Source organism: Hypomesus transpacificus, chromosome 19 (genome assembly GCF_021917145.1).
Source record: "Hypomesus transpacificus isolate Combined female chromosome 19, fHypTra1, whole genome shotgun sequence".
In the NCBI taxonomy this organism is placed as follows: domain Eukaryota; kingdom Metazoa; phylum Chordata; class Actinopteri; order Osmeriformes; family Osmeridae; genus Hypomesus; species Hypomesus transpacificus.
Genome location: NC_061078.1, coordinates 5456679 through 5526311, shown reverse-complemented (window position 1 = coordinate 5526311; position 69633 = coordinate 5456679). Strand labels below are relative to the sequence as shown.

Below are 69633 nucleotides of genomic sequence, written 5' to 3'. Positions count from 1 at the left end.
TGCTTTGAATTGTATACTTAAGGAGTTGTTGTGGGGAAACAAGACACAAATTCATCCAGTAGCGATTCTAATTAAACATGTTTTCCCCTCAAAACATCATGGACACGATGATAAATTTGTATTATATTTTTGTGAGTGAGACTTGATATAGTTGTTTCTGCAACCCCTAAAATGAAATGTGCAAAAGACATGCAAATTAACCACAACATCATTATCACATTGTTTTGGGTGAGTTTGGGGGATATTACAAAAGCAACTATATTGAAATTTTTACCCGTTAACCAATTATATTCCCACACCACATGTATGGTAAGCTCTGTTGGAAAACAGATTTTAAATAAAGTGCTCCTTTAATTACACCGTCTCTGTGACGACTGTGGATATTCAACCCCTTGAGATTGACTTCATATCCACTTGTTTCCTCTGCAATCTCCAGTGAGTCTGGGCTTCACACAAACCGATACTGAATTCAGATCATGTTTTTGAAGAGTGCATCATCTCCAGGTGTCGGGCAAAGGAGAGTCGACCCGTGAGGAGGGTGCTGCCTCCCAGCAAAGAAATCCAATTAAGTCTGGAATATAAATCTCACCGGTGAACTGGTATGCTAAGAAGCCCAACCGTTCCACTTTACCAGACATTTCCTGAGCGAGGATGGTTCGTGCTAGCCTTTCCCAACACTGAGCACACGCACACACACACACACACACACACAACACAGACCACAGCCATGGACCAACACAGCCAACTTTCTAACAAGCACTCTCTGGACAGACGACCTTTACATACTGGCCACAGCTCATCCAGAACATAGATAGGGGCTTTAGGGATAGCTCGATAGTGATAGTTATTATCTCAGTGGAGGCACATTTGAGAGCAAGAGGTCGCAAGTCCAAATTCCTCCTTGTGTCGCTTTGGATAAAAGCATCAGTTCAATGTAATATATGAGTATTATTTGGGTTTTTAGAGGTGGCCACGGTATGGCCGTGTCATCCAGAGTGACAGAGGCACGTGGATGCTGCCGGTTGCACCTCGGCGCTCAGGAGATGAGGCAACTCGCGGCGACAGACTCACAAACTAGAACTGATGACGCTCTATTTCAGACTCTACTTTAACCAGACAGAGATCGATAGGGGTGGAGTACATAGAACAGAAATAGAGTTCATAAATAGGCCTACACAAACACACACACACGTGGGTTTACCATGGAACTACACACACACTCTACACAGGGGGCGGTTGCTATACATCTTTACACCAGACTAGTATGTTGGGGTACTTGACTCAGCAAACACACAACCCCACACCGTACTGCATGTCTATCCGGGTGCGTTGCATTAAGTACAGTACATCAACGATTTCCATTCATAATTCAACGTTATAGAATCGCAAGAAGAGTGTGACTGTGAGAAGGAAAGCATAGGAGACTGCCTACTCAGCCGTGGAGATGCCAGGGTATTGGGGCTGGAGCACAGAGCAGGCGCCAGCCAGCAGAGTAAATAACTGTTAGGCCAATAGGAAAGAGTAATGTAGGAGCAATGCTACAGGCAGGTAAGTAACAGTCACTTAGGCCGGCGTAAGAGAATTAGGGTTGAGGAGAAGACACGGGCCTCTAATGGGAATGAATGGGAGCCATCAGAACAAGGTGGGCTTAAGGGAGGGGAGGGGGGTGGGGGTTAGGGAGGAATCTGCCAGGAAAAACCATAGAAGAAGAGAAGCTCTGAGTGGATCTGCCAGGAAATACCACAGAAGTAGGGTGGCAGAGAATCCTCTTTGAAACCATTTTCCTCAATTGCACATCCCTCAGATACAGTACAGTGTGTGTGTGTGTGTGAGTGTGTGTGTGTGTGTGTGGACGCGCTCATGACTGACGTGCGCTTCCTACGTTCACAGGGACTTGCCTTGATTAAAAAGAGGGAACATTAGCATGTGCGAGGCATACACAGTTTCACAACAGTCGGCTTCAATGTCAGAAGAGCACTGCACTCATAGCAATTACTATTGACACCTTGCTAATTGTGGATGAATAATTAATTGTTGGTGTTGTGGGGTGCCCGGGCCTGTCAGGGGGAGTTGGATGTGGCAGGGCTGAACTCTGGAGCATTGGAACCAAAGCCCTAATTGCTAATTGGAATTAGGAGGATTCTATGTACACACACATACACACACGTGCAAATATGCACACACACGCATACAAACTGTAGAACACACACACACACCCAAGACTAAAACATGTTTCAGCTTAGGTCAAGATGACGGTTCAGGGGGCGAGAGACACCCAGACACAGTGAGAGGGGCGAGAGACACCTAGACACTGTGAGAGGAGCGAGAAACACCTAGACACACTGAGGGGGGCGAGAGACACTCAGACACAGTGAGGGGGGCGAGAGACACCTAGACACTGTGAGAGGGGCGAGAGACACCCAGACACAGTGAGGGGGGCGAGAGACACCCAGACACAGTGAGGGGGGCGAGAGACACCTAGACACAGTGAGAAACACGAGGCCACTGCATACTGATGGACCTGGAACTGCTAGTTATCTTAAGTGGCTAAAATATCCACACGCCAAGATACCCAACTTAAGAAATGGGAACAATGTAAACAGACCCAGTTAACATGCAAGGCTGGCTGTGTGTGTGTGTGTACGTGTGTGTAAATGTGAGTGTAGTGTGCGTAGGCATGTGTATGTGTGTGCGTGTGTGTATGTGTGTATGTGTGTTGCTTCCTAGTTATAACCCAGGGGATTGTATTAATATTTAGTCACACAGGGATGACTGTATAGAACTTGCCTGCCTCCAGCAGGAGTGAATGTGATACTGCCACAACTTCCAACAGCCTCTGAAAATGTAGGAAGTGGGTAAATGATTGTGTTTTATGACAGGAAGCCAGATATTTATCAATCTGGACACTTTCCATAGGACATTCTCAAATTGTGATATAGTTGTATCCACTGTTGCATTCAATGTTTTAGATTTCCCTGAAATTCTGTCACCAAGCAATCCTCGCTCATGATGAACATGACTTATGACTGCAAACAAGATCTAATGTGATTTCATATTAGCGCACAACACCTCTAATTATCGTCAGAGAGCCGATACAGTAGAGCAGACCTCCCGGGGTTCTGGAACATGGAGTGGAAGGAGCTATCTGTCCTGGTTAGGCCTGACAACTGATTCAGTCGCTTAATGAAGCACCATTAATTCCTCGTTGTGTCATTAAGCTGTGATGAAGAAGCAGCACTGTTCATCATGCGGAGGTTGACCTGTCAGTGAGGGCCAACTAGCAAGCCTGCCTTGCTGTTCGAAGGACAGACAGAGACAGAGACAGAGACAGAGACAGAGACAGAGACAGAGACAGAGACAGAGACAGAGACAGAGACAGAGACAGAGACAGAGACAGAGACAGAGACAGAGACAGAGACAGAGACAGAGACTGACTGACTGACTGACTGACTGACTGACTGACTGACTGACTGACTGACACACACACACACACACAAAGAAAGAAGGCACATTCTTGGGAAGGGGTATAAGGGGGTAAGTGGATATTGCAACAAGGGCAGTTGAAGGTAGATTTTATTTTGGTCAACACAATGTTGACATCAACTTACCCCTGGAATAGCCCAACCACCTTATAGCAAGTAAAACTTGATCACTTTACTAACTTGACCACACAAATTGTAGCTTGAAACCAGCCCCTAACAGGTATTAGCTATGTGGTTGCATGGTCATTTAACTGATTCATTCATTACTTTTGTATTATAATTGGAAAACAAAATGATGATATCAGAAGAATTGGTTAATTTGCGTGAATTGAATGTCTGTGTGCTTCAGGTACTACATCCTGTAGTTACTATGGTGCAGTTACTATGGTGCAGTTACTATGGTGCAGTTACTATGGTGCAGTTACTATGGTGCAGTTACTATGGTGCAGTTACATTGAGTCCTTCAGTAGTCTGGTTGTTGCTTACGGCAGTAAAGAGACCGAGTTTTGTGTGATACAATAGCTCCACCTAGTGAGGAATCAAGTTAACTACAGGTTATTGTGTCTTTCTGTGCTTAAGCACACAGATATGCGTACACGTCACACACACACACACAAACTCAAGTACACAGACACACACATATAAAGACAAACACACACACACACCTCTGGGCCAATGATGATCTGCCCAGCATTCTGTGGAGTCTCTTGATCTATTGAGTGTGTGTGCTAAACTTTGTGCTAAGATTTTCTCCCTAAACAGTTCTGGCCCGACAGGAGGGCTGACAGATGAAAGACGCAGGAACCTTGTCTTGGATATGTCTCTTCAGGATGTTGTTGGGTCTTGAAGTGAAGCACAAACCGCTTGGTCAACAATCTCCGTCTAAAGTTTCTTTCAAAAACGTAGATGTGTACACCAGCTCCTCTCTCTCGTGTGTTCATTAGGTTTTGATGTAATGTCATGGGGGGATTTGTCAGTAGGCCTACTCGAACTCTATTATTGAGCTCGCGGCCACTACTCGGTGTGGAACGTGCGGTGTCGAGGTTGGTCCAGGCCGTGTCATCTGAGCTTCTCTCTTCCGAGACAGGCCTTTTGGCCTAATGAGATGATGGGGTGCATTCTGTCCACCTCAGCAACGGAGATGAATGAGATATGGACCCGGTTGACAGAACCGCCAGACCTCAGAATATATTAAAAACATGATTCCCCTTCAATTAATTACATGCTCATGCAGCCAGCCTCACAACAGTTCGCTGACCGGCAGCTTTTTTGCTCAGACATCTATAGACATTATACGAAAATGCATTTTGGCGGAAACGTGCGTGAATCGGAAGTTGATTAAAGTTTTATTGGAAATGTATGGTTGTGATCGAAACGGCCTCGCGATCCATTTATTTCTCCTTCGATTGTTCGCGAGGTGGGTGATTTAAGGGTAGGCTACTGAAAGGCTTGAGGGCTTCCCGTAGTCGGAGCTGAGAATTCCCGCTCTGCTGTCAGTTATTTGTTTCGGTTGTAGTAACTGGCTTCGGAGAGAATGTTGAGATGTTCAACTCACATGTATGCAGCGATCAAACAAAAAGTGGCTTGTAAAAAATACTTATAGGCCTACCTATTCTCCAAGTCTTTAAAACGTGTGTGTATAGAGCAATCTTGCACACTTAGTTAGACAAGATTACACACTTATTGTAAAAGCATTCAACCTCTGATTTTATGTAGGCTACATTGTTTTTTTTATTAATGTTATTTCCCTCCCCCCTCACACACACAGTGAGAGAGGAGAGAGAACATGAGAAGTGAAGAAGAGCAGAATGCAGTAGAGGCCTCATCAAAGGTAACCTTTCATAACTTTTTTTGAACATTAAATGTTAACCTTTTGAAACTAATATTTTTCCAATCTTTTGAAACAACTTTTTTTAGTAAACTTTTTTGGTAAACTTTTTTTCAAATCGTTCCCCCACACACACACAATACGAAAAGTAAAGTTTGTTTGAAAATATTTGTCCTCAATAGTTTTTGAACACACACCACACAACACCAAAATAAGTTTGACCAAAAAACAAACAAATATTTGTTGCAAACTTTTTTCGAAAACATTTGTTGCAAACTTTTTTCAAAAATATTTGTTGCAAACTTTTTTCAAAAAACATTTGTTCAACCTTTTTTTCAAAAAGATTTTTCAAAACTTTATCCAAAATATTTTTCAACCTTTCAAAACTTAAACACACACACCAGCTGCAATGGATGGAAGCACACTTCACAAATTCCCTATAGCGATATATCTATATCTATAAACATGCACTCAAAATCGAAACAGTGCATTTATTTTATTTGTCCAAAACACATCTTCACCTCAACGTCAGTTAAATCTCGAACAGCGTCACTAAACAAGGGTTCAAACAGAGAATTCATGCATTATGCACTTAGGATGAACTGCCCTTGAGATGAACAGGAGATGGAGACAAATGTCCGTGCAGCTAAATGTTTCATGAGCTCTAAGGTTTCCTGTCCTCTTAACTCCTCTTGTGTTGCATCTTTGATCTTTACTTCTCTCCTCTGCATGCAACATCTCAGCCACACAAATGTGTCCTATTCTAGGATTTATTTTCTTTCTTTCTCCTTCTCTCACCCAATCCTCCTCCCCCCATCCTCTCACTTCCTGTCTCACATCTCATCTTTTCTGATCTCTTCTGATCTCTTCTCCCTCTTATCCTCTGTTTACCTTTTCTGTTCTCTCCGTCTCCTTCCCTCTCCCCCTTCCTTTCCCCTCTGTCTTCCTCGCTCTCTCTTCCTCTCCTTTTCACTCCTCTCATTTCTATGCACCCGCATATCAAAGTGTATCATTCACATGCTTATCCAGTGGACCACAAGTGGCCATTTCCTGTTTACACACTGGTCTATGGTAGCAGCCATGACGACAGCCAAATTGACCTCTCACACAGGAAGTAGTTTGTTGGCCAGTAGGTCAGCCCTTTTGTCCTTTCAAGATAAGACCAGCCACCCTGTCAGCCCATCTGAGGGAACTGTGGATAGACTGGACACTGCAAGTTACAACTGTACAGTTTAGATAAGAAAGCAACTACCTAACAGCTTATGCTTCTCAGAATTTCCAGTTGCTTGTGCCTTTCTTACCAGATGTGTCGACCTTTGTGGAGTATTATGAGTTCTATAAACTGTCTTCTTTAATCAACTGCCTGACTAGTATCAAACAGTGGTTATGTGACAACTTTTTGTTTTTAACCTCAGATAAAACATAAACACTAATTATTGCCCCTGAAGGTTCAATCCCCCAGACAAAGCAGCATATATGGGACTTCGGCTCGTCTGTCCAGCCGAGCCTCAGAAGCTTAGTGGTTAGTTGTTTTTGATTCAGCTATGCCCTTGAGGCATTACTCTCAAGTAGTTAGAAACTGTTTCTTCCAACTAAAGGAATATTTCCAAATTAAGAACATGATTGTCAAAGGGTGAATAGGAGATGATTATTCATGCTTTTATTTCCTCTCGTTTACTGTAATAGTTTATTTACCTGTTTGAGTACGAAGGAGCTCGACCGTCTCCAGGCTGGTCAGAACTCTGCTGCAAGGCTTTTAACGCACATGAACAAAAGAGCACACATCAAACCTGTTTTAGCATCACTTCACTGGTACCAGACCAGGATATCATTCAATTTAAAATCCTGGTCCTCACCTTCAGAGTCCTGCTTGGAGAAGTTCCTCTCTCCATCTCTGACTTGATACAGCTTCGTACTCCTACTCGTGGTCTGGGGTCATTAGGGCAGAAGCTATTAGTGGTTCCCTGCTCTCATTTTCAAACTGGAGGGGATCGATCATTCCGAGCAGTGGCTCAGAGGCTGTGGAATGTCTCCCCTCCCTCTCTAGGCTGGGTGACTTCTGTCAAAGCTTTTAAAAAGTACTTGAAGACTATTCAAGCAGGCTTTTAGTTAGTCAAGGGTTTATTTATGTTTGGTTGTTTGTTATGTTTTCTATTTAACATTTTCCTGTATCTTAATTTGTGGTGTTGTATTGCATTTTGTTGTGAAGCACTTTGTGATTTTTATCTGTGAAAGGTGCTATACAAATAAACTTTACTTACTTACTTAACTATTACAACATTTTGCATATTTGTTTGAAGGGTTAAAGATGACCCACAGGTTGATAAAATTTGAACCCCCAGGTCTGTTCTGCATGAGGGTTTCCCCTCTTCACAGCACAGAAAGATTACATTTACACCAGTGAACACCACTCGTTCATATTAAAACACTGAACAGTGCAAACATAGCCTCAGCAAAAAGAGGTCAATGGCACACATCATTCAATGTTTTGTGTGAAAGTGTGTAAGTTTCATATATAAACATGTGTATGTGTTCTATACCTTCATATACTGTACTTGTGTTCTCCCTCCTACTTTTGATATCTGTTGTGTCCCTCCCTCCCCCTCTGCCCCTCCCTCCCCCTCTCCCCCTCCCTCCCCCTCTGCCCCTCCCTCCCTACCCCTCTCCCTCTCTCTCCCTCCCTCCCCCTCCCTCGTTAACTCTCTTGGTGCTGTAACCTGAGAATCCCCAAAGTCTTCCGAGGGAACATTGCGGACCTGTCCCCCTCCTCCCTCCCCCCTCGCTCCGGTTTACAACTCGGTGGCAGGCCCTAGGGCTGCCGGTAATACTGTCCGTTCACGGTGTGGGTGTGTGTGTGTGGGTGTGTGTGTGGTCGATATTTGGAGCCTAAGACTCCGGGCCCCCATGGGCTGATGGGATTGGTTTCTCTTTTTGCCATTAACTCCCCCAGGGACCGAGTGCTCCTCTCCTCCTCCTCTCCTCCTCCTCTCCTCCTCCTCTCCTCCTCCTCTCCTCCTCCTCTCCTCCTCCTCTCCTCCTCCTCTCCTCCTCCTCTCCTCCTCCTCTCCTCCTCCTCTCCTTATCCGAGCCCCGCTCTACAGATGTTGCCGCCAAAATATTTCAATTTCCCTGCAGCAACACTGCTGTCATGGCTTGTATTAATCCTTCACGGTGACACAATCTCAGCGTTCATCGCAGTGTTTTATGAGAGCGACTATAGAGACAATCAAACGCCTCGCTGCGGATGAGAAACTCAAATCAAACCATTTATTTCCCTCACATTTGTTTGGAGCAACGATAGTTCGGCAAAGACAATCTGGTGTTACTGAACAGTGAGTTGTCATTTCTCACAAGATGGTGTCTTTGAAAACTGACGCCTCTCTTACCAGCCGAATACTTTGATTTCACCCCTGTACCACGGTGAAATGAGAAAGGGAACGCGTTTTTTGCAATGAGTAATTGCACATCAAAACAAACGCTTGCTCTGTGTCAGAGAAATGAGAAGATGTCAAACATGTAAAACGCTTCTAATATGCTTCAAATTGTTGAGTGAAACATCAGCAAAATCCACCATCGTTAAGCAAACAAGTTCTGTTTACTCTGCTGTGTGACATTTAGAAAATGAACGACCCCTCCCCCTCCCTCCCTCCTACCCAATCTGTGGTGTGTATGTGGTGTGTCTGGCTGTGTAGTTTAAGAGGATGTGACATGCAGTTTCACATTCACGCAGGCTGAATCTTTGGCCTGTCCTACAAAGCTCTGTGACATCGATTACACGGAGGGAAGGTGTCAGGTGAGAGGGCGCACACGGAAAGCTAGCGATGTAATCGCGCGGTCGAAAGGCCAGTCTTTCTGCCATGCTTCATAATTGTGTTGTCATCCTGACATCAGAAGGGCAATAACTCATTGAGGTGGTCAACCTCAAATAGCTATGAGCTGTTTGCTATCGCTCCACAGAGCCATGACTACAAGTGTTGACACTCTTCTGGGATTACAAGGCAATTACCGAATCTCTGTTGTAACGGTGTATTGCCGTTTTGACACTGTTGATTACCTCAGAAAATACACTCATTTATATCAAGCATGACTGTGTCTGGATAAACCGCTAATTAACTAGTGGATTGTTTGTTTTGTTTCATATTCAACAAGTCAGAGATGATTGATGGTGGTTCTAATATCACCTGCCACAGCAGAACACAAGAGGCAAATAAAACCATACTTTATCAATGATATGGATCAAATACGCTACAACATGTTTGGGGTCACTATCGAAATGTCATAGTTTTCCATTGAAACGTACATGGAATTAGTTTGAATAGGACAGGTAGCTAAATTAAATGGAAATAGTCATAGACAATATTAGAAATAGGTGACTGTGCTGGACAGGGTTCTGTTGACTGTGGTGGACAGGGTTCTTTTGACTGTGGTGGACAGGGTTAAGGTGACTGTGCTGGACAGGGTTCTGTTGACTGTGGTGGACAGGGTTCTTTTGACTGTGGTGGACAGGGTTAAGGTGACTGTGGTGGACAGGGTTAAGGTGACTGTGCTGGACAGGGTTCTTTTGACTGTGGTGGACAGGGTTAAGGTGACTGTGGTGGACAGGGTAAAGGTGACTGTGCTGGACAGGGTTCTGGTGACTGTGGTGGACAGGGTTCTTTTGACTGTGGTGGACAGGGTTAAGGTGACTGTGCTGGACAGGGTTAAGGTGACTGTGCTGGACAGGGTTCTTTTGACTGTGGTGGACAGGGTTAAGGTGACTGTGCTGGACAGGGTTCTTTTGACTGTGGTGGACAGGGTTAAGGTGACTGTGCTGGACAGGGTTCTTTTGACTGTGGTGGACAGGGTTAAGGTGACTGTGGTGGACAGGGTTAAGGTGACTGTGGTGGACAGGGTTAAGGTGACTGTGCTGGACAGGGTTCTTTTGACTGTGCTGGACAGGGTTAAGGTGACTGTGCTGGACAGGGTTAAGGTGACTGTGGTGGACAGGGTTAAGGTGACTGTGCTGGACACTCCATCATAGACAGATAACCAGCTGACTGCTTCACCCCTAAACAGTTCTTGCATTTCAGCTCTGCAAATGGGTTTTCTGATATTCAATTAGCCTTTTGAAACACAACATGCCACTGGAACACAAGAGTGATGGTAGATAAAAATGAGCCTCTGTATAGACAATCGTAAAAAAAAAACTAAAAATCATGAATATTGTCTACACTGATGCATTTTGTCACTTTAATTAAAAACATGCTTTTCTTCCGAAAACAAGGATATTTTGAGTGACCCCCAGACTTAACAGTATTTTGATTTATATATGAAACTGTTTAATCAAAAAACACAACTGGCGCCTGGGCCCATTCCACTACACCTCTCCTGTCATTTGATGGGTAAAGCTCAGTGGAGCATTTACTCTGGATCAAGAGGTTGCAGGTTCCCTGCTTATCACGTTGGATACAAATCATTACATTTTTATTATTTGATTGTCAATCACTGAAGCATGAGCCACCATCCTTATATAAGGATCTGTTTTAGTCCATCACAAGACATCGAACAGGGATAATTTAGAACCGTACTAAATTTCAAAGAGGAAATTCACCCCATGCCGTTTACTTTGGTTTATTCGTACGAGTCAAACGTTGTAAAGTATAACCCTCCGCCCCGGTCTATGAGAAATACGATGAAGTGAAGGGCTTGCTGCAGAAAACTCTGCACTCACCCCCACAGCCCTAACCCTCCTGGTCACCCCCACAGCCCTAACCCCCCTGGTCACCCCCACAGCCCTAACCCTCCTGGTCACCCCCACAGCCCTCCCCCTCCTGGTCACTCTCCTGGTCACACCCCCCCCCACAACCACCCCTCCCCTAGTCACCCCACCAGCCCCTCCTACCCACCCACCTCCTCAGCCCCCATCTCGGTCACCCCTCGACCCCCCCCCCCTCCAGTCACTCCCCCCACCACACACCCTCTGCCATACAGCCACCCCACCCACCCCTGGGTACCCCACCCTCCCACCCACGGCCATAAAGCAGCCCTCCGAACAGTGTGGTTCTAATGGAATGGCAGCTTCATTCCCAAGAGTGCCCAGCGCTCAGCTGGCTGAGATCTATTCAGACAACACTTCCTTCCTCAGTCATTTCCTCCTCTTTCAGTCAGACTGCATGCAGCGTGTTGTCCCTCTTGTTTTGGAAGGCAAAACCTTTCACACGCTGAACTCTCAAGCGAGGGAGCGAATGCTTGAAATGATAAACAAATATTCTTTGCGGATTCTCAAATTGCTTTTTTTTCCACGGCTCAAACAAGGGCCCTTACTGCTGCATGAACATGAGTCCGTTCCGTCAGTCATTCAGACATTTCTCACCAGTCTGCTCTGGGGAAACACGTCCTTCCCCAGAATAAGGGGGTCGTGACAGAGAGCTGGAGCTCAGGACGAGACAGCGGCTAGCTAACGAGGTCATAGGAAGCGCCAACAAGCCCTAATTTCCCATCAACTGTCGGGTTAGCGACAGTTGGGGGTTGGGTGGTAGGGTGCGGATTGTGGTAAGCCACACACACACAGTATGTTACTGAATCTACAGCATGTAGAACACTCTCTGAAAGATATGAAATATTAAACCCTGTCATCAGTGTGTTTTCCTTTGCTGTTCACTGATGTGAATGAAGGCTCGTGTTAAAACTGCACTTAATCACTCATGTGGCTGTTGATGTTGTCATATTCGCAGGGTGCAAAATACACCACCTTGCTGGCAACCTGCTGCAAATTCCTGCATGCAAATACTCAGAGATGTTCAGAGACAGAGGGAGGTGAGTAGGCTACACAACAGTGAGACACTTGCATTTTTTTTCTTTCTTGGTGAGCGATTTGTTCCATTTTTCCATCTATCAATCCAGAGCCAAAAGGTGTGTGTGAGGAATGACACAGGTTCAACCGGTTTTGATACCTTTTTCAAATCCACATGGCAGTTTGCAAGGTGCATGTGGTCAAATATGAAAGTATGAAACTGTAGACCTTCTAGACTACAGTGCATAAAACTACAAATCACTCCCTGCATTTTAGACATGGACAGATTACTGATAGAAACAGGCCATTGAGACCATTAAGTGTGTGATTATAAGACAAAACAGTGAACTAAAGAAGATTAAGTCTGTCTGGTGGGTAAAGTAAATTGTATTTACAAGACATTTTCATTTTCTTTAAGACTCCTTTCTTTGTGTAATTTGACAACTAGGTCAGAACTGCTCTAAGAACACGTTTGATCATGTTTTTATGGTTGGCATAAGGCATAATTAGGCTATTGATTAGTCTCATTGACTGATGTGGTATCCAAATGTCACCGATAAACAATTGTTTTCTTGTCACATTTACAACATTATAGCCACAACACTAGGCTGTAATAATTCATCTGGGCACGATACATCAACTAGGTCGTCGATAACATGGAGTGAACTGTAAATGATAGGAAGCTTAATTGGTATCATCAGTTGGTGTCTCCCTATGGAACACACCCGTCATCTCCCATTGGTTCTTGAATATACGGCCACTTCACCAGCGCGCGGGGAATGGAGGCGCATTTCACACATGATCACGTTCACAGGTTGACTAATTTCAGTCATCCACTCGGGTTAAGAGTAAACAGCACCGCCCCAACCCCTCGCTTGTTTGTTTTAAGTGAAGAGCGATCCATCGCGGAGCGCCGGGCTCGATTGACACTGTCTGCTGATCTGCAACTGCGGCTGGCTACGAAGGCTGTTCGCTAATACCCGTCTATCAGGGCTTCCACTGAAACACCGAGCGAGTAGGATCCAAAAAAAGACAAGAAGGCTGGCAAGAACGCCGCGCCGCCGAAGTCCGCACCCCACAATGGCTTCGGGAGACCTTTATGAGGTAGTGTACAACCCTTTCCAAAGGAAATACTCTGCGATATTGTAGAATAATGGAATTAGGAAGTAAGGGGAGGTCCTCGCGCATAGAGAAAAGCAATGTCTTAAGCCCTTTAAATAGGCGAAACTAACCAACCCTTCCAAGCTTTAGGAAGATGAGGTTGATTATTTGATCGATGTGTTGACTATACCTACTTTGTGTCGCTAAGAATGTTTATGAGTTTCGACATATAGCCTGTAGTTTACAGCTAGATTATTAGATGTGAACTCCCTATCCGTCGCGCGAGTTCAAAGTCGGGGTAAAGTGACAGTAGGACATGGTGAAGAGCGAGACTGGGTGATGGTTCCGAAGGTGCGCATGCCAAAGGAATATTTTTTTTTAATATATATAGGCCTATACATATATTTATATAGCCTATTATAAGATAGCCCAGAACTGTGGAGGTGTGACTTTTTCAATGGCTGTTTGATGAACCATGGTGTAGAATTTAGTTTAGGCTATATTATTTGTCGTTATACATTTGGTAAAGGGACGAATTTGATACTTAATCTTAATTTCCAGCGTAAAGTTGGACAAATGTTGGTTGGCAGCAGGATTGTTTGGGTCTCGCGCACCCAACACAGCATTTACTCCCTGAAATAGCGGTTGGGGTTTTGGTGCTTGAAGTTGTGTAGGCTCTGAGAATTACGTGGTTGTTTTATTCATTGTTGACTTATACCGTTGACTTCAGCCCGTCTTTTTTTGAAGATTTATGTCATGGCGACCCTGTTTCGGTTTCTCTTCATAGTCTAACAGGTTGTTCCGTCCTGTTCAGCACATAGTCCTACTGACCCAGCCTGGAAGACTGATGGAGGGAAGTAGGATATAGGCATGTCGCAGAAACACCTCACTTTCTTCAGCGGAAACGCAGTGAAAGTGTGTTACCCATATGGTAGTTGGCGAAGCAGGTGGTTTCAATAGCTGTATCAACAATGTTATCGTCGTATCCACGACTGTATACAAATTGGCTCCTTACTGTACACTACATTCGTTTTGTGGCCTAAGACATAGCCTACTATTATTCGGTCACCAAGTAGTCTCTCAGCTGTGTGTCTGTATTCTGAGAATAATGTCACCTTTAGGCCTACGTGTAAAATCGTTATGCAACTAAATAATATAAGAATGTAGTCTTGTTACAGGTTGTCATTGGCAATAAACTATGTGCTGATTTAGATTTTTAAATAATTTTATCACGACATCAAACAACCTGACCTAGCCTACCTTGTATACACATCCTTCACTTCTCCTGTAATTTACATCACAGGCCTATTCCTAAATTACCTTTTTAGCCTGGGGTAACGTTTGAAATGTTGTTTGACTCAAACCTCACGTGCGCTTTGAGTGACCTCATGTGTTCCAAACGGCCTTGCAAATAATTTGTTATGATTTAATGATTATTAACGGTGGTACAACACGTAGACCGTTTCCATACCCGTTTGATCTGAGGAGCATGGTCCAGAATGTTCTGTTATACACGTGATATCAAGGCCTTATGGTGACGTGTCGCAATCACAGCATGCCATAGCGAAGTACAGGGTTCTGTTTTATCAAGGCAATTCATTAATGAGTTTGGGAAGTTGTGAATGCTTTTTACATGGATTAATTCAAACCGAATTTCTAAGCCTGGTGTAACTCAGAACATAGCCACGACAATTATCATAAATGGATCAATCATCCAAATTAATTATCGGCACCATTTAATTATAACCACATCGGGTTGTGAAATTGATACCAGCTTATAACGCAGCCTACTCATAGAAACATGTTTTTTAAAAGTAATGCAAAACGTTTCCTCGAGTTAATTTCACTAGTTCACGCAATTTAGTTATCTTCTCTAACGCGCTCTTGCTTAGAGCACTATGAGAGAACCAACATCATTTAGAATATAAGTAAATTCAGACAGTTCCTTGACTCTGACCACCGAAATACCGTTGGAACCACGTGCTACCTGAGATCCCCGGTAGCTCACCTGTTGAATGTGTACTCTGCTTGAGACAAGGCCATATTGCAGGGGTTCAAATCCACCCAGGGACATTTCCTGCACTTCAGATCCTTACTCTTATACTGTCCTTTCAGCGACATTCAACCCTGGGCCCGGTGACCCCCTGGTCCCGGGTACCCCCCTGGTCGTGGGTACCCTACTGGTCCTGGGTACCTCCTGGTCCTGGGTACCTCCTGGTCCTGGGTACCTCCTGGTCGTGGGTACCCCCTGGTCGTGGGTACCCCCTGGTCCTGGGTACCTCCTGGTCCTGGGTACCCCCTGGTCCTGGGTACCTCCTGGTCCTGGGTACCCCCTGGTCCTGGGTACCTCCTGGTCGTGGGTACCCTACTGGTCCTGGGTACCTCCTGCCCTGAACCGTTTCCCCTCTTCCAACACACCTGATGAATGTGTCGTTATCAAGCTTCTGCAAGAGCTTGATGACCATTCATTAGAATCAGGTGTTTTGGAGCGGGGACACGTCTAAAACAGGCAGGGCAGGGGGTCCCTGAGGACCAGGGTTGAATGTCATTTCAGATAAACACTGAATGAATAAATTGTCAGCATCATTGTGGATGCAGAGTTGCTGTAGCTGGTGTTAGTTGGTGGAGCCCTGGAGCCCAGCTCTCTGGAGCTCTGGAGCCCAGCTCTGTGGAGCCCTGGAGCCCAGCTCTGTGGAGCCCGGGAGCCCAGCTCTGAGGAGCCCTGGAGCCCAGCTCTGTGGAGCCCTGGAGCCCAGCTCTGTGGAGCCCTGGAGCTCAGCTCTGTGGAGCCCTGGAGCCCAGCTGTGAGGAGCCCTGGAGCCCAGTTCTGTGGAGCTCTGGAGCCCAGCTCTCTGGAGCCCTGGAGCCCAGCTCTCTGGAGCCCTGGAGCCCAGCTCTGTGGAGCCCTGGAGCTCAGCTCTGAGGAGCCCTGGAGCCCAGCTCTCTGGAGCCCTGGAGCCCAGCTCTCTGGAGCCCTGGAGCCCAGCTCTGAGGAGCCCTGGAGCCCAGCTCTGAGGAGCCCTGGAGCCCAGTTCTGTGGAGCCCTGGAGCCCAGCTCTGAGGAGCCCTGGAGCCCAGCTCTCTGGAGCCCTGGAGCCCAGCTCTGTGGAGCCCTGGAGCCCAGTTCCGGCATGCGTAGCGTCGTGTATCTGATGACAGGTTGTAATGTGGATGGATGCTGCTGGCTGGGGAACTCATCCATTGTCGGCTTCTGCTCTGGCTCTGGGCTGAGGGCTGTCTGCTATTTGTTTTAATCACACCGGTTCAGAGGTCTGTCTCTCTTTCTTTCTCTCTCTCTTTCCCTCTCTTTCCCTCTCTTTTTCTCTCTCTTTTTCTCTCCTTTTTTCTCTTTTTCTCTCTTTTTCTCTCTCTTTTTCTCTCTCTCTCTCTCTTTCTCTCTCTCTCTAGTGCTCAGTGATGTGGGAAGCATGACAGTTTGTGAGGCGGGAAGCATCGTAATGTTGTCTTCATCTAAGAGGACACCCCTGCTGCTCACCCATCTAAGACTACCTGCTGCAGAAGCTGCAGTCATCTGTGCAGGGCTAGGAATAGGGCTGGGGCTAGGGCTGGGGCTAGGAATAGGGCTGGGGCTAGGGCTGGGGCTAGGAATAGGGCTAGGGCTGGGGCTAGGGCTGAGGCTAGGAGTACTGGGGCTAGGGGCTAAATTACAGGAGATTGGGTCAGGATTAGATAACTGGGGCTAGGGGTACTGGGGCTAGGGGTACTGGGGCTAGGAGTGGATCATTGTCACACGGATCACACCAGCTCTGGGTCTCTCTCATTTGTCTGATGATAGAAAGAGCATCATTCAAGCTGAAAAGCACACGCACACACACTAACACGCACCTATACACACACACTCTTAACACACTGTCCAGCACATCTGTTGGGGAGCAGATCTGTACTCCTGCATCACTATCTGGTAACAGGCTTGCAGGGGGACACTCAGCCTTACCCTCTCGTGTGTGTGTGTGTGTGAGAGTGTTTGTGAGCAAATCACTGCTTTGTTGCTCTTAATTTTCTCATAAACACCGGACATTTCATGATACCTTATTCTCTTCCTCTCTCTCTTTCTCCTTCTCCCTATTTCCTCCTCTCTATCCTTTCTCCTTCCTACTCCCTCTCTCCCTCCTCCTGTCTGTGTCTTTCTCTATCCCTCCCTCCTTTCTTTGTCTCTTTCTCTCTCTCTCTCGCTCTCTCTCTCTCTTGCTTGCTTTCTCTCACTCACTCACTGCCCCTCCTACCTTGGAAGTGAGGGCTAAATCAAGCTCCATTGAAGTCTTCTGGGTGGGAGGATGTTTTGTGAAGGAGAGAGAGAGGGAGGGAGCCGTCTTAACTGGAGGCAGTGGAGAGAGTGAGGGAGGGAGCCGTCTTCACTGGAGGCAGTGGAGAGAGAGAGGGAGGGAGCCGTCTTCACTGAAGGCAGTGGAGAGAGTGAGGGAGGGAGCCGTCTTAACTGGAGGCAGTGGAGAGAGAGAGGGAGGGAGCCGTCTTAACTGGAGGCAGTGGAGAGAGAGAGGGAGGGAGCCGTCTTAACTGAAGGCAGTGGAGAGAGAGAGGGAGGGAGCCGTCTTAACTGGAGGCAGTGGAGAGAGAGAGGGAGGGAGCCGTCTTAACTGGAGGCAGTGGAGAGAGAGAGGGAGGGAGCCGTCTTCACTGGAGGCAGTGGAGAGAGAGAGGGAGGGAGCCGTCTTAACTGGAGGCAGTGGAGAGAGAGAGGGAGGGAGCCGTCTTAACTGGAGGCAGTGGAGAGAGAGAGGGAGGGAGCCGTCTTCACTGGAGGCAGTGGAGAGAGAGAGGGAGGGAGCCGTCTTAACTGGAGGCAGTGGAGAGAGAGAGGGAGGGAGCCGTCTTAACTGGAGGCAGTGGAGAGAGAGAGGGAGGGAGCCGTCTTCACTGGAGGCAGTGGAGAGAGAGAGGGAGGGAGCCGTCTTAACTGGAGGCAGTGGAGAGAGAGAGGGAGGGAGCCGTCTTAACTGGAGGCAGTGGAGAGAGAGAGGGAGGGAGCCGTCTTAACTGGAGGCAGTGGAGAGAGAAGAACCCAAAGTGCTGTTGAGCGAGTGCTCTCTGGTGTGGGAGTCAGCATTAAAGTGCATCTCCCCAGACCCTGGACCACAGCACATCTAGGACCTGCTAGACAACTATTTGATGTACCACAAAGTCATCCCAATTGACGCTCTTCGCAAAGATGTATCCAAAATAACACCTTTGCAAAAATGTGTTGTAACCAAGACTTGGATTGACGAACTCGAGCCGTGCAAGAGTATTAACTACAGGGGTTAAGAAAAAACATTTTAAAAGGTTTTGGTGTTTAGTTGCTCCTAAAGGTTTGACGTGTAAAAACGTCACCCAATATTCCACTTGACAGGATCAGTAAAAGTCAGGTGGCTGAGCGGTTAGGGCATCGGGCTAGTAATCTGAAGGTCGCCAGTTTGATTCCTGGCCGGGACACATGACGTTGTGTCCTTGGGCAGCCACATCGGGTTGTGAAAGTGTCCCTACTTGTCTCGGGGGAATGTCCCTGTACTGTAAGTCGCTCTGGATAAGAGCATCTGCTAAATGACTAAATGTCATGTAAAAGTAAACAAATGTTGAGTACTTGTGTTATGACATAGTACACGCCTGTGAGATAGGCCAAGCCTCGGTGTGGACCAACTGTCTGTTGATTTGTGGAACCGTACAGATCCTTTATGTTATTCATAAACGACCATGGTAGCGTGGTAGTGGGTAGAAGGGCCTTGTGTGTTCACACAGGCAGCTGGCACAGTGTGTCGTCTCTCCCAAATGAATACAAGATTGGATAAATGAAGTTCAACAATACTCTCTCAGTCTATTTTCAATAGGCCTATTATTGCTGGCATATAATGACAGTTATTAGAATGGTCTGATGCATACTGAAAACATCAATGTGAATGGTTGTATGAGACTTGAGTACAGCCTGGTCTTTTCCAAATGTCTCCAGTCTGTGTTAGGGATGCAAGGACCATTATAACATGAAGAGCACGTTTTGAAACCGGAGCAGTGGTGGCCTTTAATACGCAAATATGCTGTAACCTTTTTGTAATGTCTAATATGTTCTGATCGAAGTAGCAAAAACAAATGTCATGTAAAAAAAAAAAAAAAGAAGAGATGTAGGAAGGCCTGTTTTCATTACAGATAATACAATTTACATGATAAGAACATTACTCACCATGAAAAGAGCTTGTCGTCATTCTTTCCAGGCAGTGAATATCGTGAATGTGATATCATAGTTAATGTGACGTCATAGTTTTAAATGTGTTGTCATAGTTAATGTGCCGTCACAGTTGTGAATGTGATGTCTAGTTGTGAATGTGATGTCTTAGTTGTGAATGTGATGACTTAGTTTTGAATGTGATGTCTTAGTTGTGAATGGGATGACTTAGTTTTGAATGTGATGTCTTAGTTGTGAATGTGATGACTTAGTTTTGAATGTGATGTCTTAGTTGTGAATGTGATGTCATAGTTAATGTGACATAATCATTCAGTGCAGAGTACCTAAAGAGAAACCCACAATGTAACCACCCACAACCCTCTTTCCCAACGTGGTTCTCCCGCATCATGTCAGGTGTGTCTGGGTGCACAGCAGAGAGGTAGCCCCCCAGCCTGCCCAAGCCCCCCCCCCTCCCAGCCTCCCCCAGCCTCCAGCCCCCTCGTCCTCCACCTCCAGCCCAATTTCAAGCCTCCTTGCTGGGCTTCTGTCAGGCTGTGGGGTTCCACCATGCTGCCCCCTCCCCCAGTGTCCCTTATCTCCCCCCTACAGTAGACACAGTGCTATCTGACATGTACCACCGTTACAACATGTACTTTCAGAGATTCAACATCCCCCCCCCCACACACACACACACACACATTCCCGCCCCCAGAAGTCTCTATTCATGTGGCGTCTCCAGAGGCTGTCTCATGTTGGAGGATGGAGTTGGAGGGTTTGGATGAAGGCTGTGGAATTGATCTTGCTGTGGGAGATGCCTAGCGTGTGCATGTGTGTGTTTGAATGTGTGAGTGTGTGTGAGTGTGTGTGTGTGTTTCTGTTTGAGAGAGTATTCTGAAACGGAGTTGTGGGAGAGGTGTCGTGTGTGTGTGTGTGAGAGAGAGCTCAGGAACAGAGGTATAGAGATGCCCAGGGTGTGTGTGAGTTTATGAGTGTGTGTGTGTGACGTATGTGTGAGAAGAGAGACTTGGTGTGTATGAGCGAGTGTAGATGGAGTTGGAGGCGATTATTTGACGTTCTTTTCAGTAGATGCTTTAGCATTCATCAAACTCCCATGTGCCAATCACACAGCTGGGCCAGGGTGGAATTGCATCTATTTTTGATTCTTGTTTCAAAGCCCCACAGGCAAGAATATGTGTGTGTGTGTGTGCATGTATGTTTGCATGTGTGTGGGAGCACCTCCCCAATCCCTGTGTGTGTGTGTGTGTGTGTGTGTGTGTGTGCACAGTTACGTGGTATCCCTGGTTCCTTTTCCTCAGTCTGTACTTCAAACTGTGATTGAATGTGTGTGTTTGTACCTGTATTTGTGTGTGTGTGTGCGTGTGTGTGTTATACAGTGGAGGTACCGTGCATAATGATGGCTTCCTCTGTGGTAATCAGTCAGCTCAGGTCTGCCAAGCATTCCCCATCAGTCCACCAGGTCCTCCAGGGGAGAGTGGGAGGGGGGGGAGACGGGGGGGAGGGAGGTATGCCAGCTGATTATCCCGGTTCCTTTCCCTCATATTCTGTACTTCACACTTTGATTGTGCATGTTTGATGGTGTGTGTGTGATTGTGTGTGTGTGTGTGTGTGCACTCCTATTTTACAATGTAGATACTGTGTATGATGGAGTCACCATAGCCCTTCTGCCCTCACACACACACCTCCACCTTCTGAACTCACACACACACACACACACCTCCACCTTCTGAACTCTCACACACACACACACACACCTCCACCTTCTGAACTCTCACACACACACACACACACACACACACCTCCACTTTCTGAACTCTCACACACACACACACACACACCTCCACCTTCTGAACTCTCACACACACACACACACACCTCCACCTTCTGAACTCTCACACACACACCTCCACCTTCTGAACTCACACACACACACACACCTCCACCTTCTGAACTCACACACACACACACTCACCTCCACCTTCTGAACTCACACACACACACACTCACCTCCACCTTCTGAACTCACACACACACACACTCACCTCCACCTTCTGAACTCTCACACACACACCTCCACCTTCTGAACTCACACACACACACACACTCACCTCCACCTTCTGAACTCAAACACACACACACACACACCTCCACCTTCTGAACTCTCACACACACACAGCTGTCTCCCTCCCCCACCATCACTCACTAACCCCGCCCCCCCCGTGTGCCCTTCGCCAGGTGGAGCGAATCGTCGACAAGCGCCGGAACAAGAAGGGCAAATGGGAGTACCTGATTCGCTGGAAGGGCTACGGCAGCAAAGAGGACACCTGGGAGCCGGAACATCACCTGCTGCACTGCGAGGAGTTCATCGACCAGTTTAACGGCCTGCGTCTCCACGGACACAAGCGCCCCGCCAAGCCCCCCCGGGCCCCGCCCCTCCTTGCCACGCCCCGACCGCCCCTGCCCCCGACCCCCGACAGCCCCCGGTCACGGCCGGACGCCCGGAAGAAAAAACGGACTAGCGGGGGAGGGGCGGGGCCAGGCGGAGGGGCGGGGCCAGGGGGAGGGGCTGGGCCCGTGGGAGGTGGGGTTTCCCTGAAGGTGAAGAAGATGAGTGGAGGAGGAGGACTGAAGCAGGCTCCAGGAGACAGGATGGGACACAGAACCATGCCCACCCAGGAGGGACTGGACTTCCTTGCCCCAGCGAGAGGCCCTCACAACGGGCTCCAGAACGGAGAGGCGGCCCCCCTCCTGTACAGGGAGCCAGCCAGGACTCACAGGCTGCCCCTGGACAGAGGGGACCTGGGGGCCAGGCTGGGTCCGGACACCCACACAACACCGCTTAGCAATGAACTAGGTAAGAGGTCAAAGGTCAAGGGTGATTTCACTCCACCATTAACACCGTAGAATCAGGCATGGTAGATTTGTTTTCCAGCCCGATCCACACACAGTGAGAGTCAGTCTCTGGCCTTTTAAACAGCCTGGCACTTTGGGAATAGTCATTTGACACTCTGTGCCATTTCTAATTTGGATTCCTCTCAGCTTGATTTCGGTTTCCTTCTCTATTGAATGACTGTGATTATAGGTGGGAGAGGAATATTAATTTGACATTTGAGGGTAGACATTTTATCCATGCCAGTTACGGCACGCGGGCAGCCAGGGTTGCAGATCTGAGCTGCGTTTGTTCCGGTGCTGATTACAGCAGAGCACCTTCTGCCCGCAGGGTATGTTGCTGAGGCAGAGGCCACAAGGTGTGTGTGTGTGTGTGTGTGTGCGTGTGTGTGTGTGTGTGTGTGACCTTTAGCGGAGAAAGCAGACCGTGTCCTGAGTGGAGAAGCCTCCAGTTACACAGCAGATGATAAGGACGCAAACCGTTGCTCTCGCTGCTAGCAGGGGCACAGTCCAGGCCTCAGGCTCCCGGTTAATAATTAGCCAACATTTAGTTAGCTCCGACACCGGCGTGTTCTCATGACGAACGTGACAGGTCAGATGATCAAATCGGCTGTAGGCACTCCGTGCGCGCGGCTGCATTTAGTCACGGTTTGGGTAACCCGGCTCCAAAGCCATTTGGCCAAATTAAGCAAACGTTGTCGCACACACACATCTGTGAATGGGCGCATCGTAAGGGAGTCTTAATGGTCACGTTTGAAACTCGCAACAGTTTATGGGATCAGAGAAAATGTTTGGATGTGTTATGATGTTCCTGTTGGTTGCACGACGTGTTAAGTCGAAATTTATTGTCAAATGTATTGAGCTTCTTGTTAACAAGCTGCAGGGAGAGCTTTTAATGTGAGTTAGTAGGCCTACAGAAGATGGCAATTGTCTAAGAAAAATTAACTATTATGACAGCTTTTATTTGCTGTCGAACTATTCACAGACAAATGCAAATTTGCGGGTCGATGTACGCCTGTCTTTTATCGCGCTGTCATTTTTCTATACGGCATTCTTAAGCCGACACTGTGAGAGAAGCATGCTACATCTGTCGGGGTTTGGGATTCAAACTCTTGGCTCGTCCACAGACGAAATGAAGGGACTGCGTGTGACTCACTTCCCCGTTTTTGTTCTCACCAAGTGCAGCAGACTCACGTTGAATTTAACAGCTCTCGAAACTGGTTAGCAATGCTTCTGGAATCAAGTGCGCTTTAAGATATCTATGGTCACGACAAGGGTAGACAAACTATCGGATAGTGAAAGAAGTAGCTCGATGAACAAATACTATCCCATAATAGGTCATCAGTCTAACTTCTTTAAAATAGCCTCCTGCTTTAGTTCAAGGCTTTTATTCTACTTCTCAGTCTGTCTGAGGGAAGACACTGGACCTCGGAGTGATTCTAGTGATCTGCATGCGGTCTCCTCTAACGGCATCCATCAGCGTCACTTAGCTTTTATTGAAACATTTGCCCCAGTGTGTGTCCTTCAAGATGAAAGACGGGAGGGCCGTGTAGCGTGTGTTTCAGACACCATTACACCGAGCCAGCAGTGGTGTCAACCGCCAACGGGGCGACTACCGTCCGACGTTATGGACGGAGATGGTGGCCGTTAAGATACACAAGTGGCGTTGCTCTGCTATAAGCCTACGGATGAGAGGAATCAAGTAGTTAGAGAGCGATGTTTGATTTTGGTCGATAAGAAAGGTGTCTTGAGTTGTTTAGCTCAGTGGCAGATTGATGGTCTTGTTGTAGTCATGTTGTCTTGCTGCAGTTTGTAAGCAAATAAATGATTCAAGGTGTCCTTAACGTTTGGTTCAAGTTACTTAAAGGTCCCATGACATGCTGTTTTTGGATGCCAAATTATTTGGTTGGGCAAAGCAGAGAAAGGGCAGGTAGTCTTTCCTCTTATGACAAAATAAGGGGAAGATTTTCTAATCGGATCGTTTGAGCTTTCATTTTCTCAAAGCAGAGAAGTATACCCAGGGCTTGGTTCACACGTGTGAACCAAGCCCTGGGTATACTTCTCTGCTTTGATTTTTCACGTGACCTGTATAGGCTGTAGCAAGAGGACACGAACGATTCGTTCCTTTCCCGACTCGGTCTTTCTACGAGTCTTTGGATCATTTTTCACGTGACCTGCATAGGCTCTGTAGCTAGAGGAAACGAATGATTAGTTCCTTCCCCGACTCGGTCTTTCTACGAGTCTTTGGATCCTTTTTTCACGTGACCCGCATTGTATTTTTTAGTAGAGGAAACAGTTTCCTTATTCCCTTTCGCGTGGCCGCTGTTTTAGTAAGACGTGAATGAATGATATTCGCTCAAGTCATCATACTGACTGGTTTTGTTATTTTCACTTTACATTTACACTTACAGTTTAGTGCAGTGTAATTGTTTGACGTGATAATTAAATGCTAGTGTGATAATGCATGACCAAATCATACAAACTCATGATACATTATTTTAATGCAGGAATTTATTTTGAAATAGTATTTGCTGGTGCACATGTCATGCACTAACCTACAGTGGACGTATAGAAAGCAGGGGGGACCAAAGGCAGGCTAGGGGAACTCATATTAATGTTAAATAACCTCCTAAAGTGAAATGTTCATGTCATGGGACCTTTTGATTTGAACCCGCTGGTAGAATGTGTTAATAGGCATTCATATTGACAGACATTTCACCAAAACAAAATACAAGAACTCACTGTTCCAGTCATCACTTAACCTTAGCAAATAACAAATACAATTATATAATTAATAAATAATTAATTGTTGCTTCACCAGTGTAGTTTTGCCACGACTACAACAATCTGAGTGATGGCTCCTGGAACGAAGTTATTTTAAATCGTTTTGTTACTGCACTCCGGAACTATAAACCTTCTTCCAGAAGGAAGAAAACTGAAATTCACTGTGCAACTGGTGGGAGTCAGTTTGTAACAGAGCCAGATATCTGATGTAACTGGGAAGCTGGGTTATTTAAACTCATCAATCATCTTACGAGACTGTTTCATAGTTTGATTAAGAGAGCTTCTTTTCTTCAAGGATAGGTTTCCAATCCACGACACCAGAGAAAAATATCAAATTTATTCAGAAGAATTACGCTAAAATGAGGTTGTCATGGTTCCACATGCATCATGTGATTGTTGCATTTGAATGATGTCATGTCCAGTCCATCCCTCAAACAGGGACCCTTGTGTCGGACGTCCCTCTCTCTCTCTCTCTCTCTCTCTCTGCCTCTCTCTCTCCCTCTCTCCTCTCTCTCTCGTTCTCAAACTCTTGTTCTCTTGACTTTCTATTTCTCTCTCTCTCTCTTTCAGCTCATTTGCAGTCCTGGACAAGACATGTTTGAAATACTAATATAATCAGTAGGAGGTTTAATCCAATAAAAGTATGATACTCCCAGTCGTCTGAGGACACTGGGGCTAATGTCTCCAAATGACAAAAGAGGAAAGCAGTGCAGCATGACATTGAGATAAGTCAGTCTTAAACCGTCCCTCCATGGAACATCAACAAACACCAAGCCCCAAGCCAAATAGATATTGTGCTGGCACATATTGCAGCAACTAACTAAATCACCCGTTGCGTTGGTACACGTTGTACGGAACATGAGGGCCTGACCCCGGTATTTCAGCAGCAGTTTCATGACAAGCTAACAGGGCAGACGGAAGATGTGAGGTGGGAGTCTCATTTACAAAACAAAAACTGCTGCCGATCTAGCTCCTCCCTCTCCCCTGGTACTGACTCCCTCTACCTCCCCTCCTCTCCCCTGGTACTGACTCCCTCTACCTCCCCTCCTCCCCCCTGGTACCGACTCCCTCTACCTCCCCTCCTCTCCCCTGGTATTGACTCACTCTACCTCCCCTCCTCCCCCCTGGTACTGACTCCCTCTACCTCCCTTCCTTCCCCCTGATATTGACTCCCTCTACCTCCCCTCCTCTCCCCTGGTATTGACTCCCTCTACCTCCCCTCCTCCCCCCTGGTACTGCCTCCCTCTACCTCCCCTCCTCTCCCCTGGTACTGCCTCCCTCTACCTCCCCTCCTCTCTCCTGGTACTGACTCCCCCCGCTGGTACCCCCCAGGCTCGTCCATGGCTAACGGAGGGATGACGTGCAGCTCTGTGAAGCGGAAGCTGGCGGAGGACAAGGCCTACGTGTTCGACAAGCGCCTGAGGTACAACGTGAGGCAGAACGAGACCAACTGTCGTTTCCGTGACATTGTGGTCAGGAAGGAGGAGGGCTTCACTCACGTGCTGCTGTCCAGCCAGACGTCCGAAAACAACGCACTGACGCCAGAGGTAGGAGAGAGATCACACACACACACACACACACACACACACACTGACGCCAGAGGTAGGAGAGAGATCACACACACACGCACTGACGCCAGAGGTAGGAGAGAGATCACACACACACACACACTGACGCCAGAGGTAGGAGAGAGATCACACACACACACACACTGACCTCAGAGGTAGGAGAGAGATCACACACACACACTGATGCCAGAGGTAGGAGAGAGATCACACACACACACACACACTGACCCCAGAGGTAGGAGAGAGATCACACACACACACTGACGCCAGAGGTAGGAGAGAGATCACACACACACACACACTGACCTCAGAGGTAGGAGAGAGATCACACACACACACTGATGCCAGAGGTAGGAGAGAGATCACACACACACTGACCCCAGAGGTAGGAGAGAGATCACACACACACTGACCCCAGAGGTAGGAGAGAGATCACACACACTGACGCCAGAGGTAGGAGAGAGATCACACACACTGATGCCAGAGGTAGGAGAGAGATCACACACACACACACTGATGCCAGAGGCACGCCACACTCTCTCTCACACACACACACACACACACACACCTACATTTACTCATTTAGCAGACGCTCTTATCCAGAGCTACTGACAGCAAATACAGGGACATTTCCCCCGAGGCAAGTAGGGTGAAGTGCCTTGCCCAAGGACACAACGTCATTTTGCACGGCCGGGAATCAAACCGACAACCTTCTGATTAATAGCCCAACTCTCTAACCGCTCAGCCATCTGACCCCCTCACACACACTCACTCTCACACACACATACAGTAGATCATCCATAAGGCAGTCTGAGCCCATCACACCATCTCCAGACCCACAGATATGTGCTACTAGGCAGCTTGTGAGAGAAGGAATGAAGACAACTCTGTTGTCGCCATGTCAACCTGCGGACGCCGGATGGCGGCCTGATGATAAATGACTGTGTGCTTGTGTCTCATCGAGAGGGGGAGCGGCTGTCATCGTGCACGATACGATTAGCGTCAAATCAGTGCTTTCCCCAGCGATTCTCTGCAATATCTTCTTCTCACGCTGGCTCTCTCCCTCTCTCACTGAGTCTCTCTCTTTCTCTCCCTCTCTTTCTCCCTCGCTTTCTCACTTTGCCTTTGTCTATCTATCTATCTCTCTTTCTCTCCCTCTGTCCCTCTCTCTCTCATTGTGCCTTTCTCTCTCCTTCTGTCCCCCCCCTGTCTCTCTCTCTCTCTCCAGAAGTTTGTGGCCTTGTAAACAAATCTCATGTTCTCATTCACTGGAAGGAAGGCCCTAAAGGCACTGATGAGGAGAATCATGGACAGAATGTTGAGAGAGCAAATCACAGAACAGAGAGAGCCAGAGAAGGGGAGAAAGGGAGAGAGAAAGAGGGAGGGATAGGCCCTGTCCCTGGTCCCCGTCCCTGGTCCCTGTCCCTGGTCCCTGGTCCCTGTTCCTGGGCCCTGTCCCTGGTCCCTGTCCCTGTCCCTGGTCCCTGGTCCCTGTCCCTGGTCCCTGTCCCTGGTCCCTGTCCCTGGTCCCTGTCCCCAATGATTAAGATTAATTGTTATTATCCCAGGGCCTACCTACAGGATGGTTTCCGTCTGAGTTAGATGTGGGGTGTAGGTCTGCCTGTGTCACAGTCATGTCATGGTGTACAGGTGTCATGGCAACTGTCATCAGTATCGCCTCCTCCTTCACTTACCCAGGGTTCGAACCAGGGTCCTCTGACTCACGCAACGGGCACCTTTCAGAAGCAGCTCTTTAGCCGGCTACGCTACCAAACAGGGGTGGGTGGTATCTGTCCAGGAGGGAGTTTCACAGATTCATCTTTGGTACACACGGACCCCTGTTATGCTTGGCGGTAACAGCTCCTGTGATCTAACCCCCTGAGCCTTAGCCTGGGGGGTGTGGGGGCGTGCGTATCAAACAGCCCCGGTCCTCCTCCTCAGTCTCTCTGTGTGTCTCGTTGGCGGAGGGGAACCGCTCTGCTGACAGGATGTGTTAGATTTAGAAAATCCTCCTTTCTCTCCCTTAGCTTTTCCTCAACTCCGCTCTGCTCTCGTTTAATACTTTCTCTCGCTCTGGGTTTTTCTCGACTCTCCTTTAATGTTTCTCTCTTTCTCTCTGTCTTTGTCTCTCTCTGTTTCCCTCTCTCCATCGCTCACTCTCGCTCTCCTCTCAGCCCCTTTTTGTCTCTCTCTTATCTATATCCCTGAATCTCTCTCTATTATCTTTATCCCTTGATCTTTCTCTCTGTCTCTCTCTTATCTATATCCCTGACTCTGTCTCTCTCTGTCTCTCTTATCTATATCCCTGACTTTCTCTCTCTGTCTTTCTCTGTCTCTACATCTGTGAGCTTGTCTCTCTGTCTCTCTCTGTCTCTCTCTGTGAGCTTGTCTCTCTGTCTCTCTCTGTCTCTCTCTGTCTCTACATCTGTGAGCTTGTCTCTCTGTCTCTCTCTGTCTCTACATCTGTGAGCTTGTCTCTCTGTCTCTCTCTGTCTCTCTCTGTCTCTACATCTGTGAGCTTGTCTCTCTGTCTCTCTCTGTCTCTCTCTGTCTCTACATCTGTGAGCTTGTCTCTCTGTCTCTCTCTGTCTCTACATCTGTGAGCTTGTCTCTCTGTCTCTCTCTGTGTCTCTCTGTCTCTACATCTGTGAGCTTGTCTCTCTGTCTCTCTCTGTCTCTCTCTGTCTCTACATCTGTGAGCTTGTCTCTCTGTCTCTCTCTGTCTCTACATCTGTGAGCTTGTCTCTCTGTCCCTCTCTGTCTCTCTCTGTGAGCTTGTCTCTCTGTCCCTCTCTGTCTCTCTCTGTGAGCTTGTCTCTCTGTCCCTCTCTGTCTCTCTCTGTGAGCTTGTCTCTCTGTCCCTCTCTGTCTCTCTCTGTGAGCTTGTCTCTCTGTCCCTCTCTGTCTCTCTCTGTGAGCTTGTCTCTCTGTCCCTCTCTGTCTCTCTCTGTGAGCTTGTCTCTCTGTCCCTCTCTGTCTCTCTCTGTGAGCTTGTCTCTCTGTCTCTCTCTGTCTCTCTCTGTGAGCTTGTCTCTCTGTCCCTCTCTGTCTCTCTCTGTGAGCTTGTCTCTCTGTCTCTCTCTGTGAGCTTGTCTCTCTGTCCCCTGGTGTCTGAAAGTGACGGCCTCAGAAGCAGAGCAGTTAACCGGTACTTTCACCATCACCTCCCCCGCTGAGCCGGTTAGCGGTCGCTCTGCCGCCGTGTTGCTAAAGGCCGAAATATGCTTCTGCGTCTCCGTTTACGGATGGGCGGGCGCACGGATACGGACGGATAGACTGCGTTTATTGTTCTCCGTAGGCTGTGGGTGTTGACACCCCCCATCCTCACAACCCCCCCTGCCCCCTCACACCGTCCTGCCCCCTCACCTCCCCCCTGCCCCCTCACACCGTCCTGCCCCCTCACCTCCCCCTGCCCCCTCACCTCCCCCTGCCCCCTCACCTCCCCCTGCCCCCTGACCTCCCCCTGCCCCCTCACCTCCCCCTGCCCCCCCCCCCCCCCCGGTCACCCCCCCCTGCCCTCCTCTTCACGTTGTCTCCTGGCTCGTGTCCTGACTGCCTTCCCAGGATGACTGTGTATCATATCACTAGACTGGCAGAGCGACTCGCCGACCATCTGTGTGCCTCTGTGTGTGTGTCTGTGTGTTAGGGTGTGTGTGTGTGTGTGTCTGTGTGTTAGGGTGTGTGTGTGTGTCTGTGCGTGTGTGTGTCTGTGTGTGTGTGTGTGTGTGTGTGTGTGTGGAGTGCTTCGTCTCCTGACCTCAGTCCTGGCAGACTAGGCTGAATGGAGCTGAAAAAAAGCCTTGGAACCTCTCTCTCTCTTTCACACCCACACTCTCACACGCTCTCTCTCTCTTTCTCTCACACACACGCACACTCTTTCACACTCACACCCACGCTATAACACGCTCTCTCACACACACACACACACACACACATAGAACACTACCCTTCAAGTGACTGTGTGTGTACTGGCTCTCTCATCAGATAGCAACATGAACTCTAATCCTTCTATGGGTATCAAACCTTCATCTTGTTCTTGAAAAGCTCTCATCCAGGCCAAGGAGAGCTTCCATGTGCCTGTTCTTATCCTGTTTGGATACGGCACGCTACCATATACTTTACTGTCTCTTTGGGGACCTTGTCCTTGTGCTCACAGATGCTGCATGGAACTCACAGACACTGGAGACGGAACACTGTCAACCTCAATCTTGTGTCGTTAGTAAACAACATTGCACAACTCTAAAACGACTCCCTAACCCCTCCCTCCTGACCCAGTCCCTTTGGGAGCTCTAACTACTTACTGTTTAAGATGTTAAGGAAAGCACACATTTGTTATATTTAGTCTCACTCGCCCCCAGGGACCCTGTCTCACTCTGCCTCTCAGGTCTGCCTCTATATCTGCCTCTTAGATCCTGCCTCGATAACTGCATCTCAATTCCTGATCCATAACTGCCTCTTCGTCCTACCTTTCCTGTCTGTCTGCCTCCCTGCCTTTCTGTGTCTATGCCTCACTTCCTCCCTGCTTGTCTGTCTGCCTCGCTCCCTCTCTCCCTGCCTCCCTAAATACCTGCGTGTCTGTCTGCTTGCCTTTCAGTCTCTGCCTGCCTCCCTCCCTCCCTGCCTCTTTGCCTGCCTCTCACCCTGTCTGCCTGCCTCACTGCCTTGCTGCTTACCTCCCTGTGTGTCTGCCTCCCTCCCTGCCTCTCACCCTGTGTGTCTGCCTCCCTCCCTGCCTCTCACCCTGTCTGCCTCCCTGTGCCTGTCTGATTGGCTGTCTGCATGGGGAATGCTGCATGATTGCTGCCTGGGGCTGTGATGGTAATCGCATGTGACAGCCCCCCCTCCCAGCTGCTGTGTGTGTGTGTGTGTGTGTGTGTGTGTGTGCGTGTGTGTGTGTGTGCGTGCGTGTGTGTGGGCAGGGGTGTGTTGCGTGTCACTGTGCCATGATGGTGTACACCTTCTCCCTGTGTGTGTTCTACATGCTGATGTGTGATTATGGCAGGATGTGTAATTAGAAGATTAGATGGCTCCTCCCTGGCTCGTAGGTGATGATGGTAACCCTGAAGAGAAAGGTTCGTGTGATGGTATGTTTCGCATCGTTAGATGCTCAGTAACTCAAGTCTCTCTCTTTTTTCTTTCCCTCTCCTTCTCTCTCCCCTTCTCCATCCCTATTTACACTCCATGTTCTGGTCCCCCCCTCCTTTCTCCCTGCCTCCTCTCTCTTTCTCTCGCTCCTCCTCTGTACGACTCTCTCCCTCCTTCCCTCCCTCCTCTTTCTCTCCTTCCCTCCCCTTCTTCCTCCTTGCTCTACATCACTGCCCCCTCCTCTGTCTCTCCTTTATTGCTCCCTCTCCCTCACTCCCACTCTCCTCTTATCTCTCTCTCCTTCCCTACCCCCTCTTCCTCCTCTCTTTCCTTCGCTACCCTCTCTCTCTCTCTCTCTCTCTCTCTCTCTCTCTCTCTCTCTCTCTCTCTCTCTCTCTCTCTCTCTCTCTCTGTCTCTCTCTCTCTCTCTCTCTCTCTCTCTCTCTCTCTCTCTCTCTCTCTCTCTCTCTCTCTCTCTTCCCCCCCCGTGTGTGTAGATAATGAAGGAGATGTGTCGGGCTCTGGGGAATGCAGCAGCAGATGACAGTAAGCTCCTGCTGCTCAGTGCTGTGGGCAGCGTGTTCTGCGGAGGCCTGGACCCCTCCTATCTGATTGGACGGCTCTCCACCGACCGCAGGAAGGAGAGCAGCCGCATCGCCGAGGCTGTACGGTGAGAGGGGCGGGAGGGCGTTCAAATCTGATGTGCCTACACACACACACAGAATACACACACATATACATACGCAAACACCCCACACATACACATTATATACTGTATATACAGTACACACACATACGGTATATAGAGACATGTGTATATATATATACACACAGCTAGTCCACCACAGTTGAGCGTGCGGGTCGCCTCTCCGTGCAGGGACTTCGTCCTGGCCTTCATCCACTTCCGGAAGCCCATCGTGGTGGCTGTGAACGGGCCGGCGCTGGGCCTGGGCGCCTCCCTCCTCCCGCTGTGTGACGTGGTCTGGGCCAGCGAGCGGGCCTGGTTCCAGACGCCCTGTGCCTCCCTGCGCCTCACCCCCTCCGCCTGCTCCTCATACACCTTCCCTCAGATCCTGGGGGTGGCACTGGTGAGAACCACACTGCAAATGTGCCCTGTCGGATTGAAGTGGAAAATATATTGTCGTGGGCTTTTTTTACGCTTAAAAGGAGTCGGTTTGGCAGCCAGAAGATTTCACTTGAGATTAAATAAATAAATAAAAAATAAAAACAAGATTATCACTCAGATGTGCAGTTTTAGCAGCGCAGCACCGTTTTCACATAGAATAAATATAAATCTGTTTTATTCCTTGACTTTGTGTCCGGAAATATGTTTTTTTCCGCCTTCCAAAAATCGATACATTTCACTGGTTTGGCTCCATGAGTGATTTGGCCTCCTCTCCACCCCTTGCTCCGCCCACTTCCTCGCTCCGTAGGCCAATGAGATGCTGTTTTGTGGGAGGAAGCTCACAGCACAGGAAGCCTGCAGTCGAGGGCTGGTGTCACAGGTGTTCTGGCCAACCACGTTCAACCAGGAAGTGATGCTGCGCGTGAAGGAGATGGCTACCTGCAGTGCGGTGGTGAGTGAGCTCTGAACACACACACAGTAATGTACACACATACGCATGTACACACACACCATAAACACACACATACAACTTTCTGATGGTTCTGGCAATGGTATGTGTGTGTGTGTGTCACGGTGCAGGTTCTGGAAGAGTCTAAATGCCTGATGAGGAGCATCCTGAAGTCGGTCCTGGAGGAAGTGAATGAGAAGGAGTGTCAGCTGCTGAAACAGCTGTGGTGCTCCACCCAGGGTCTGGAGGCCCTGCTCAGTTACCTGCAGAACAAGGCGTACGAGAACTGACCCCCCCCCTATCCCCCCCCCGTCCCTCCCCCTGTCCCCCCCCCCCCCCCCCTACACACACACACCTCCAGAACCAGCCCTGGTCTTCCCAGTTACCTGCAGTACTCAACTCCACCAGCAGGGGGCAGCGCTGTGGTCTTCACATGCCAACGGTACACCTAGAGTGTTATCGTCCTGAGTAGAATCTCCAGAGTTGAGTTCTTGTCCACGGAGAACATTCTGTCTGTCTGATCGTTGACGGGCAGCGAACTGTGCGCTTTCGTCATCAGAGGGTCAAAGGTCAAAGAGGGGCACCAGCTGGTAGACAGGAAGAGACGCCGCCTATGCGTTTGTGTGTGTGTGTATATGTGTGTGTGTGTTTGTGTGTGTGTGTATGTGTGTGTATATGTGTGTGTGTGTGTACGTCTACAGAGCCTAAAGAGATCACTGATCGTTTATTAATACATACTTTTTTTTGTAAACACCTTAGTTTCTCCACTACCACTAGTGTTTATGTTCGGTAGACGCGTTTGTTGACCTCGCTTAAGTCTCCCTCTCTGTTTGGTGGCGAAGAACTGAGATACAGAGAGAGAAAGAGTGAGAGACAGAGAGAGACAGAGAGAGACAGAGAGAGACAGAGAGAGACAGAGAGAGAGAGACAGAGAGACAGAGAGAGAGAGACAGAGAGAGAGAGACAGAGATAGATAGACAGAGAGAGAGACAAAGAGAGAGAGACAAAGAGAGACAGAGAGAGACAGAAAGAGACAGGGAGAGAGGGAGAGACAGGGAGAGAGAGACACATTCCACCCTCTTTTCCCCACATGCTTTATGACAGGGGTCTTCAACCGTGGTCCTTAGGGCCCACTGTCCTGTATGTTCTAGATGTTTCCCTGCTCCAACACACCTGATTCAAACATCATTATGAAGCTCTGCAGAAGCCTGTCAATGACCCATTCATTAGAAAACAGGTATGAAAGAATCATCTAAAACATGCGGGACTTTGGGCCCTGAGGATCACGGTTGAACACGACTGATGGGACATGTGATGCGTATGTTTGGACAGAGCTGGTGTGGTTCAACAGATTGAACCCTAAACCAATCATACTCCTCCCAGCTTGACACAACAGCCAATCAGGTGGATTCAGACAAGAAAATTCGAGGAAGTGTAGCGCTGCACGACTACTGTGACACAGAGTAGAGCATGAACGATCCCCTGACCCATGTTTACAGGGTGGATTAACCTCACCCTTGTGAACTGTAAAGACTCCCGCTCCCTCCACAGACTCCTGGGGCCTATAGGCTTTAGCTCAGTGGGTTATTCCAGTTTTGAATCATGCCCATCTCCTGGTTTTTACACCTGGATGGTCAACTTTTGGTAGCGTTTAAAGTGTTTTGTCTGAAAAGTTCAGATGATTATTTTGATATTAACTTGCACTCAGTGCAATTGGTTGACTGTGTATTTTTGTAAAGCACATAAATCATATGTGTGTGTATATATAAATAAATATATATATACATAGACACACATATAGGATTTATGTGCAGTGACCAGATTGATTACTGACCCAAAGTAATCAATCTGGTCACTGCAGTTCTGTGTCGTTGACATGCAGTAGTGATGCAGTTGACACGTGTCCATGCATGTAATGATTGCTTCAGGAAACGAGAAATATATTCATGCCAGAGTGGTTTATGTACGTACGGACATCTATTTTGGTTTACCTAAAAAGTGAAAATGTAGTTCTGTGAATGTTTTTTTTTGTTGTATAATTCAGGAAATCAATAGATTGTTTTGCAGTTGTACACATATAAAACCGCGTAGGCTGTTAAATTGTGTAGGCTAATTGAATGCATGTATGATATTGTAGATAAATGTGTTGCCTGTCAAAATACTTTATATTTCAGGTTATGTTTTGTATTGCCATTGGTAGAAATGTTGCACAATTTATTTTTGTATTTATTTGAAATTTTGCGCTGACGCTCCAGGCTCGTGCCGTGACCTCCCGCCTGTCTGGACGCATCCTCTCCCACACTAAACTGTCCTCAGTTCTCTCAAACACCCAAACTAAAACCCCAAATGACACAACATATGCTAAAGACTTTTAAATGTTCAAACCAAGAACATGGCCACTGTACGTAGCATGCAGCGTCCAGCAACTCCAGTAACCGGAAAGATCTCTGTCCTCGTGTCACCGTGTACAGTTAATGATAATTTATTTAATGATCTGTGAAAACGATTTTCATGTGTTTTATTTAACGTAACTTTGTAGGCCCTATAAGAACGAAGGACTTGAATCAATCCAAAGATTTTTTTTCCCCAGATTTCAAATTAGTGTAGGCCAATCAATATTATTTTTACTTAAAGCTATTGTTGGAACTATTGTCATACCCCATACCATTTATATAATTTCACGTAATTTATTTTATTTAATACTTGTGAAATTAGTTGAAAATGCATCCTTGAATATATGTCTCTTAATGCCAATATTCAGTTGTTTTTGTTTTCTGTCCATATGACGTATGCATCTCATTACATGTACACTGTATAGCATGTCAAGATTTCCAGCTTGTTCTTAGTCTCTCAAATCACACCTTGGGGTGCCTTAGAAGTTGTACATCGTGTGTCGGTGAGATGCTGTATCCTTACATTGTGATTGTGAGGGGGTGAGTTGCTTTGAATAAATAATGTCAGTAATTTCCTCAATTGCTGTGCATTTGAACTGAAGTTGCTAAGTTGTACAACACAAAAAAGACCCTTTGAAGCAGGATAAAAAAATCAAGGTTGGTCTCAAATATTCATAGAATGTGTTTTCACAAACAAGATCTCAAAGAGTGAGATGAATGTTCAGTTACAACTCTGAATATGCCTTAGGGTGAATGCTTAAACATTGGATAGCCTACTTTCAGCGTATGCTTGTGCAGCAAATTGTCTAACAACCTGGCAAACCCAACCAGGGATTTCAATTGCTATTTATTCTCTAGGCGTGAAGGTGCACCACAATGAAAACTACCAGTCATTCTAGTTTTCAGTACTGACAGCCGAGTCATTCACCTGAGTCATTCACCTGAGTCATTCTACCATTGAGGATGTTTGAACTCCCCTAACATCCTCTTTCATTTCCTTTTTCCTTCTCGAAAGTCGCTATCATTTGTCCTCAACATTTACATTTGGTCATTTAGCAGACACTCTTATCCAGAGCGAATTACAGTAAGTACAGGGACATTCCCCCCGAGGCAAGTAGGGTGAAATGCCTTGCCCAATGACACAACGTCATTTTTGTACGGCGGGGAATCGATCCGGCAACCTTCTGATTACAAGCCCGACTCCCTCACCGCTCAGCCACCTGCCTCCCCTCAACAGGTGGTGTTGCAGCCATTACACATGGTCAATTAGTTGTTTTTGTTTAGTAATAATATTTTTTAGAGAGCTTCTTAGGTGAGCTCACCTGAACAAGTGTAATTGGTTGGAGAGCAGGATGAGCAGTTTGTTACCGTTGCCAAGCACACTCTTGTTTTGTATTTCGTTATTAGTATAACAAACAGTATTAAAAGCAATTAGTCGTCTGTGTCGCACACACATCTTAATCATTTAAAACCCAGTTTGAACAATCTGTGTTTGAGAAGCAACAGTCTCAACAGATGCCATCCTCTCACGTTCCAGAGGCACTCGACAGTTACCTTGTCTCACCCCCAACTACTTCCTGTTTGGTGATTGGCCAGGGGGGGATCACGTTCACAAGCTATCATCACAGCTCCTTCCTGATGGAGGAGGCAGGTAATTGATAGTGAGGGGGAGGTAATTGTTATTGTGGAAGGGTCCAGAAGAATGAGCGAGGGATCAGAAAAGACCCCGCCTCGGAGCCCAGATGTTTCCTCTCCCACACAGGTGGAGGGGAAGCGGTGTATGTGTGTGTGTGCGTGTGTGTGCGTGCTCCCCCATGGATAGAGGGAAAGTGTTTTTGTGAGCGTGCTTGTGTGTCTGTGTGAGTGTGTGTGTATGTGTGTGGGGAACAGACTGTTCCGATGACTGATGTGGTTGACCGACTTACAATCGACCACAGCCCAGAATAGCCCTCAGGTGTGCAGTACTCTCTGAAAGGGCTTCAGCCACTCTGATAACAGGCACAATATCTCAGCCAGACGGGCTGAAGGTCGAGGACGAGATACCGGCCGGAGGGTCAAAAACTGAAGCTTTTCTTTTTACTGATGGAGACAGTGTGTGATGAGTGATGGATTTATTGACTGAAATTGTCAACCTTCAAACCTTTAGAAAAAAACTAAGGTAGACCAGTAAAACCTTCCTTTGTTACCCGTCACACTTTATTCAAAAGGAATCCAGTGTTCGTGAATCAACGCACAATTTAAAACAGTTCCCTGTCAGCTATGTTCTAATTTCTGCTTTGTTTCAAATGTACCGCACTTCGGTTGACACTTGTTTTTAAAATGCGCACATATAAATAAAGATGACCGACGGATTGAGTCTTATGTGTCTCCAGGGATCCAGACAAGCACCAGGATGCTATGGGTTTCTCCAGACAGCCCCAGGGACTCCTCCAGGCGTGTACCCAGGCCTGGGCCACCATCCTGGGCATGACTGTGGCTCCGCCTGCCCCTCAGAACGGCTCCTTTGGCCCTTCCTTCAACCTCTTCTGCATGTCCTTGGCATGCTGCTGGCTGCGCTCCCTTCTGGCCAGACGCTGTGGAGTCGACGAGGAGACAAACTAAGTAAGAGTGCAGTGCTGCAGCTACACTGCCACACATACTTCCTGAAACACAGGAAATACTTCAGTGGTTGACTGACTGCAGATCAAGATGTTGCAGGTTCAAATTCCCCCACCACGATCACCACCACCAAATGTACGTCACTTTGGAATTGCCAGTAAATTATGTTAAATAATGTTAGATTAACACATGATTATGTTATTATTATTTAGAAACAGCTCTTACCTCTGTCTTGAGACAGTCACGCATGGCACGGTCCATGTCGTTACACGTGCCAAAGAACTTCAAGACGTTGTGCTACAGAAACAAGACACTGACACGCTGAGCACAGGGACGATGGACACCAACACTGTAGTTCAAATAATGACAATGATAATAATATTATTGAATGAAATTGTCAAGTATATACTTAATTATGTGGAGATTGGGGAGCCTAGTCATTTTTTGCCGGGGTTGCCAGCTTGCTTGCCTGTGTGTTAGCCGTGTGTTAGCTGTGCATTACTTGTGCGTTACCTGTGCGATACCTGTGTGTTATCTGTGCGATAGCTGTGTGCTATCTGTGTGATAGCTTGTGTGTGCTGTGCGATAGCTTGTGTGTGCTGTGCGATAGCTTGTGTGTGCTGTGCGATAGCTGTGTGCTATCTGTGTGATAGCTTGTGTGTGCTGTGCGATAGCTGTGTGCTATCTGTGTGATAGCTTGTGTGTGCTGTGCGATAGCTGTGTGCTATCTGTGTGATAGCTTGTGTGTGCTGTGCGATAGCCGGGTGCGAGGTGTGCATCAGCTGTGTTTGCTGTGTAGGGAGAGAGAAAGCTCACCTCCTTGTGGCACTGTTTCAACAGCGTTATCAGCTCATTACACTCATCTGTGTGCAGGTGAGGCGACAAGTCTGGGTGCATTCTGAGCTAAGGGCTTAAACTCCAAGAATACTGGGAAGACAAATAAACAACACTAAAGCTATTTGTAAACATTAGTATGTAGCTATGGAAAGTTACAAAACGTTACTTATATACATTTATATATTTATACCGGTATATGCCTATATACAGTAAATATGTGAGCAATGAAGCCAGAGAAACCATGGTTTTACGACGTTCCAGGCGTAATACGACTATTCTTAAGGATACTACATCCTCAAAACCCCTCTCCATCCTGTGCCATGGCGATGAGGATGTTCTGTCTGCTAAACACTTACCTGGAACGACAATGGAGACTATTAGTTATGGACGCGTAAATGCTGTAAATATTACTCAGCAAAGGCGTGCGTAGCAGAACGGCAACAATGTCAGGGCTGACGGGCACTAGGGCTTTAGAACAACAGGGATTTTTCTAATATCCATGTTACTAGTTCCTAATCATCAAACTCACCTGCAAGTTAACTATCAAGTGAGAAGGTAGACTTGCTAACTACACTGCGTCAGTGATTCAAGGTAACACCGAAAGTAGCTAGTCCTGGTCTCACTTGTGGGTCTGTAGACAATCACGAATAGTTTCAATCACTCACCAGTTCGAGGACTGTATCATTTGAGATATTTCCGGGGAATATTGGAGAATTGCTGAGTGAACGGTCATCCACTGTTTCACCAAACACAGACGTTCCTGTTGTGACACACGCAACACTGAAGGACAAATAGCCTATGCCCCGTGTGTTTACCACTGAATGAGTTAAACGAAACGTTCAAAACTTATTTGAAATACATTGATTGCAACAATAACGACATATCTTTAATTTACCAAAGTTATTTCTTGACAGCAATATGCAATGTAAAAATATAGCACAAACACCAAAACGTGGTAGCTATCCTACCACTTTCATAACATCAACGGAACCAACCAGCAATTGAGAACAGTCATGTGATTGACAACTCACAGTAACAAATGAACATCAGCAGTAGTTCGGTTATTATCCAATGAAATTGATTCTTTATCACAAAAGGCGGGTCCTACAACAGCTTAGTGATGAGGCTATATTGCATGAAAAGACATGTCTTATAACAGTCCCTCAATACAGTTCAAAGCACGAGGTTGTGTAGCAAGTTTGCTGATATGAATATTCAATGTAAAACTTTTAAATCATATTTCAAGGCTCCATTTGTAGTATAATTTAACGGAAGTTTGAACTCCACTCCAGCAGACGGCGACTAAATTCAAATTTAGGACGAAAGGAAATGACGTCACAAACTTTTCATTGGTCGGTTAAGTCTGGGGCGGCTTGTTTGGATTTTGATTTTGCCATACGAGCTGATAACTATTTCTGATCGTTTGTCCTGTAACTAAGGAGCGTTTGTGTTGAAGTGTCCTATATTAGAAGAGAAATCATGGACGAGTCGACGATTCGGATATTACAAAAGCTGATACGACAGATTCCGGCGCAGTCTTTACAGACAATGCTGACTAAATGGGCTCATTTTACGAGGCAGCAAATCATGTCACTGAACTTCAAGCTAACAAAAGCTGTACTGACGGAGGACATACTCGTGCTTTGCGAGGTAGCTAGCAGACGTCTGCACAATGTTTCTAAACAGATACTTGCACTGTAGTACGGTTATATAATTAGCTAGCTATACCTGCTAGGCTAACTTAGGCTAGCTACCTTGTCACACAGGTTGGTAGCACCAGAGTCATAGAGTACTAGATGGTACAAAATGAGCTTAAATGGTACAGCTATTTGTACCGCCATTTGATTGTGGACAAATTTTAAAAAGAGATTTAACATAAAATAAATTCTACTTATTACCTCCGAACAATGCTGTTACAAGCTGTTTATCAACGACGCTGCTGTTTTGTTTGGAACTTTTCAGTCTCATTGAAAGCAATGGAGTTGACTCAACTCTTTCTCTCCGTTTCTGGGTAGCACTAACTGTCTGTACACAGTACAGAAATAATGTTCTTCCCGCCTCACTCCTTTTTAGGAAAATGGCCTGACAGTTAAACACATCACAGAACTCGAAATGCTGTGTAAGTGAAATAATTGTTTATTTGCTAACCAAGTTTCTTGACTAGATTATCTGACGTGTTCACGTGTACCGGTGGGTCAATAGGTGTGTTCGACTTCATGCAGCACCGGCTTCAGCCGGCTGCCTTGAAGCTGAGAATGCCATTGGCTGCTTCAAGTCAGCCGGGCTGCGGGCGACGCCGGCGCTGCATGAAGTCGAATGCACCTTAGAACGCCTCCTCTTTCTTTTGCAGACGTCATTGATAACCCTAACCATGGGATGTGGTATGCGTACCAGTTCCTGGATGCCGTAGGTATGGTCACCTGTGTTTTTCCCTTTAAAAAGCTAACCGTTTGGAAAATGTTCTTTTGAAAGCAGTTTCTCACCGCAATCCTTATCTCTGCCCAGACGAGACCCAGCCCACGGAGCTGACCCAGTTCAAGAAAAAGTTCAAAATCCACCTCAAGCAGCTCATCAGTCATGTAGGAAATATATATATGCTATTTGAATCTTTCAAATAATTGTCACAATTAATGTGTAGTCCATTCACAAATTGTCACTACCTCATCTGTCCTGGGCCAGTTTCAGACCCGATTATGGATTTGCCGCATTCTGCCCGATACACGACTCATGGCATGTTTCATGTTGGGCCCCCCCCCTTTTCATCATCCCTCTCCCAGGTGTCAATCAAGATCAAGAAGCACACGGATGAGGCTGTCTGGATACGTGTTGCCTGGGGCGACAGCTTCACTCGTCCGAACCACATGAAGCCTACATACGTGGTCCACCATCTTCAGACACCGTATGTGTTTGTGAGCAACTTGACGGCCAAGCACAGACCTCTGCTCAACCAGGTGAGAGGGGGGAACGGATCAAAGTGGAACTAAACACCCAAACGTTTTTATTTCTTTAACCCCTATGATTAGTAATCAGGTACGGCTATATGGTGCAATTCAGATCCACAAAATTCGAACCTAAAAAATTTGATCCGAAAAAATTCTGATTGTAACATTCGGGATATCAAGGATAGGTAAGGCCATCGAGCCTGAATGCAATCAAACTATCTCGCGGAGAAGTGAGATGGTTCGATTGCATTCAGGCGCTAATTTGAATTTGAGCAACCTGAATTTCTGAACCTTACATTTTTGGGTCAGATTTTTTCTACATTGAAATACATTTCCATTTTAATACGGGTCCTTTGTAGTGAGAGAGAACGCAGTGGGGCAACAAGGGGCGGAGCGCATCAAGGGGTAGAGCGCAGCTCTACAATGACATTGATTTTTTTTGCCATGTTAAACAGTGAAAAAACACACATGTAAATGCACATTCCCGTGAACAAAACATCACAGTACAAAACAGGTGTGACTAAAAGCAAAGGTTTGTGGGCTCTAAACGCCCTCCTTGTTCCCTGGGTCCTGCAGGCTCTGGTTCTGGCTTGTGGGTACTGCTCCGTAAAGGACGCTCAACTCAGCGGACGCAAACTGACGTCAATCAGAGACTTACTGATGAGACAGTACCAGCAGGTAGGACTAGCTGACCTCTCTGTCACCTCTCTGTCACCTCTCTGCCACCTCTCTGCCACCTCTCTGTCACCTCTCTGTGACCTCCCTGTCACCTCTCTGTCACCTCTCTGCCACCTCTCTGTCACCTCTCTGTCACCTCTCTGTCACCTCTGTCACCATTCCAGCCTTGTATTGCAAGGCTCTTTTTTTATTCAGCACTTTTCAAACACAAGATAGACACCATCTGCTTCACGTAAAAACACGTTATACAATTAAACATGATTGAAAAACATAATGCATGAACTTACGTTTAAGTTAGAATAAAATAGTTTAAGCGTTTAAAGAGAATTTTAAATTGCATGGATATTTTTTTACAAATTTTCTCTTTCTTGTACATTTACAGGTGTTTTCTACAAAGTACCAACAACACCCACTTACGGAAAATGTTGCACCCCCAAAAAGTATGTCATTGGACACGGCATGGCCAGTACTAGATCGTGTTGATAGATCCAGTTATGTGTTATTAGGTGTGTTCTACTTCATGTGGCGCCGACAGTCGGCTGCAGGCGCTGCATGAAGTCGAACGTACCTAATGATGCTTCACTTTGAGACCATTTAAAAAATATATATATATTTATTTTATTTTTCTTCTTTTATCTGTTTACAGATCCCAACATAGAGAGAGAACAAGCAGAAAATGCCGGAAACAGGATTCAAATGGCCTGTGAGGCCTTTGGCAGCGGTAAAGTCCCTGAACTGCAAACCGCCATCTACAAGGTAACCATGTCATCTGCTGGTGTACATATAGTGCATAACCCCCTAACTACAGCTTGCAGACTGGCTCTCATGGATAGATACAAGGTTGTTATAGATTAACTTGAGTGTTTGTAAAGGCGTTTGTGTAAGATGTTAAAGCGTAGCTCATTGGCTAGGGCATTTCGACCGCAGATCTAGAGGTCCTCGGTTCGAATCCCCCCGTGCGCTACATCCCGTTGGATCAAAGCATCTGCTAAATGAATTAGCCACATGACAGTGCGTTGATGCAGTCCTGTATGTGCTCCCCTCTCAGCTAGAGACCAGGTTCAAAGACCGCTCCAACCAACACATGACGGGAAGGGACGATCCTTTCAGATGCGTGGTCAAGTTCGCTAGCCCCAACCTCCTGGAGTCCCTCAAGCACTGCGTGTCCTCAGGTAACGACACCTCGGGCCGTGTCTGTCTCTACGTGTCCGTCAAGCACTGCGTGTCCTCAGGTAACTGCACCTCGGGCCGTGTCTGTCTCTACGTGTCCCTCAAGCACTGCGTGTCCTCAGGTAACGCCACCTCGGGCCGTGTCTGTCTCTACGTGTCCCTCAAGCACTGCGTGTCCTCAGGTAACGACACCTCGGGCCGTGTCTGTCTCTACGTGTCCCTCAAGCACTGCGTGTCCTCAGGTAACGACACCTCGGGCCGTGTCTGTCTCTACGTGTCCCTCAAGCACTGCGTGTCCTCAGGTAACGACACCTCGGGCCGTGTCTGTCTCTACGTGTCCCTCAAGCACTGCGTGTCCTCAGGTAACGACACCTCGGGCCGTGTCTGTCTCTACGTGTCCCTCAAGCACTGCGTGTCCTCAGGTAACGACACCTCGGGCCGTGTCTGTCTCTACGTGTCCCTCAAGCACTGCGTGTCCTCAGGTAACGCCACCTCGGGTCGTGTCTGTCTCTACGTGTCCCTCAAGCACTGCGTGTCCTCAGGTAACGCCACCTCGGGTCGTGTCTGTCTCTACGTGTCCCTCAAGCACTGCGTGTCCTCAGGTAACGCCACCTCGGGTCGTGTCTGTCTCTACGTGTCCGTCAAGCACTGCGTGTCCTCAGGTAACGACACCTCGGGCCGTGTCTGTCTCTACGTGTCCCTCAAGCACTGCGTGTCCTCAGGTGACGACACCTCGGGTCGTGTCTGTCTCTACGTGTCCGTCAAGCACTGCGTGTCCTCAGGTAACGACACCTCGGGCCGTGTCTGTCTCTACGTGTCCCTCAAGCACTGCGTGTCCTCAGGTAACGACACCTCGGGTCGTGTCTGTCTCTACGTGTCCCTCAAGCACTGCGTGTCCTCAGGTAACGACACCTCGGGTCGTGTCTGTCTCTACGTGTCCCTCAAGCACTGCGTGTCCTCAGGTAACGCCACCTCGGGTCGTGTCTGTCTCTACGTGTCCGTCAAGCACTGCGTGTCCTCAAGTAACGACACCTCGGGCCGTGTCTGTCTCTACGTGTCCCTCAAGCACTGCGTGTCCTCAGGTAACGACACCTCGGGTCGTGTCTGTCTCTACGTGTCCATCAAGCACTGCGTGTCCTCAGGTAACGACACCTCGGGCCGTGTCTGTCTCTACGTGTCCCTCAAGCACTGCGTGTCCTCAGGTAACGACACCTCGGGTCGTGTCTGTCTCTACGTGTCCCTCAAGCACTGCGTGTCCTCAGGTAACGCCACCTCGGGTCGTGTCTGTCTCTACGTGTCCCTCAAGCACTGCGTGTCCTCGGGTAACGACACCTCGGGCCGTGTCTGTCTCTACGTGTCCCTCAAGCACTGCGTGTCTTGTGCACGACTATCAGTCGTGTCCTGTCCCTCCTTCCGTGTCCTGTCCCTCCTTCCGTGTGAGGGGAAGGAGGGACTGGCTCCGACAGACCGGCTGGATGAACACACAGACAACGTCAGAAATCCTGTTTCATTTATTCACTTCCTTCAATGGCCACAAGAGGACAGGAGATGAACTGGAAGTAATATTCATGGAGTCTGGGGCTGCAGGCGGGCGGGCATGATTCTAGTTTTGTGTTTAATGCAGGAGGCTGGATGTGTGTGTGGGTCACATTATTTTCCGTGGTGACTTAACGCATGTCGGCAACCGACGGGAAGTACTTAACCAGGTGTTGAGAGGTCTGCTTTGTCTTCAACAGGAATGGCCTCCACACCTGTCACACCCCTGCTGTCCTCCATCACCCAGAAAGGAAGGAACTACTTTGTCATCACAGATAAGGGCTTGGGCTCTTCACCGAGATAGCATCAACAGAACTGAATGTGAAAATGCATTTTCCACCATTTATTCTATTGCTTATGTATTTCAGGAATGTGTATATACTTTTTTAAAGTATGTTTTATTAAAGCATGTGTCATTTCACACGGCTTCTGTTAGATATGTTTAGCCTTAGGTCATTACCATCATACATATACAGTATACATTGATTTTCCTTTAATGTAATAGGAAAATATTTTACACGTCTGTTTTTACTCCTGTATGTAAATAAACTTACCACAATAACTTATCTGAATACAAGTTAATCTTATGAGTTTAATTATCATTGATTGCTCCACGAGTAACCCTATATTTGAGTGACTTGCACTATAATGAGTCTGTCGAGATGTTTCAGTGTGAACCAAGATAAATCTCAAATTGATTAATTCAGCGCAGATTTAGAAGCAAGGAGACTCGATTAAAGGCAAGGTCCACCGCCCATGCCCCGCCCACCTAAGCGGATCCTACTGTACCGTACACACTGCCGTCTCAGGAACCGCGGCGAGTCGGTCGTCAACAGAAACATGGCTGCCTCTGCAACGGGGGAAGCTAACAACAACGGTAACGTTTCCTCCCTGAGACCAAAATGCAGCGAAGAAGCTCTTTCACAGCAAAGAGAAATTATCCAACCGTCTGTCGTGGAGCTAACCAAAGAAGTGCGGACTAATATCCTCTGTACTGTGGAGGGATGTGGGAAGATTCTCCCAAACACGCCAGCGCTGAACATGCATCTAGTGAAGTCTCACGGAGTAAAGGTTAGTGTAGCTGCAACGTTTGACAGACAAGTCTTGATAAGAGCCTAGTTTGCGGGTTATAGTTGATCTTAACTTGCCGGTGAATTGAATGGTTTTTAGCCTGCGTATTGTATCTGTTCTAATGAATGAGAAAATCGCAAGTCATCAGCTAGCAGTGTCCCACACACCATTCAGCCAGACACTTTGTATCAATCTAGTTAGATAGCTTCAACGTATCTTTCAAAAGTATCGTTGGTAACCTGTATCTCATTAGCCTATAATGTCTACGGCTATCATGACACCAACAGTAGTCCAACGATTCTCGCTCCTTCCTCTGAGTTAGCTAGCCCTGCTAGCTACTTGGCTTGTACAGTACTAGTGTTTTAATCAAATAAGCGTGAAATGCACACAGCCCGTGTAGTGATAAGATCAGGCAAATACAATACATTACACATTGACAGTTTGCATTCAGATACGGACATAATTAATTTCAGTTGCCTGTTCTCATGGGGCCATTTGCTTGAATGATGAGTGAGTTAGCCGGTTATTAATTCCGTGAGAGGTCACGATAGACAGCTTGGTATCTGGATGTCGTCACCAGGTAAATCATGACAGTGGTCAGACACTTCACCAGAATTCATTTCCCAGTGTCCCTCTGGTTTCAGAAACATAATGGGAGTAGATTCCTGTTTTACACCCCAGTCCCCAAAATGAATGGGGCTCTGTCTTGGGACAGTCATTTGTCCCAACTCTGAGTACACTCATTGTTATAAAGGTTAATATTTGCATTTCAATCAGGACTAGGAACCAGATGTATGTCATGCAGCTAATGAACACCTTTAAATAGATGCATTTCTGTTAACATAGGCCTATTCATTTTACGATGAACAATATAATTAAACAGGCACGTAAACAGACACACCATTAACTGAAAGGAGATCTGATAGTTTTGTGCATGAGACACTGGCCTGTGAAGAACAGTATCAAACATTGGGTCAAATAGCATCAAGTAGTTGTGAGATCTTTTTGAAATCCCTGTCTGTGTTCAATGTGAATGGGCTGATGGTGAGGGTGAGGTCATGCTAACCTAACCAGCCCCAATAGAAACAACAAACTGCTCTTCCTCTGGTTCATACTGGCTGGCCATGTCTCTGAATTATTCACGCAGCCAGAATGAGATATGATTTAGAATATCACACTGACGGTTATTTATGCAGCTCTGAAACTGTTTCTCCAGTCAGCTAAACTGCCATCCAGGCGGACACTGATATATATCATGCGTCCTCGCACTGTGTGTGCCTCTGCAGGTGAGATCACAGCTTCAGCCCCTTAAGCAGTTCAGAGCAGCCACACTCGCTGATAAGGAGCCTGACGCTCAGTCCAGGAGCAGATTGCGAGTCATAATCTGTTCTGTGTGTTGCCCTGCCTGCCCTGCCCTGCCCAGCAGGTCTCATATACGCTGTCTGTTTTTAATCAGGCAGAAACCAAACTTGTCTGTCTGCCTGCACCAGTGTGACCTGGGTGTGAGAGGTCGTGCTCCACCCATGGCTCCTGGGTGCCCCCTGGGTGTGTCAGCGGGGGTAGAAAGGATCGTGGCGTGGCGTGGAGCAGCTCAGAGAGGACGAGCCAGGCCTTGTGGCTCCTGGGCCTGGATCAGACACAGGCTGGATCTCAACCCTGCTCCTGTCAACAGCTTCTCCCTTAATCACACACCAGCCTGGATTGAACCCAGCGGCTGATGTGGCGATGCGCAGCCGAGGGTAATCGCCTGGTTGAGCAGCGTGTTTGTGTGTTCTGCCGTGTTGCCGGGCGTGCGTACGGCGATGACACCCCTTAGCGAGCGTTTTTGTCAGCCCCCTCCTCCCACGATGCACCGGGGTGGGGTGACCTTGTCCTGGATGCTGGGCATGTTTGTGCGCTAGGCACGCCTGATGTTCAAGTCCCTCCAGGCTCTCTGAGGCCTCCCTAGCTCTGAGTCGGCCCTGTACTCTTACATAATACGAATAAGCAGGCAGCTTGTCGTTGATTGAATACGGTGTCCATCGCAGTGGAACTGCAGAAGGGGTATGTTGAACACTGGGAAAGCGAGCACAGTGTGTTGTTTGGCTAATTACATTGCATATGTCTTTGCCTTTTAGAGCGAGCTGTCCCACACAAACATGGTGGTTACGTAACATGTTCCCAATATAACACCTTTTCTTTTGTAGTCTGTCTGTGTGTGGGTGTGTGTGTGTTTGTGTGTGTGTGCGCGTTTACTGGAGATAATTGGCTCAGGTTGTTAGTCTTTGGTTTTGTCTCTATCTGCTGGTTGATCAGTATTTCAGTGTGAAACCCTGCTGAACAGCCATGAATGTTTAAGTGAAAAGTGTTGCCTCATGGATTTGGCGAAGGCAACTCTATACAATGAACTGAATTATTTTATGTTTTTCTCTCCCTTCTTCTTATCTTCTCTTCCCTCTTCTCTAATCTCCTCACCTCTCCCCTCTTCTCGTCCTCTCTAATCTCCTCACCTCTTCTCCTTTTCTCCCCTCTTCTCTAATTTCCTCACCTCTCCCCTCTTCTCGTCCTCTCCTCTCTAATCTCACCTCTTCTCCTTCTCTCCTCTCCCCTCCTCTCTAATTTCCTCACCTCTCCCCTCTTCTCGTCCTCTCCTCTCCAGGATGGTCTCATCAACCCGACAGTGAGGAAGGATATGAAGGGGAGTCAGAAGCTGTACTGCTGCCCCATCGAAGGCTGTCCTCGCGGACGCAATCGCCCCTTCTCCCAGTTCTCCCTGGTCAAACAGGTACTCTACACACAAAACCAAATCAAAAACCAAATGTATTTGTATAGCCTTTTTTACAAGCAACGTCAGAGGACTTTGGATTGGCCTTCTAAGACCGCCTCAAATCTTAGGGCTTGTGAGGTTTGGCTAAAACACAATTTCACAGTTCAAATTTCTTGTATAGTACATTTCACAATGTACAGCCTTGGTGTTGGAAAGACCCGAGTCACACTTCAGAGGACTGGCTAAGGAGGGGTAAAATGAGAACTGGCACTCATTTCACCCCCTGGGGTCTCTCCATCAGGCAGTGCCAGACCTTTCTCCTTTTAGACCTCTCCACGGTCTCTTCTCCAGAATAAACAATATCCGACTTGCATCTGGCTCCGTGTCTATTTCAGTTTCCCCTCACGCTTCCACTGCTTCCCTCGCCCTCTCTCAACGTCCCGTTTCCATCACCACGTTGCCAAGTCGTCTGTTCTGTTCCGTCTCTCAGCACTTTATGAAGATGCACGCTGAGAAGAAGCACAAGTGTTCCAAGTGCAGCAACGGCTACAGCACAGAGTGGGACCTTAGGCGCCACACGGAAGACTGCGGCAAGACCTACTGCTGCACCTGCGGCTGCCCGTACGCCAGCAGGGCGGCGCTGTTGTCTCACATCTACAGGACTGGCCACGAGGTTCCCACAGAGCACAGGTACATTGGATTAGCTCAGGTTTTTATACAAAATGATATAGAAGAAGTAAAAATATATATATTTATGTACATTATTTCGTTGATTAGGGTCTGTATTCTACCCCCAAAAAATGAAGTCAAAAACCTTTTCTATGAAAGTTTGAAAAATATGTTGTAGAAAATAAAAATAATTTAAAAAAAAAAGTTTTGAAACGTTGATAAATATTTTACAAAATACTAACAAACGTTGTATCTTTTTTTCCACACACAACACGACATGGTGTCAGTTTTTTCAAACTTACGAACGTTTTCATAAAGGATTTCCGGCAAATGTGCTGGTCTCTATAGTGTATTTTTCTATTTTGTATTTTGTGAGGTCCAAGAGGTAGTAGTAATCAATACTTTTTACTCATTACTTAAACTTGTGGGAAAAAGTGTATTTTTAAACATGAGTATCTGTACTTCTACTTGAAGGAGTGAAGTGTGTACTTTTCCCATCTCTGGTCCTGGTGTTGAATATAGATCCTAACACCCCACCCTCCCTGTGCCAGGTACCCGCCTGTGAAAAAGCGTAAGATGGAGAAGCTGATTGGTGGAGCCGCAAAGGTGAAAGCCAGCGATTGGCCGTGCCAGCAGATGAGCTCCGACTGCCATCTCTCCTTCGCCTCCGACGTCCTGGATCCCATGAAACACAACTCCAACACCCCCAGAACCTTCCAGAAGGTTCTCCTGCCCAAGCCCAAGGTGGCAGTGGTGAACGTGCCAGTCATCCAGCTGGCTCACCTCCCCGTCCTCCTGCCCTCCGACAGCGGGGCGCTGCGCTCCGTCGTCCTGGCTGTGGACAGCCACGGCTCCCTCAGCACGCTCCATCTGCTGCCCCAGTCCATGGCAGCCGTGGTGCCCCACCTGGACCCCAGGACGCTGGGCTTCCGGGGTAGCATGCAGGCCTCCCGCTCCAGCCTGGGTCCTATCAGCACGGGGGTGCAGGTCAGTCTGGAGCCAGTGGGTCTGGCGGACGATCCAGCCAGCTGTCTAGGGGGGCAGCGAGGGAGAAGCACCTCCACCAATATCCAGACGGACATGTCCTTCCTGGCCAGGGAGGCTGTGGGGCTGGGGGTCGGGGGGCTGGGGGCTGGAGGGGAGTCCTCAGTGTCCTCCTGCTCCCAGACAGACATCAGCGTCAGCGCTCAGGTTCTTCTGCCGGTCAGCGTGGAGACCCAGACCTTCTCCTCCAGGACCAAAGCCACCTCCACCATCGCGGCCCAGACGGAGAACCACGTCCTGGGGCAGCTGGCCTCGTCCTCGTCCCCCTCCACCACCAGGCAGACCCAGACCAGGGAGCGGGCTGAGGAGAGGGTGCAGTTAGACCAGGCCATCGCTTGCTCCCACCTGTTCGAAGGCGACTCCCTCAGCGTCTCCACCCAGACGGCGCTGTCCGACGACGCGTTCCCAACCCACCACCACAACCTCTACGGCGAGCAGGAGGAGGAGAAGTCGGCGGGGGGGATGTGTTTTGGCGTGCAGACGGACGATCTCCAGGCGAGCGGCGTTGCCGACAACCAGACCCAGACCATGGCGCTGATCAACGACCTGGCCAACATCCTGTCCGACAGCATGGCCGCCCACCAAGGTCTGACGGACGGCTCCTCTGGATCCTCCGCCCCCCACGCCGCCATCGACTTTGACTTTGAGGAGTTCCTGAACGCCGTGCACATCCAGACTCAGACGGAGGAGAGCGAGCTGTCCGCGCCCCTGGAGTCCCTGGACACCCACACGCAGACCGACTTCCTGCTGCTGGAGGGGCTAGCGGCGGCAGGCGAGGGCGAGGCCCGCAGCGACCTGGAGCTGGAGATGTTCGACACGCAGACGCAGACCGACCTCAACTTCCTGCTGAGCGCCGGCTCCGGACACGTGCCCCTGGGGAACATCTTGCGCCAGTCCAGCTTCTCCATGAGCACCGAGTCATCCGACAACGAGACCCAGACCGACCTGCCGCCCTCGCCACCTCGCCCCCCACACCCAGCCCTGTCCGGAGGAGACCCCACCAGGATGCTGAGCACCACGGAGACCCAGACGGCGAGCGGGCCGTCGGAGAGCCTCGGACACCTGTTCCTAACCAGCAACGAGACCCAGACCGTCATGGACGACTTCCTGTCAGCTGACCTGGCCTGGAACGTCGAGTCTCACTTCAGCTCTGTGGAGACCCAGACCTGCCAGGAGCTGTTTGGGCTTTTCCAGAACCCAGACAAACCCAACAGCTGAACCCCCTCCCCCCTCCTCCCCACCACACCCACACAGGGGCTACCTCACGCCCCCCCTCACCCCCCTCAAACATGACAGGCTGCTGGTGTCTGGTGTCTCCTCTCTTCACCCCTCCCCAGAGTGGCCAGACAGCTTATCTCCATCCCCTGGACAGTCCACTGCCTATAGAGGACTGTCAGACAGACACACATTCTTAAGGAGGGAGACTTCTCAGTCTAAGAGTCTAGGAACATTCCACTGTGGGGGTCGGAACATGCCCAGGGAAAACACACCCCTCACACACACACACAATATTAATAGCACTTTATTAGTTGACAGGCATGATTATCCCCCCCCCCCCACACACACACACACACACATACACACACCTGGCCAGTACACGTTTATTTGCACATATGATGACATACTACTACATGCGTATTTTCTCTTGAAATGTCAGTGTATTTCAACGTTTCAAAGCTCGAGCAGTAGCGCTAGCTGTCTCGTTTGCTGTAATGGGAAGGTAAGGTGAACCCTGATCATCCTACTCAGTGGCTATAGCCACCAAGAATCTTGTTGAGATGGGACTGGTATTTCTAGTCTTGTAATATCTCTTTCATCCCCGTAAGGTCACTGTCCTGAACATCCCCGGGGCAATCAGTTAGGTAGCACTAGCAGACAACGCTGTCATCGTCGATGATTTATTCATTAGCTGGCCGTAAGTGTATAGGCTACGTTAGCGGTTCACTGTGTAGGTAATACGATGCTATCTAAAAACCAGTACACGGCTTAGATCTAGGTCTAGCTATGCTATCGTCACTGTGACTCTGTTGTGACCGTGTGTGTCCAGTAATATCGTCCAGGCCTCTTTGGGTCCGACTGAACTTTGAATATTGTTATTCAGTTGACGGAATAAACCCCTACCATTTCATCCCAATGGGATGGAGGAGTGGGGGGAAGTGTGCAAATATTGTGATGAACTTGCTACTGGAAAACCACCTGTTTTGTCGTTTCTAAGTACTCTTAGGTACCTCAGTTGGACCACCCTGATTCACAACTTTTTCGACATCACTGCGACATGGTAATTGAATGTGAACTCTAGAAAGAGATCCCACGTTATAAAGTAATTCTTTTTTTGTTTATGTAGGTGCCTTACAGCTATCATTTTGGGTTATGTATGTTGTTGGTCAGTACCCTGGTCAGTACCCTTAAACTGCTTTAAGAGGAAGAAAGACGATCACAATAAAAAAAAATAGTACATTGTTTTGGATGTAGCCTAAACAACGGAATAATCAGTATCCTTTTGGTCATGTTTAATTGGCATGTTTGAATCTTTGATTATTTTTGTTTCTACAGGTTTTCTGTTGCATGATCTGTTAGAATGCCTTTGATGATCCGTATTTATAACTTGATAGCGTCATGTCAAGGTTCTTGAGTGCTATGCAGTATTTACACAGTCCGTAGATTATTTTATAGTGCAGGACGGTACTGTTGGAACTTTTTACATAGAAACTGCAGAATGTACATGACCCTGTGCCCATTGTTTCCTTGGCTGTGTTTTGCACTGTTTCCAAAACCATTATATGGGACTGTTTCCTTCTTACAATGTATAGCCTTTAATTCTCTGCCTCCACATTACATGACTGTATATATATGTATTATTATATGGAAAACACTACTTCTAATTTATTGTCAATTGGGTCTAAGTTGCGCTGATAAAAGGAGAAAAAAAGATAGCCTTCTTTAGAAATGTGTAAACTAGCCTACGGTGTTAACTCGTTAAAGTGCTTGATTGTCTTTATTTCCTGGTAGGGAGCGCGATGCAGCCTGTGCCAAGATGGCGTCTTCAGTTGTGTCTGTCTGCTGCCTTTGTTTTGATTGTTGTGTTTCTGTTGCTCAACTGTATAGAAGATCATTGTTTTGTCAAAGCTATGCTGCAGACGCTCTCAATAAATGATTGAAATTAGCTTTTTGCACCATAAGTGGGAAAAAAGATTATGGGTTAGGGTTAGCTGGTCTGTAAATAGAAGGCTTTACAAGTTATCTTCATAGCTTCTAGAGCCAGGCTCAACTTTGCAGTTTAGCATCAATGGAATTCATATATTATTATTATTTTATTGATCATCCGGTGCACACATAAACAACTCAACATGCCATTTCAGGTAAACTCCCACCATAGCCTCCCCTCGATGTCAGTTAATTGTCTAAATACTACAATAAGTCAGTGTCATTAACCCGACAGCTGTAGGATCCTGTTTCCACAACTCCACCTGCCTCATTCACCGTCCGATCCGCACAATCACAGACATGTCATTCAATCCCAGCAACAACCGCGCTTAATCAATTCTGTAGGGGTAGGAAGGGTTATGTAACAGATTATTTGGCAATGGTTCAAGTCATGTTTGGGGCTGTAGAGTTGAACTCGTGAGGGGGGGGGGTGAGGGGTACTGACTAATGGCTGACGGTGGGAGTTGCACATGCTGGGATCTGTGATCTCTCTCTTGAGTTGAGAGCCACAGGCTGGATTCTTAGATGAGGTAGCTCAGTTGCTGGGGAACTAGAGAGGCACTTCTGACCAGCAGCGAGGGAAGCGTTTGAGCACGTTTAAAAGCACACCCAACTAGGTCAGAAATGTTGGGTAGAAGTTTCTGGTTTCTGGTTGGACTTTGTCTTTCCAAACTACCATACTAATACTTATACCATACTATATGGATGTATATAGTATCTACCGTAGTAAGTAGTATTTTAGTATGGGTATTTGGACTCACCGCTAGACAAAAGTAAACTGATTCTGGATCTGTAATTCAATATGTGTCAGAGGCACTAGTACAATAACCAAAATCCAACTGTAAACTCACACGCTCATGTTCAGGTGTAGGTGCATCTTGCAATGAAAAAAACAAACATTATGACATTATGACTGTATATCATACCTGTACGAGTTCAACTTAATTTAGTAAAGCTTTTAATGCATTTATCTGGGCCATGTAAAACGTGAAAGTTTTGCTCTGAACGTTTACTTTAATCAAACCCACAGACGCCAAGCAGACGTGTTTTACAGCAGTCTGTGAGAGGAAGCCGGGATTCGAACCCGTGTCCCCATCAGGGTGGGCAGCTGAGGCTGAACACGCCTCACGTTCTTGGGCTTCGTCCCAAACACGAGTCTCTGTCCGCTGGCGGTGCGGGGGTCCTGTCTGAGGTGGCCGCCCAAGGTGCAGGGAGCGGGGGCCGGGGGGTCGGCCAGCCCCAGGAGAGGGGCCTCTGCCCTCCGGTAGACCTGGATGCTGAAAGCAGAGAGCAGACTGTGGCTCTGTCTGGATGCCAGGTACGCCGAGGTGACTGCAGGGTGGCCATTCTCCCCGGGAACCCGGCCCACTCTCGTCTCCTCTTCTCTCTCCACACCTTCGCTCTCCCCCGCGACAGCGGGTGAGGACTCTTCCTCCCACAGTGCCCCCTCACTGTGACCCGGAGGGGGCTCGGCCCTCCTGGGGAGGCAGGGGCCCCCGGGGTGCCTGGTCTGGGAGGAGGACCGGACAGGGGGCAGGACAGAGAAGCTGTTGATGATCAGCTTCATGTTTCCTCCCCTGTCCTCCGGCTGGGGGCCGTCAGACACCTCCTGGGGGGGGGGGCCTGGAGGGGGGGGCGGCCGCGGGCGGACGCGGGGACAGACGCTCACAGGGTTCACCACCCCTGTCCTCCTCCGACGACAGCTTGTCTCTGACAGAAGGCTGCTGGGAAGCCTTGTTCAGGCTCTGCATCCTGGGAGACACGAGGGCCTCCATGTCGGAGGAAGGGTGGATGACCGGAGGAGAGGGGCTGGAGGAGAGGGGGGAGTGACCACAAACAGCCGAGGGGGGAGCAGGACGGCGACCGGAGAGAAAGGGACCGCAGGGAACAGCAGATTGACTCCAGCGGAGCTCAGAGTGCCGGTTGTAGGGGACGTAGGCGTGACAGTGTGACAGGGCTGATCTAGAAGGTTTGCTGAGCTGGGGGTCTTCACGAGGGGCCCCTGAGCTGGACGTGGGGGAATGGGGTCGATCGTCAGGCCCCGGGGGTTCCCAAAGCTTCAGGTCGGCACACAGGAGGCAGTGGTAGTCTGCAGGGTGTGTGGTCCTGGTTGCTCTCCCTCTCCGCGGGGGCTGGAACAGGCAGGAGAGAGGAGAAGACAGACCCCATCCATGGACCTTCCACGACACAAAAACACAACAGCATTAGAGAGAGAGAGATCTAACTATATAACAAGTAAGGGTTTGGGTTAGCTCTCAAATGAATGACCAGTTTTTGCATATTAAATGAAGTGTTATACAAGATTATTGGTGATATGACAGCTCAATGCACATGACTGCCTGTTTTTTTATGTTCTATTTCAGATTTTGTTCAAAGGAAACCCCCAAAAAATTCTCGGGAATGAAGATCTACAGTGTGTACTAAGATCATTGAGAGTGGATAAACTGTGAAATACTCACAGCTTCTTCCCAACCGTTGAGGGACAGGGATTCCAACGGCTCCTGTTCTTTATAACAGATGTCTTCACTAATGTCAAGTAAGACGTTGACATGTTCATTATCTTGCAGTTGACTGGTTTGTTCCCATTCTGTTTCGTTCAGGGTCACACTCTTGTTGTCCACCTGTGCAGGTGTCCGGGCCCATTCCGCTGACATGTCCATCGTGAGATTAAAAACCGGTCAATGACGTCTGTGACGTGAAGAACAATCTACCAAAGTAAGTGTAAAATACATTAAGCTCGCTGCAGAACAATGCGTAGGCTACCTTCAACTGCTGAACAACCCGATAATGCTGGGTGAAGTATAATATAAACTGACGATTGACATTGTTTACACAGATTAATATGTCTGATCAAAATATTAACACTGTTTACACTAACACTGCGACGTTTACGAGTGCGAGTGAAGGAATTCGAACCATCACCGCCTGTCACAAATGCAAGTAAAGTCTGTTCGAATTTAGTTTACTCACCATGACGAGTGAGACACGCTCATCTCGATCACCCAAACAAGTTTCCGCTCTTAAGGCTTGTCAAGTCAACTTCATAGGCAGCTGCGCAGAGTCATCAAGTATTTATCACACAGTTTTGCGGCTCACAAAGACAAACCCAAACAAAGGTGTGCAACGCGCAAGAAGTGTTTGGAGTGAAGACAGTGCGCCGTTGTCGTGACAACTACGCTAAAAGAGGCAGCGCCAGATAGAAGTGACGTAGGCTAGTGGAAAACGGGAGGGGGCGTGAAGAGATGAGACACAGACATAATTGCACACAACGATTGCAGGAATTTACCTTGCTGTGATAATCACGTGTCAGTGTCCGATTTCACAGATCGTGTTTCGTAATTGGCCACTGAATTGCAAAAGGCTTTCTTCACAACTTAGCAAGGCACGACTGGCCAGATAAAAATAGGAATAAAAAATAACATTCAAATCAAATTTATTTGTATAGCCCTTTTTACACGCAAGCATGTCACAGAGGGCTTCACATGCGCCCATAGAACTGCCCCTCAACCAACCTAAACCCTCAAGGAAGACAAGGAAAAACTCCCAGAAAAACTCCCACCGGGAGAAAAAATGGAAGAAACCTTGGGAGGAGCAATTCAGAGAGGGATCCCCTCCTCCAGAGACGGTTGGTAAGAGAGAGGAGCAGAACACAAGCTAAACATAGTCATACAGTGTCAATGGGTTTTGAAACACCAAAATCCATTGTTCGGCTTTATAGACGTTGGATGGGACCGGGAAACTCGCTGTTGGCCGTCATGGAGACTGGATTCCGGGTGACGACCTGGTTCAGCGTTGGCAGACCGACGACCAAGCAGGTCCTGACAGCTCAAACCCCCCACACCACAGGGAATGTGTGGGGGGGGGACAGAGAGGAGAGCAGGGATTAGAGAATGCCAGGAGCAGCTAACAGTTACAGTCAAAATAGAATGAGATCCCCACCGGTCAAGTGTGGACTAGTGCAGCAATTTAACAGAGCAAAAAGGGTATTTGATGCAGCCCCACACACCAAAACAACGACAGCCCCCCTCAGTTGGAACATGAAATCTGTTCCAGGGGAAAGAACTCTAAAGTAGGTTATACTTATACGAATAAGGATGAAAACAGCCAGTCCCCCGTTGTCTCCAACTAGTAATAAAAACTATAACAGTAACAATATACAGCAACGGAACTATAATAATAATAATACTAACAATATACAGTAACAGGTTTACTTTATTTGTAACATCTAGCTGGGCAATGTGAACATAAGCTATAATTAAAATTTAAAAGTTACATGTGATACACACATAGGCAAGCACACATCCCAGGTTTACATAGAAAGTACACACATACTTCCCTTTAACAATCATAGAATTGACTAAACAAGAACGTTTTTAATCTAGTTTTAAATGTCGAGACAGTATCAGCTTCCTTAATTGAGATGGGTAATTTGTTCCAAAGAAGAGGTGCTCTATATGAGAACGCCCTACCTCCAGCAGTTTTTTTCTTAACTTTGGGTATTACCAGATAGCCGGCATTTTGAGATCTTAGAGACCTTGCGGGGCAATAGGGTGCAAGGAGACCGGAGAGGTACAGTGGTGCCAATCCATGCAGAGATTTGTAAGTTAGTAGTAGAACTTTGAAATCAGCTCTGGCTTGGATAGGGAGCCAGTGTAAAGAGATAAGAGTCGATGTTATATGATCAAACTTTCTAGTTTTAGTCAATAGTCTAGCAGCAGCATTTTGCACCCGCTGTAAGTTTTTTAGGTAGGTAATTGGGAGGCCAGAGAACAACACATTGCAGTAGTCCAATCGGGACGTAACAAAAGCATGTATTAGTTTTTCAGCATCATCCTTTGAGAGGAATTTTTGTATTTTGGCAATATTACGTAGATGGAAAAATGCTGTTCTGGTGATTTGCTTAATATGGTACTCAAACGAAAGGTCTGGGTCCATTGTGACTCCCAGATTTTTTACCAGCTGGCTTTGAGATACTTTGACGCCGTCTAAGTCTAAGGTTAGATGGGATAAATTATTTCGGTGTTTTTTCGGACCAAAAATTTGAACCTCGGTTTTATCCGAATTAAGAAGAAGGAAATTTGCAGTCATCCAAGTTTTCAACCCGGAAACACAGGTTTCCATAGCATGTGGAAATTCTCCCGGCTTTATAGACATGTATAGCTGAGTATCATCTGCATAGCAGTGAAAATCTACCCCAAAACTTCTAATTATGTTTCCTAAAGGCAACATATAGAGTGAAAATAACAGAGGGCCTAAAACTGAACCCTGTGGTACTCCGTATTTTACAATGGAGCTCCTGGATGAGCAACCATCATAGTGGACATATTGTGATCTATCAGATAGATACGATCTGAACCACTGAAGTGAAGTACCAGAAATCCCAACATAGTTCTCCATACGTTCCAGGAGAATCTCATGATCTACAGTGTCAAAAGCTGCACTTAGGTCTAAAAGAACAAGGACAGAGCTAAAGCCCGCGTCAGAGGCTAATAATAGATCATTGACTACCTTGGCTAATGCAGTTTCAGTGCTGTGGTGAAGACGAAATCCAGACTGGAGAGGTTCATAGAGCTGATTTGAGGAGAGGTGCTCAGTGAGCTGTTTTGCCACAGCTTTTTCCAAAATTTTGGAGAGAGATGGCAAATTTGAAATGGGCCTGTAATTGCTAAGACAACCTGGATCCAGGTTTGTTTTTTTAAGAAGGGGCTTGATAATAGCTTGTTTGAAATCGTCAGGGACTTGTCCAGTTACAAGAGATTCATTAATAATACTAAGCATGGGCGGTCCAATAATATGGAGAAGTTCCCTACAAAGTTTGGCAGGGAGGGGATCGAGAAGGCAGCTAGTGGGTTTCGAGGAATCTATCAGCTTGATGAATGCTTCCATAGAAATAGGGTTAAAGTGAGTGAGAGTCTCAACATGCAGAATGCTGGGTACAGAGGGAAAATCAGTGTTGATGGCCACTCCTCCAGGACTAGTCTGTAGTTTGTCCCTTATTGCATAGATTTTTTGGTCAAAGAAATCTAAGAAATCATTGGGAGAGAGATCTGAACTAACACAGAGTGTACTTTTCTTAGTGAGTTTTGCAACAGTATCAAATAGGAACTTAGTGTTGTGTTTGTTCTTACTAATCAACTTAGAGAAATATTCTGATCTGGACCTGATGAGGACTTGCTTGTACTCTATTTGGCTGTCCTTCCAGGCCAGGCGGAAAACCTCCAATTTAGTGGTACGCCACTTACGCTCTAATTTTCTAGTGGACCTCTTGAGAGTGCGGGTTTCCTCTGAATACCATGGAGCCAGTTTCTTGTCTATTCTTTTCCTTGGTTTGAGTGGAGCAACAGAATCTAGGGATTGCTGAAGAACCAAATTCAGATCCCTTGTTTTAGCATTTAATGATTTATTCGGGACATCAAGTGCTTCTAGTGCAGCGGGTAGAATACTAGCCAGTTCCAGAGCTGTATTTGGGGTTAAGCAGCGGCTAATAGAAATAATCTGGGTGCCTCCAAGGCTCTGGCAGAGATCCATTTTAAAGGTTACCAGGCAGTGGTCTGATAATATAGGATTGTGGGTATGAACAATGACATCACTAATCTTGATTCCCCGCGTGAGAACTAAATCCAATGTATGCGTGTGAAGATGGGAAGGTTTAGAACCCACCTGAGTGAGACCTGTGGAATCCATAAGAGCAGTAAAGGCCTTACTTAGAGGATCTTTTGGGTCATCGACATGAATGTTAAAATCACCCATAATTAAGATATTGTCAGTGTATGTCACAAGATCAGCACTAAAATCAGCAAATTCCTCAAGGAAGAGGGAGTATGGGCCAGGGGGCCGGTATAGAGTAACTATACAAAACGAAGGAGGGGGGGCAACAGTAGTAGAATTAGTCCTTTTTAAAGTAGTTGGTGGTTTCATACAAATTATCTCAAATGATTTAAAGGTATTGACAGATTTTAGGCTGAGGTTGAAGCTAGCTTTATATAACATAGCAACACCACCACCTTTCTTTGAAACACGAGGGATGTGTGAATACGCAAAATCAGGAGGCGAAGCTTCATTCAGGGGGAAATATTCATCAGGTTTTAGCCAGGTTTCGGTGAGACCAATCAGGTCCAGGCTGCAGTCAGACATCAGATCATTAATCAAAACGGCCTTTGTGGATAGAGATCTGATGTTTAGGAGCCCAACATTCCAGTATGGGTTTTTGGCAGCTTTAGACGTAGATAATACTTCTGAAAAGGTGGCACTGTTATCAGGAAACTGAGTTGGAAGAGCAACGGGTGAGCAAGGCTGAATATATATTAAATTGGTATAATTCCTAATAATTGAGGGCCGGAATTTGGAAAAAGGGCGGGGGGCCGACACCGTCTCAATGGGAAAAACAACATCAGCAACCACCCTGGCTACACTACAAGCTGAGCTATCGAGCTAACATTGCCTAGGTTAGGTCTATATTTTTGCCTATTGTTATGTCAAAGGCCGTTCATTGTATTTGATTTAAATAGATGCAACACTAGATTTGACAAGGTATGCTATTGTGTTTGTGTTTGGCCTCTAAAACGTCTCCTTCCTCATTCTCTAAAAGGAAATTGTATTTTGGATACCGGCCATAACGGAACGAGCTGTTCAGCACGTCGCGTTCCAGTCAGCCACAGAGCTCGTGGAGTATACTATAGACTACCCATTCTCAAACATCGAGACCTTCTCTACGATGCAGCTCACCGTGCACCCGGCACACTTTTTAAAACGTGACTCGCGCACCCCGTAGGAAACGTGCATCTAGAGGATCCCCGTTTTATATTTTTCTTTAATAATTTACGATATACATGCGAGTGTGAATGGATTTTCGAAGTGACTCGAAGATACAGATGGAGTAGAGGGCCGTAGGGTACCGTGTGTGCCGCAACAGCTTCGCTTATAGCTTATTGGTCCAGAACCACTCACTGTCAGCATCTGACGCAGGCACAGCGCCTATCCGCGGTTCGGACTTGGACACCTGACATATTTTTTTCCCCTGTTTCCCGTTTCTCTCATCACGACCGCGGTTCTGCAACCGGACTCTCTCGCTTGATGGAAACCGAGGCTGTGCGCCCAGTTGCAGTCATGCTGCCTCCGAAGAACTGCCTTCCAAGGAACTACAGCTGCATCGCCGGGCTGTTTGGGAGCTTGGCTGCGGCGAACCCGATGCTGGAAGATGGGGAGGACTTGGAGTTGATGAACGGTACCTGCGAACCCATCGATACCCCGGTAGTCGACGAGCGACCAAGGGGTCGTGAAATATTCCTCAAACCACCGCAGAGTCCGAACCTGCGACGGAGATGCAAATCCTTACCGACCCCCATCGAGAGAGCTAAACTAGAGATTATCCGCAGTCGGAGCCCAACCAGTGAGAAAAAGGTCCGTTTCGCTGACTCCCTGGGTCTCGAGCTGATCTCCGTTAAGCACTTCGACGACACAGACATGCCCGAGGTCCCCGAGCGCATTTTAGCCAAATTCCCCAGGGGTCCCCTCCATCTGAACGACCTTGATAAATTCCCCCGGGCACCCAACCGGTCTGTTTTTATGGAACTGCAGTTCTCAAACCCCGGGACGATGCCTGGCTTCGAACAGAAGGTGAGAGAAGTTAAAGTGTTGTTGGAAACAGTCGAAGCAGACGAATTCAGCTTGTCCGGTTTCGTGCGTGTGTTGAATCTGGCTTTTGAGAAAAGCGTGCATCTAAGGTATTCTCTCAACAATTGGATAACATTTATGGACAGCCTTGGGTCTTACGTGCCCAACTCAAGCGATGGTGTGACGGACAGATTCTCTTTCAAGATCATCACTCCGACGTTTCTGTCGAGTGGAGGCACACTGCAGTTTGCTATTAAGTATTGTGTCGGGGGTGACGAGTATTGGGACAACAACAACGGGAACAACTACAAAGTACGACGCCACAGGTTCAAGATGTCCCCACCGCGCGAGTGGGAGAACGGTTGGATACACTTCATCTAGTTTGCGCCCCGCCGCGTCTCCAACAACGCGTAATCGTGTATTCGGCGCGCAATTGTTCCACGGGCACCACTTTACCTTAATAATGGCTTGATATTGATGATTCGACTGCCATCGACAGATATGGGCCTGTACACTGTTCCCATCAGACATTGTCTTAAATCAGCTTTTTCACTTCTGACATTTTTGCTCTGCCCCTGCTTGAAGGATTTGACAGGATTAAAAGATACGCCCCTATAGGTTCCCGGTACCGGGGGGTGCAGTATGACAATTTACCTTGGATGTTGGGTCTCTGTACAGTCCGGTGATACCGGTAGGGCACGACCATGTTCTTATATAATGGAGAGACACGTGCCATAGAAAACGTGCCCGGAATTAATTCAGTTTACGCATCATTGTTCCTTCCCAAGAGGCAGTTATGTTGGCAGCTGTTATCAAATTAGATTGTTTAATTGATGAGCCTCTTGACTACCGTGTCTTGAGTGTGGTCCTATTTGAAGTGATAACCGAGGCTGTGGAAATATAACAGTGAAAGCTTCCTCCATCACTGCTCCCACTTCAGGCACCTGTCATGCCGGTTACCAGTCGGTAGCCCTCATTAGGAAACTCCTTCACGCGAGGACAGGACGTGAGCACTAACTAATGTTCGATTAGTCGGAAGCAATTAAGATCTGTAACAATGTGTATGATGTTGATAAGATATCACGGATGTTTAAGAACCCACTCCGTTCTAGACTTTTCTGACTTCCAATCGTTGCACATAAAGACAATTGTGTGCTAAATCATTCTCGATAAGATATGTCTTCTTACTTTTTAACGTTAGAACATAAACGTCGTATAGAATAATATAATTGCCCTCTCAATTGATAGTTTGACATCGAAATTCTCCCACAAGTTTGTTAGAAATGGATTAGAACACGATGTTCTACCAGTGGGGTTTGTTAAATGCCGGTAGCCAATGAGTGAACCATGCGTGCTGCACCCCCCCGAACCCCTCCTGCGCCCCCAATACATACACAGAGTGTGATATTCGTCAATTTCCCCAAAAGCCAAATACTGTAGCCAGCACAATTTCCAATACGATTTGGATTATGTAGATATGACCAAGAAAACCAAATGGCCATCTCCAATATTGTATTACGTGTTAGTAGGCTAGTACATTGTAACTGCTTCGATAATTCACTCTTAGTCAGCTGCCTCACCCTTTTCAGTTCATCTGCATGCAGCTCGTATTCATAAACCTGGGCTACGGTAATAATATACAAAAACCACCAGAACTGTGCTAAAATGACACCTTATGTATACTGTGGATATTCGTTGACTTGAAATGCAACTGTTGCTTTTTAAAATGATACATTTACCTCAGATCACTTCTAGTGTGGACCTCACAAACTTCCGAAAAAAAATCAGGTTTGTAACTTTTTTTATTTATTCAGAATGAACACAATGTAACAACTCAACTAAATTTTATACAAATGTTACCAAATGTCATGATATTTCTGTCTCAGAAATCAGAAAAGCATCTGATTATTACGGCGTACTTCCATATGTACGTCCGATTTTGCAACAGCATCATTACTCGAGCGTGTCTTGTGCATATCCGTATTAGTCTGTAACATTAGCTACAGCAGCTATTGCACTGATGAAAGTGTCTAAACTGCTTCTGAAGTCACCGTACCTTTGATTTTAGCATTGACCTACCCTGTACCATAGATAACTGTTTGATTGCTTGAGCTGACGCGTGTAAGAGCTTGAAGATAAACACATTAATGGGGACACAGCTACGCACTCACCGTGAGAGATTGACAGCGACATAGGAATGACAAATTGCCTGTTTAACCTTTTTTGACGTTTTCTTATTTCGTTTTTTTGCTTGTGCCATCTGAATCTGAGACAGAGAAATCTTGGAAATCTACCAGGAATACCACACCTCAAATGACTCTCTCAGATAGACAGTGTCAACACGCTGTATACCGTATGTTTATCAGCTGGAGCACTAGGAGAGGATCCATTTTGAGGCGTGTACACTGGTGTACTGCTTTGCTTATGGGTTCCCTCTAGGCCTATCAGTTCAGACTCTGCGGTCGGCTCAGATGATAGTACTGTGTTAGTTACTGTACTGGCTGTAATGTCAACACAACCAAATAGGAAGCCCTTTGTTTACAGGAGGAAGGGTGTTCATAGCTTTGCCCTTAAGATTGGAAGACTGGTAAAGGCTGAGCAGAGATGTCTGGTGTCCAGACTGACAGACAGACAGACAGACAGACAGACAGACAGACAGACGGATGGATGGATGGATAGATAGATAGATATATATAGAGAGAAAGACAGGCAGAAAGACAGACAGATAGACAGACAGGCAGACAGAAAGAAAGAGACAGATAGACAGGCAGATACAAAGACAGACAGAAAAGATACGAGGTCTCCTGTGTTTAGAGTAGCTTGAGCCAAGTAGCTGGCAGTTTGTTGAAGTAGATGTCCTTCCTGATTTATGGTAAACTGTGTTCACCCAGATGTCAGTGGAGGCATTCTGCAGCCGTGAGGTGAAGATTGGTCTAGAGGCCTGTCCAGTCAGATCTCCAGAACTGGTTGGTCTAGAGGCCTGTCCAGTCAGATCTCCAGAACTGGTTGGTCCAGAGGCCTGTCCATTCAGAACTCCAGAACTGGTTGGTCTAGAAGCCTGTCCAGTCAGAACTCCAGAACTGGTTGGTCTAGAGGCCTGTCCATTCAGAACTCTAGAACTGGTTGGTCTAGAAGCCTGTCCAGTCAGATCTCCAGAACTGGTTGGTCTAGAGGCCTGTCCATTCAGAACTCCAGAACTGGTTGGTCTAGAGACCTGTCCAGTCAGAACTCCAGAACTGGTTGGTCTAGAGGCCTGTCCAGTCAAAACTCGACAAACAGTCGACAAACCCCACAGACAACCAGACTGTCCAACACTTTGAATTATGATGTTATAATCAGTGAACATGACTGGTTTCTTTCAACTACCTTAATTTTTTTAATTCACAATAGTATTCTCGTGATTATGCGGTTTTCGTCCAGCTGTTTTGACAGTAAGTGGAAATAAATAAAAACGGTGTCAATAAATGAGGGTTCGTCTGAATGCGAGAGATGGTGAAGGGCTCTCAGACCGATGTTTGTTTTCTTCTCAACACTTTAACGTTGTGTGCTCATTGATGTGTTGATGTACGTGTGTATTTGTCGCATATTGAATGTTTTTTTGTGATCATTCTCTGTTGTAGATTTGAAGCAGGAGCACATGTCGCATGTAGTGGTTTGTTCTGATGTGTCGGAAGTTTCACATTTTGCTTTCATTATAATGGATTATGTGAAGTTGCCCAAAATCGAAATATTATGGATTCTTAAAAGCACACTTACTAAAATATTGTTTTTTTTTTGTAATCATGCGTTGTCTCCTAAGACATTTAATCTTTGGGAAAATACGTTTGAGGAAAACTATGGCAATATTTTGTAAAATATAAGACTGTTTTTATCAGAAGTACTATGTTCTTCTGCTTAATAACTCAAAATTAGGTACCAAACTCCAAACCACACCAGTAATTTGAAACTGATATTCAGAATGCCAATCACAAGTTCAAATCAAAGAGATTTGTATGTTGCTCTGGAAATGCCAAAACGTCCCTGAAATATGAATGCGATTGGAGGTGTTGTTGGTCCTGTTGGCATCAATAGTTTGCTTTGCCTTAAGTTAGATGTTTACCAAGGTGAGGAAAGTGGATGTATAAGACAGAGGGGAATCTACAGCAGGACCTGCAGTACCTGGTTGACCACAGTACCTGGTTCCCCACAGTACCTGTGTTAACCACAGTACCTGGTTCCCCACAGTACCTGGTTCCCCACAGTACCTGGTTCCCCACAGTACCTGGTTCCCCACAGTACCTGGTTCACCACAGTACCTGGTTCCCCACAGTACCTGGTTCCCCACAGTACCTGGTTCACCACAGTACCTGGTTCCCCACAGTACCTGGTTCCCCACAGTACCTGTGTTAACCACAGTACCTGGTTCCCCACAGTACCTGGTTCACCACAGTACCTGGTTCCCCACAGTACCTGGTTCCCCACAGTACCTGTGTTAACCACAGTACCTGGTTCACCACAGTACCTGGTTCCCCACAGTACCTGGTTCACCACAGTACCTGGTTCCCCACAGTACCTGTGTTAACCACAGTACCTTTGGGAACCACATCCAGTAGATACAGGTCCCCAAACCAACACTGCTACAAACAAAAAGCACTTTGGCTTTCCATCAAAACTTTTGGGAAAAGAGTGACTAGTGATTGTAATGTAATGGTCAAGGTAGTTTTGCACTTTGCACTTTGAGCAAAGACAAGGAAAGAGACAGGGTTTGTGAATAATGTTTGTCCTCGACCTGACATCTTCAGTGAACAGCTACTAACCAAGTCGTGATCGCTCCATGATCATTGTGTATCATATACAACATACCTTTCTGCTTTCTCTCTCACTGTGAAAAAAGGTCTAAACTTCAATCAATTTGCTTTTAAGGAGTATCTTGTTGTTTATTTTTCTTTTCCAGACTGTAATTCCTATTCTTTTGTAAACCTATGCAAGCCTTCAAAGTTTTGCAGCCACCTGTCTACCCTGGCTTGTCTTGCTGAATGGCTGAATCGTTTAGACTGAATGTTTAACACCGTATTTTCGCTGTTTGCATGCACAGCTAAAATGCCCTTTTTTTCTATGGTGAGTTTGTAATGTAGCCTCTATTTTACTAAAACAAAGCTAATAAAGATCTGTGTGATGGAAACCTCTTGTCCTCTGTCCGTCCGTGATGCAGTGAGGCACACCCAACCTTTAACCCTCCTGACAGCTACCTCCATCAAGATGTCTCCACCCATTGTGGAACTCCTCAGAGATGACTAGCGTGTGATGATCCTGGTGGAGAACACCTCAGAGCTGACTAGCATGTGATGACCCTGGAGGAGAACACCTCAGAGCTGACTAGCATGTGATGACCCTGGAGGAGAACACCTCAGAGCTGACTAGCATGTGATGATCCTGGAGGAGAACACCTCAGAGCTGACTAGCATGTGATGATCCTGGAGGAGAACACCTCAGAGCTGACTAGCATGTGATGATCCTGGTGGAGAACACCTCAGAGCTGACTAGCATGTGATGATCCTGGAGGAGAACACCTCAGAGCTGACTAGCATGTGATGATCCTGGAGGAGAACACCTCAGAGCTGACTAGCATGTGATGATCCTGGAGGAGAACACCTCAGAGCTGACTAGCATGTGATGATCCTGGAGGAGAACACCTCAGAGCTGACTAGCATGTGATGATCCTGGAGGAGAACACCTCAGAGCTGACTAGCATGTGATGATCCTGGTGGAGAACACCTCAGAGCTGACTAGCATGTGATGATCCTGGAGGAGAACACCTCAGAGCTGACTAGCATGTGATGACCCTGGTGGAGAACACCTCAGAGCTGACTAGCATGTGATGACCCTGGTGGAGAACAGTGGATGGACAGTTAGGGCTATCAGGCTGGTGTGTGTGTGAGCGTGAAAGGGTAAGACAGAGGGTTGTACGTTTGTGCTGATGTCTGTGTGTGTGTCTGTGTGTGTGTGTGTCTGTGTGTGTGTCTGTGTGTGTGTGTGTGTCTGTGTGTGTGTCTGTGTGTGTCTGTGTGTGTGCTGGTGTGTGCCTGGCTACAGTAGATGTGACTGTAATGTGAGCGTTGTCCCTGGTTGAGAACGCCTCGCTGCAGCCTGCAGTCTGCTCTCACAAGACCGGCTCATTCATCACTGATGTCTCCCTCAAACTCACACACACACACACACACTCTCACACACACACACTCACACTCACACACACACACCAGTCTGCTCACTGCGGCAGGGCTGGGGGGACGTGGCCATCAGCACATGCTCACCAGACACGCCAACAGAGACGACCTTGAATCAATTTAGTCACGTGACACACTCCCTTTTGCAGGAGGAGGGGCTATGATAATGAGGAGGAGGGGCTATGTAATGAGGAGGAGGGGTTGTGCTAATAAGGGGAGGGGTTATGATCATAAGGGGGGGAGGGGGGGGGGGGGTTATGATAATAAGGGAGGGCTGACCATGTTTGATATTCATCCTCTCTGTGGTCGCAGTGGTTTTTTCTCCCCTTGGCAGACATCTTAAAAGCCTTTTGTTGGGATCTTCTACACACACACAAGCACACACACACACACACACACATCAACACCTCCCATTCTACACAGCTCTCAAAATAGGAAGCTGGGATTTTGGAAATGTTTAAAATCACGTGGCACTTTATTTAATTAAACTTCTGGTGAGAGATGGAGTAGTCGATAACACACACAGCAACTCTGAGTCAGTTCCAATTATTTTATTAGGAGGATTGAACAACTGATAATGGTCGTGGCCAATTCCGAAACCACGTCAATATCTGTCTGGAGAAATCAATGTCATCACATGGACAGTACAGTAAGAG

At 47.2% G+C, this 69633-nt stretch overlaps 6 protein-coding genes across 11 annotated transcripts; 4 read left to right on the top strand and 2 right to left on the bottom strand.

Moving 5' to 3' along the window:
- The first annotated feature begins 12817 nt into the window (after positions 1-12817).
- Positions 12818-33597, top strand: LOC124482155 (chromodomain Y-like protein 2). Its single transcript, XM_047042543.1, has 7 exons — positions 12818-13186; positions 21609-22227; positions 26379-26593; positions 32197-32369; positions 32577-32787; positions 33133-33276; positions 33405-33597. Exons 1-7 carry the CDS (start codon positions 13163-13165, stop codon positions 33561-33563), a joined length of 1545 nt encoding a protein of 514 aa, XP_046898499.1. The 5' UTR covers positions 12818-13162; the 3' UTR covers positions 33564-33597.
- A 4239-nt stretch (positions 33598-37836) lies between these two features.
- Positions 37837-40125, bottom strand: cmc2 (C-x(9)-C motif containing 2). 6 transcript variants are annotated; one of them, XR_006957683.1, is made up of 6 exons: positions 39997-40125; positions 39767-39861; positions 39390-39457; positions 39081-39151; positions 38490-38561; positions 37837-38239 (listed from the first exon to the last, which is right to left on the bottom strand). XR_006957683.1 is itself a non-coding variant. In XM_047041926.1 (5 exons), exons 3-5 carry the CDS (start codon positions 39159-39161, stop codon positions 38156-38158), a joined length of 237 nt encoding a protein of 78 aa, XP_046897882.1. In that variant the 5' UTR covers positions 39162-39191; positions 39767-39861; positions 39997-40121; the 3' UTR covers positions 37837-38155. The 6 variants fall into 6 exon arrangements, 2 of the variants coding, with proteins under 2 accessions (XP_046897882.1, XP_046897883.1); XR_006957682.1 differs by having other exon boundaries at positions 38490-38613; positions 39997-40121; XR_006957684.1 differs by lacking the exon at positions 39390-39457 and having other exon boundaries at positions 37837-38308; positions 38490-38613; positions 39081-39191; positions 39997-40123.
- A 132-nt stretch (positions 40126-40257) lies between these two features.
- cenpn (centromere protein N) lies at positions 40258-45978 on the top strand. The gene is made up of 10 exons (XM_047042084.1): positions 40258-40751; positions 41175-41220; positions 41452-41511; positions 41607-41680; positions 41879-42052; positions 42620-42721; positions 43104-43161; positions 43368-43477; positions 43770-43893; positions 45628-45978. Exons 1-10 carry the CDS (start codon positions 40581-40583, stop codon positions 45729-45731), a joined length of 1023 nt encoding a protein of 340 aa, XP_046898040.1. The 5' UTR covers positions 40258-40580; the 3' UTR covers positions 45732-45978.
- A 227-nt stretch (positions 45979-46205) lies between these two features.
- Positions 46206-54114, top strand: atmin (ATM interactor). The gene is made up of 4 exons (XM_047042773.1): positions 46206-46498; positions 49137-49262; positions 49735-49934; positions 50465-54114. Exons 1-4 carry the CDS (start codon positions 46268-46270, stop codon positions 52173-52175), a joined length of 2268 nt encoding a protein of 755 aa, XP_046898729.1. The 5' UTR covers positions 46206-46267; the 3' UTR covers positions 52176-54114.
- A 1095-nt stretch (positions 54115-55209) lies between these two features.
- si:ch73-103b9.2 (uncharacterized protein LOC100150067 homolog) lies at positions 55210-57636 on the bottom strand. The gene is made up of 4 exons (XM_047042342.1): positions 57132-57636; positions 56621-56868; positions 55831-56338; positions 55210-55784 (listed from the first exon to the last, which is right to left on the bottom strand). Exons 2-4 carry the CDS (start codon positions 56819-56821, stop codon positions 55210-55212), a joined length of 1284 nt encoding a protein of 427 aa, XP_046898298.1. The 5' UTR covers positions 56822-56868; positions 57132-57636.
- A 3890-nt stretch (positions 57637-61526) lies between these two features.
- Positions 61527-65454, top strand: LOC124481706 (protein phosphatase 1 regulatory subunit 3E). The gene has a single exon (XM_047041878.1). The coding sequence runs from the start codon at positions 62235-62237 to the stop codon at positions 63153-63155; it is 921 nt and encodes a 306-aa protein (XP_046897834.1). The 5' UTR covers positions 61527-62234; the 3' UTR covers positions 63156-65454.
- Positions 65455-69633: the final 4179 nt, after the last annotated feature.

Coding starts and splice junctions, on each gene's coding strand:
- LOC124482155 (XM_047042543.1), top strand. CDS start 13,163: ATGGCTTCGGGAGACCTTTATGAG. Junction 13,187..21,608: donor CTTCGGGAGACCTTTATGAG/GTAGTGTACAAC, acceptor GCCCTTCGCCAG/GTGGAGCGAATCGTCGACAA. Junction 22,228..26,378: donor ACCGCTTAGCAATGAACTAG/GTAAGAGGTCAA, acceptor GGTACCCCCCAG/GCTCGTCCATGGCTAACGGA.
- atmin (XM_047042773.1), top strand. CDS start 46,268: ATGGCTGCCTCTGCAACGGGGGAAGCTAACAACAACGGTAACGTTTCC. Junction 46,499..49,136: donor TGAAGTCTCACGGAGTAAAG/GTTAGTGTAGCT, acceptor TCTCCTCTCCAG/GATGGTCTCATCAACCCGAC. Junction 49,263..49,734: donor AGTTCTCCCTGGTCAAACAG/GTACTCTACACA, acceptor TCCGTCTCTCAG/CACTTTATGAAGATGCACGC.
- LOC124481706 (XM_047041878.1), top strand. CDS start 62,235: ATGGAAACCGAGGCTGTGCGCCCAGTTGCAGTCATGCTGCCTCCGAAG.
- cenpn (XM_047042084.1), top strand. CDS start 40,581: ATGGACGAGTCGACGATTCGGATATTACAAAAGCTGATACGACAGATT. Junction 40,752..41,174: donor ACATACTCGTGCTTTGCGAG/GTAGCTAGCAGA, acceptor ACTCCTTTTTAG/GAAAATGGCCTGACAGTTAA. Junction 43,894..45,627: donor CAAGCACTGCGTGTCCTCAG/GTAACGACACCT, acceptor TGTCTTCAACAG/GAATGGCCTCCACACCTGTC.
- cmc2 (XM_047041926.1), bottom strand. CDS start 39,161: ATGCACCCAGACTTGTCGCCTCACCTGCACACAGATGAGTGTAATGAG. Junction 38,562..39,080: donor TGAAACAGTGCCACAAGGAG/GTGAGCTTTCTC, acceptor TTGTTTCTGTAG/CACAACGTCTTGAAGTTCTT. Junction 38,240..38,489: donor GTGACTGTCTCAAGACAGAG/GTAAGAGCTGTT, acceptor TCGACTCCACAG/CGTCTGGCCAGAAGGGAGCG.
- si:ch73-103b9.2 (XM_047042342.1), bottom strand. CDS start 56,821: ATGGACATGTCAGCGGAATGGGCCCGGACACCTGCACAGGTGGACAAC. Junction 56,339..56,620: donor TCAACGGTTGGGAAGAAGCT/GTGAGTATTTCA, acceptor GTGTCGTGGAAG/GTCCATGGATGGGGTCTGTC. Junction 55,785..55,830: donor GGACAGGGGTGGTGAACCCT/GTGAGCGTCTGT, acceptor CCCCCCCTCCAG/GCCCCCCCCCCCAGGAGGTG.